The sequence below is a fragment of the Melozone crissalis genome, unplaced genomic scaffold (assembly GCF_028551555.1).
Source record: "Melozone crissalis strain CALT ecotype California unplaced genomic scaffold, PUWL_Pcris_2 ptg000187l_1, whole genome shotgun sequence".
In the NCBI taxonomy this organism is placed as follows: domain Eukaryota; kingdom Metazoa; phylum Chordata; class Aves; order Passeriformes; family Passerellidae; genus Melozone; species Melozone crissalis.
This window is the reverse complement of record NW_026535952.1, coordinates 1,372,698-1,443,856: the sequence shown is the minus strand read 5'-3', so window position 1 is coordinate 1,443,856 and position 71,159 is coordinate 1,372,698. Positions and strand designations below refer to the sequence as shown.

The following is a 71,159-nucleotide window of genomic DNA, read 5'->3' as shown; positions in this document are numbered from 1 at the left end:
ACTCCCACAGAGCTGTGAGGCTCAGTTTGGGACAGCCAGCTGGAAGGAAAGGTGAGGCCAACACTGAGGGAAGCCCATCCCAGGAATGACTCCAGGAGTTCATCTCCAGAGCCAGGGAAGCCAATCTGTGCTGCTCTGACTTGCTGGAACTGAGGGCTCAGCCTTTGCCCTCCCCACCCTGCAGAACTCCAAGCTCTTTTTTCCCATCCCATGGAGAACCTGTACCTGCAGCAAGTGGGGTTTTATTTTAGCAGCAGAAATCTGCAGAGCTGCAGGGATGGGACAGGATAGCAATGTGCCCTCTGTTGATGGAGTGACAAAACTATCCTTTGCCTCCTTAAAAAGGAAAAAAGCCCTGAAGTTTCTCTCCTCAATTAGGTGAAAAGGCATCTCATAGGACTTTGGGGACTTCACCTTAAACTTAAGGACAGCCAACTGGACAAAGAGCCAAAAAGTCCCACCTGAGCAATTTACTAGAAAAAGAAGAGAACAAAGAAACCAATGGCTTTTGTGAGGTGTTTTACCAGGAGCAAGAGCCTCTTGCACCTAGCTCAGTTTTTCTCTGTAAAGAGTTTTGTTATTTTGCCTTTTATTAAAACTTTTCTGTTTCCAGCACTGCCACAGAAGACATCCTGCTGCTTTTATGCCTTTTAAAGTAGCTGAGCTATCTTGGGTGTGACATAAATCTCCAAAAGCTTATAAGATCTGGCTCAAGGAGACCCTATATCAGGAGATGAGACCCCTGGGATTGAACAGTCCAGCTGGAAAACCCTTCCCAGCCAAGGCTGTGTGAGGCTGGAGCCAGCTGCCCTGTGCCATTTGCAGTTATCAGGGCTATCTTTATTTGCAGCTGGCTGGGTCAGACCTGCTAAATCTGGAAACTTGTTCAGAGACAAGCAGGAGGAAACTGATAAAAATAGAAGATAGGAGCAATCAGAAGCCAGCAGAACATTCTTTACAGCTGATAAGCGCCCTTATCTTGTGTAATATTTTGCTGGCATCGTGTTTCAGTTTTACACATTGTTATCACTGCCCCAAACTCGGTCCCCAGTGTCCTGATCCATCTGGAGCCCTCAGCTGGGCACGTGAAGGCTCCAGGGAGCCTTTCCCAAGGAAAGGCTGCAGGGAGCAGCACAAAGCTGGTCAGGAGCTGCGGGAGGGCACCAGGAATGCAGCAGGGGCCAGGCAGAGGGACCTGAACCAGCTCCACAAGTGGGAATCTGCTGAGGTTTAACTAGCCCAGGGGCTGCATTTGGGTCAGGGCAACCCCTGTGTTATAAATGAATAGTGCAATTTAATAATTAAGGAAATTTATTAAATTATAAGTATAAATTTGGAAAAAGCCACAAGCAATCGATTTGACTCTGAGCCAGGCAGTCAGGGTCGGGGAGATTCAGGATTTGGCCTCTGTCACACCAAAGTCCCTGTGGGTCTCTGTTCCAGACTGCAAGGCAAGATGCATTTATTACCCTCTATGTGGCAGTTGTCTTTTGTCCAGTGGGCAGTTTGCCTTATCTCTCTCTGAGTGAACACAATCACTCCTCCCTGCAGGGGACATCTGCTGATAAGAGGCCATTGAATGTCACTGCATGGCTGATAAGAACTACAGCATACCATTGGGAGATGTGAGCCCAGAGGGAGGAGCCAGGAATTCCTACCTGGATATAATCTGGAGATTCTGGAACACCAGCACGGCTTCTGCACTGCATTCCCAGAGGAACAGCAGCTGCATCTTCTTCCCCTGGATCTTCAGAGGAAGAGACTGCACCTTTCTACAGGATCCCTGCTCCAGCAGAACCACCCCTGACACTGCAGGAGGGCTGAGCCACAATTCCAATGGGACTGCCACCAACACCCTGACCCACAGGGTGTCAGGTTGGGTTCTGACTCTGGCAGTGTTGTTCTAGTGTACTGCATTGTTTATTTTATCCCTTTATTTTCTTCTCTATTAAAGAACTGTTATTTCCTGCTCCCATATTTTTTGTTGCCTGAGAGCCCCTTAATTTACAATCTATAACAATTCAGAGGGGGGGGGGTTAATTTTCTCCATGTCAGGGGAGGCTCCTGCCTTCCTCAGCAGGCAGCTGTCTTTCCAAACTGAGACAGTCTCCAAAATGTCATTTTGAAGGGGTCTACTTTATACAGTCTTTTGGGCTCTGGAAGGGGCCCTTCATTAGCATATTTTAGCATATTATCATAGTTTTTTCTTTCTTGCTGCCGCATTTCCTGGAACTGGTGGATAATTGCTGGAATCCTGTCAGGTGAAAACTTTCTGGCATAAACTTCTGATGATGCCTGTCAAATGCCTCCTGATGGGGTCTTGTTAGATGGAAAGAAGTCCCTGGAAATATCCATCCCTGGAGCCAGTGTCCTCCTGGTGTTTGAATCTCCATTCTTTATCATGTAGCCTATCACTGCTTGTTGCCCAACACTTGGTACACAAGATGCTGTGGTTTTAATTCCTTTTAGCACAAATTATATGATAACATATATCACATTTGGGATCAATCCAGGCTGGGATGAGCAGACGGAGCAGCCCTGGGAGAGCTGGACCTGCCCTGGGCTGAGCCCCCAGCTGGGATCAGGAGAGGGATTGGGATTGGGATTGGGATTGTGTCCCTGTGCCCCACAGGTGATTCCCCACCTGCAGAGCTGCCCCAGCCCAGGGAGGAGCTGGAGCTGCTGCAGAGAGCCCAGAGGAGGCTCCAGGATGGGCAGAGGGATGGAGCAGCTCTGCTGGCAGGAAAGGCTGGCACAGCTGGCATTGCTCACCTGCACAGGAGAAGCTTTGGGCTGAGCTCAGGGTGGCCTTGCAGGGCCTGGAGGAGCCCCAGGAAAGCTGGAGAGAGACAATGGCCAGGGGATGCAGGGACAGCACACAGGGAATGGCTCCCAGTGCCAGAGGGCAGGGCTGGGTGGGATCCTGGCAATGAGGAATTGTTCCCTGGCAGGGTGGGCAGGGCTGGCATGGAATTCCATCCCTGCATCCCTGGAGTGCCCAAGGCCAGGCTGGACACTGGGGACAGTGGGAGGTGTCCCTGCCATGGTTTGTGCTGGAATGGGATGAGCTTTAAGGTCCCTTCCAACCCAAGCCAGCCTGGAATTCTGTGACTTAACTCTGGGGATTGATCCCAAGCTTTTCTCCAGGGAATGCTCCTCTGGCGCAGCCCCAGCAGCTCTGTCTCTTCTGCCTCCCACCATTTCCATGCTCATCCTCCCCCAGGTTTCCCTGCAGCCCCAGGAGCTCCCTCTCCCCAGCCCTACCAGGAGGATCTCTCCCATTGTTCCCAGCAATGGATCCTGAGCTCCATTTCCCTTTCCCTGTGACCTGCAGCTCCAGTGGCAGCAGGGATCTGTCCGGGCAGCATGGATCCATCCAGCAGCTGCTGTGCACCTGAACCTCCATCCTCTGCCCTTCATCCAGGCAGCTTCAGGGACTTCCAGCCCCTTTTTGTCCTGGCAGTGTTTTCTCAAGGCCTTCTTTTGTGTTCCCACCCAACAGCGCCAAAGGGAGCTGGGAAAAGGCTGCAAACAGGAATCTCACACCGACCCTGCAGGCAGATCCTTCCCTTTCCACCTCTGGAACTCCCCCCAGCAGCCCCATTCGCAGGGACTCAGGGCTGGGTCAGACGCTGAGGGATAAAACATCAAATCCTCCCCATATTCTTATTTTTTCACCTTAATATGCAAATGTTGTGGTGCAGGAATAGGAAAACCAGCACGGACATCACTCAGGGATTTATCCAGGATGGGGCTGACATGCAAAATCTCTGCTCTCCTATCTCTGGTTTTCCCTCAGAAAAAGGGAGATCTCTCTCTTCACCACCAGCCCAGTTGCTTTTCCATCCAAATCCTGACCTGGAGAAAGGGATTGTGACAGAATAAAAGGCATTTTGAATAAAAGTAAGAAGCTGAGAAACAGCCTGGTTCATGCCAGGGCTCCAGGAGCATTTGGACACCACTCCCAGGGATGCCCAGATGGGATTTTTGGGGGTTCTGGGCTGGGCCAGGGCTTGGATTCAATCCCTGGGGTCCCTTCCAGCCCAGGATATTCCATGATTTGATCCTGATCCAAATCCCAGAGGGGCTGCACAGCTGAGTGCACAGCACAGGCAATAGAAACAGTCTTTATTTAATAAAAAAATCATTTAATCCAACCTGTGCACATTCAACAGCCTCTGCTGGATTTTCCGTGTGTGCTGTGCTCCTTATTTCCACTCCCAGGAGTCACTGAAGTGCAGAAATCACCAGGAGCCCTGAAGGATTCTTCTTTTCTCCACTCTGGGCAGGTTTCCTCTGCCCTCCTGAATTTCCTTCAGTGGGAACCAACACAGGCAGAGCATTCCCTGCTCCAGCTTCTCCTCTTCATTTATCCACTGGCATTTTTTAGAGATTTACAGAGAATTAAGTTGCCTGTGGGACTTTCAAAAAGCAGAAAAGAGCTGTCCCAACCTGCTGTGTTTATCAGATGTGTTTGTGGGTTTATTCCATACATTTAATGGGTTTATTTCAATATATAATATAATATATATTGTATTGTATTGTACTGTGTGGTATTTTATTATATTGTATTGTATAATATAATATAATATTATATTATATTATATTATATTATATTATATTATATCACATTATATTATGATATATTATATTATATTATATTATATTATGTTATGTTATATTATATATAAATTTATAAAATATTATTATATTACTATTGCATATTTACTAATATTTACTTTTATATTGTATTTATAATATATTATATTTTTATTATATATTATATATATATTTATATTATATTAATAATATATTTTTATATTAATTATATTTAAAAATATAATTATATTTTACTAATAATTAATATCTTATTAAAATATTTTTGTTTCTAACACTACCACAGAAGCCATCCTGCTGATTTTATGCCTTCTGAGGTAGCTGAGCTATCTTGGGTGTGAAATAGATCTCCAAGAGTTTGTGAGACCTGGCTCAAAGAGAGCCCTGTATCAGGTGGGATGGGATGGGGTGGGATGGGATGGGATGGGGTGGGATGGGGTGGGATGGGATGGGATGGGATGGGATGGGGTGGGATGGTTTTAAGGTCCCTTCCAGCTGCCACATTCCGGGTTTCCCGGCAGCCCCAGGTGGGTTTGGAGGAGCTCATCACAGCAGCAGCCATGCCCTGAAGGGCCACCACAGCTGTGGGGACAGGGCAGAGCCTTTCCCACCCCGTGCCCTCCTCTGGTCCCTGATGGCTCCCAGCTCTCGGGGTCCCTGCTGCTCACAGTGACCCCGAGATGTGTCCCAAAGTCTCTTTTCCCAGCCTGGCGATCAAAGAAGGAGTCAGAGCTCTTCATTTCTCAGTCTCAAGGTTGTTTATTGTTCCTTATCTATAAAATCCTTTCTCCTGTCCAGCTGAGGTTCGCCCAGCAGGACAGAGAGAGGCACATTTGTGTTATCTTTTTATACAAAAAACTTCATGTATATTATTTACAATTACTTCCCAATCCCTATCACCTATGCTAGACAGTCTGTCTCTACTCTAAACCAATCCCAAAGTGCCAAATCACAGCAGAAGACAGAGGCCAAGAAGAAGGAGAAAGGCTGGACATGCCCAGATTCCTCCATCTTGCCCCCTGAACCCCCATTCTAAAAACCCCAAAATCTATTTTTTCACCCATGATAAATTCGCTATCATTCTACTTAAGCTTTCATGGCTTGTAATTCTTCATAGAAATTTGGTAATTGTTTTTTCCAAGGGCTCAGTCAAAGGCACAGGGGGGTGTTGGGCTCTGTGCCAGGGTCTGTGAGTGCCCTGGGCAGGGGCTGGAGCCCTCCAGGGCAGTCAGAGGGATTCCCTGGGTTCCAGCAGTGAAACACAGGAGCTCCAAAGCTCTTGGAGAAGTTCCACGGGCATTTCCAGCCTCTATCAGCTCTTTAACACTCACTTTTCCTCCTGTGGGGACAGCACCGCTCCTCCTCTGCTGTCCCCAGCAGCCACCTCTCGTCCCCTTGGTGTCCCCAGCTGCCACCACTGCTGGCTCAGCTGTCCCAGCGCGATGTTGTCCTGGCCAAGGGCTCCTTAATGTGCAGCCTGTGCTGGAAACAGGATGTGAAGCACAGGATGGGAGTGGCAGCTGCCTCCAGTCTGCCCGGGAGGTGACACCGGGCTCGTGCGCCTGGAGCCCAGCCCAAAACGTGAACACCAGGCCACAGAAATGGGGATTTCATGGTGGGATTGTTTTCTGCTTGCTCCCCAGGCACAATCCAAGGGTGAAATGCAGGGTTTTGCTGCCAGGGATGAGTCAGGAGTGGCAGAAGCTCAATGTGGCTCTGAGCCAGGTCCTGACGTGGAGCCTGAACGTGACAGGGAATGGGGATGGAGCTGGGATGGGGGTGGGATGGGGATGGGATGGGGCTGGGATGGAGCTGGGATGGGGCTGGGATGAGGGTGAGATAGGGATGGGATGGGGCTGGGATGGGACTGAGGCAGGGATGGAGCTGGGATGGGGATGGGATGAGACAGATGGGGCTGAGATGGGGCTGGGATGGGGATGGGAATGGGGCTGGGATGGGGATGGGATGGGATGGGGATGGGATGGGAATGGGGCTGGGATGGAGCTGGGATGGGGATGGGATGGGAATGGGGCTGGGATGGGGATGGGATGGGATGGGGATGGGATGGGAATGGGGCTGGGATGGAGCTGGGATGGGGATGGGATGAGACTGAGATGGGGCTGAGATGGGGCTGGGATGGGGATGGGATGGAGCAGGGATTAAACTGGGCTGAGACACAGGCTAGAGCTCGTCCTGCAGGACAGGACAGGCCCTGGCAGCCTCCTGGTGATGTGGGATTTTTTAGGGATTTACAGAGAATTAAGTTGCCTGTGGGACTTTTAAAATGCAGAAAAGAGCTGTCCCAACCTGCTGTGTTTATCAGATGTGTTTGTGGGTTTAGTCCATACATTTAATGGGTTTATTCCAATGAATTCCCCATTCCAGGAGGAGGATGAGGCTGCACCTCCTGCAGGGAGCACACCAGCGTGTCCCAGTTGCATCTGGGGAACCCCAGTAAATCCCAGGGCTCGGATGGACCCATTTCAGCTTCAGGATCTTCAGGAGAGGGGCAAGGGGAACCCAGGAATTCCAGTGCCAGGGGCAGCAGGGACAGCCCAGCCAGGCCTGGCCCAGGGACACCCAGATCTCTTCCCAGATCCCAAATATCCCTGCCCTGCTGGCACCTCCTGATTCCAGTTCTGGGCCTGTCTGGGCAGGTCCCATCCATCTGTTCCCAATCCTTGTGGATTTAGAAATGCCCAGCTGCCCATGGGGGTCACAGCAGCGTCAAAAAATGGAATTTTGTGGCAAAGAGAGTCTGAGAATGGCAGGAAAGCAGCAAAATCTGTGGAGTCTGTCCTGGAGAGCCCTGTCCCAGTGGGGTGGTGAGAAAGCTGAATTCATTCAGAGGCAATCATGATGGGAAAAATGCTGGAAAAGCTTGGGAAGGAAGGAAGGAAGGAAGGAAGGAAGGAAGAGAAAGAAAGAAAGAAAGAAAGAAAGAAAGAAAGAAAGAAAGAAAGAAAGAAAGAAAGAAAGAAAGAAAGAAAGAAAGAAAGAAAGAAAGAAAGAAAGAAAGAAAGAAAGAAAGAAAAGGAATTTTCTGGGACTTTTACCATCAGAATACCTCACTGTACAATCTGTACAATGCCCAACACCATCTCTTTTCCCCTCTGGCTCACACAAACTCTTTTCTTTCATGGGATGTGCAAGGAGCTTTCCAGAGTTCTCCTCTTGCTGAGGAGGAATATTTGGAATATCTTGGGCTCCTGTAGGAAAGGCAGCACCAAGCTGTTCCCTGGAGCTGGTCCCATTGAGGGAATGTTTTGTACAAATCCTGGAGGATTCAGAGGAGCTTTTCCTCACACCCACACCGAGTGTGGGGAGACACAAACAGCTCAGAGAGCCAGGCCTGGGAACCAGGAGCTGGGAATGGGATCCATGAGCGGGTCTGACCTGAGCTGGGACCATCCATGGAATCCTGGAATGCTTTGGGCTGGAAGGGACACTAAAGATCATTCATTTCCAGCCCTGCTGCCATGGGCAGGGCTATCCCAGGGTGGCATCTCCTGGGCAGCCAAGGTGGCTCAGCCACCACTGAGACCACAGAGAAGGACAGGACAGATCCTCCCCCTGCCCAAGCAGGGCCCTGGGAAGGGATTTTCCACACAAAATATCCCTGGGCTCTAACAAATCTCCTCCAGCTCTTGCATAACTCTCTGCAGCCCCAAAATTTCCCGTGGAAGTGTCCAAGGCCAGCTTGGACAGGGCTTGGAGCAACCTGGGATAGGAAAGGTGTTCTTGCTCATGGGAATGGGATGATCCTGAAGGCTTCTGCCTCTAAGACACTTTGGAAAAAGAGGAGGAAGAGGAGGAATGCTGGGAAGGGTCATCCCTCAGCCTTGGGAATGGCTCATTCCTGCAGCAAACACCTCCCAAAACATCCCTCTGGAAGTGTTGAAGGCCAGCTTGGAGCAATATGGGATAGGAAAGGTGTCCCTTGCTCATAGGAATGGGATGATCCTCAAGGTTTCTGCCTCTAGGATGCTTTGGAGGATGAGGAATGTTGGGGAAGGGTCATCCCTCAGCATCCCAACCTTGGGAATGGCTCATTCCCTCAGCAAACACCTCCCAAAATTTCCCCCTGGAAGTGTCCAAGGGCAGCTTGGAGCAATCTGGGATAGGGAAAGGTGTCCCTGCCATGGGAATGTCCCTGCCATGGGAATGGGATGATCCTCAAGGCTTCTGCCTCTAAGACACTTTGGAAGAAGAGGAGGAAGAGGAGGAATGCTGGGAAGGGTCATCCCTCAGCCTTGGGAATGGCTCATTCCTGCAGCAAACACCTCCCAAAACATCCCCCTGGAAGTGTCCAAGGCCAGCTTGGAGCAATCTGGGATAGGAAAGGTGTCCCTTGCTCATGGGAATGGGATGATCCTCAAGGTTTCTGCCTCCAAGACACTTTGGAGGAGGAAGAGGAGGAATGCTGGGGAAGGGTCATCCCTCAGCATCCCAGCCTTGACATGGCTCATTCCCTCAGCAAACACCTCCCAAAACATCCCCCTGGAAGTGTTGAAGGCCAGCTTTGACAGGGCTTGGAGCAACCTGGGATAGGGAAAGGTGTCCCTGCTCACGGGAATGTCCCTGCCATGGGAATGGGATGATCCTCAAGGCTTCTGCTGTCAAGACACTTTGGAAAAAAAGGAGGAAGAGGAGGAATGCTGGGGAAGGGCCATCCCTCAGCACCCCAGCCTTGGCACGGCTCATTCCCTCAGCAAACACCTGCCAGGGCATGACCCAGATTTTCTGGGAGGAGTGGCAGGGATAACGTGCAGGGATCACCAGTGGCCGAGCCCTGGGGCCGCTGTCCCTGCCCGGTGACCGATGGCCGCTCACGTGAGCGGTGTCACCTCCCCGCTGGCGCTGTCACAGCTGCCACATCCAGACATTCCTGCACCCCATTTCCTCCGGGCCGGCAGCCCTGGCTCGACAGGAAATGTCAGACACGATCCGGCTTGTGTGTCCCGGGGCTGGGAGTGTGGAAAACAAACTGGGAGGAGAGCGGGGCTGGGAAATGCTCCAGCCTGGAGCTCATCCATCCCTGATCCTCCTCGTTCCTGCCTTTGGGATTTCAGAGGGCTTTGGTCACGTCCTGCCTGTGCTCCCAGGTGTCCTGGAGGAGGGGACACAAAGATCAGGGCAATTCCCACCAAAACCATCCAACCCCAGGGGTTTGATGCTTTAAAATCCAATATTTGGGCAAAATATTTAATACTCCACAAGCTGGGAGGAGAGTGGGGCCAGGAAATGTTCCAAGCTGGAGCTCATCCATCCCTGATCCTCCTCGTTCCTGCCTTTGGGATTTCAGAGGGCTTCGGTCATGTCCTGCCTGTGCTCCCAGGTGTCCTGGAGGAGGGGACACAAAGATCAGGGCAATTCCCACCAAAACCATCCAACCCCAGGGGTTTGATGCTTTAAAATCCAATATTTGGGCAAAATATTTAATACTCCACAAGCTGGGAGGAGAGCGGGGCTGGGAAATGCTCCAGCCTGGAGCTCATCCATCCCTGATCCTCCACTCATTGCAGTTTTTGGGATTTCAAAGGGCTTCGGTCACATCCTGCCTGTGCTCCCAGGTGTCCTCACTGCTGGAATAGGGGACAGAGATCAATTCCCACCACAACCACTCAGGGTTATGATGCCTTAAAATCCAATATTTGGGAAAAAATAGTGGCTAAGTTATTTTTATTATTATTATTTAGAGATGGGGTAACTGAGAGGCGTTAAAAATTTTTATTCCATTTTTAGTTTTATGACAAGGGTGAGGCAATATAGATGTTGTAATTTACTACAATCAGAAGTTAACTATTTTTTAATTACAATACACTGTAAGTGTTTCTTGGTTTATTAGCTTTTGTTATATCATGCTATAATTGTTTTAAAGCTAATTCTTTTAAATTACTCTTTGTGGGTCTTACTACAATGTATCTTGCACAGTTTTATTTCTTTAAAGTATTTTGTTTTATTTGTAAGGCTATCTTTTGAAACTTCTTTTTAGTTTCATTTTTCTTTCAACAATGTTTGTCTTATTTTATGGTGTCTCTAAGTTAGCATTTCTTGTCTGAACGTTTGTATATAGATGTATATTATGTGAGTTTTTTGGTAGGCTTTCAGAATTTTCTACAAACAGAATTTTCTATAAATAGAAAATTCTGAATTTATAATTCAAATTTATAATTCTATAAATCCATTTCCCACAAAACAGGACTAAAAGAGCCTTGCTCGATTGTTTCCTTGCCTTGTGTGTTTAAAAAAAAAAAAAAAAGGAATTTCAGGAATAAAGGAACCAAATCCTCAGCTGTGTCCCATAAAACTGATGGAAACTTCCCAGTGGATTTTGCCATCACTGGAAGACCGCCAGGTTTATTTCTTATTTCTTGGCATTCCTGCTCCAAAGGCATTCCCTCATTGCTCTGGAGAAGCCCAGGGTGTGTCTGGAGGAGGGATGGGGACACCCTTGGGCAGGGGACACTCAGGGGACACGGATGTGGCTCCAGGTTTGTTCCTCACCAAAGCCCCATTTCCTGAGCCACAGCTTCTGAAAGGGCACCAAAGCTCCAGAGCATTTCCTGAAGGATAAAATGGAGAGAAGGAAACTTCCTTACAACTCCACTGAAATCCAGGGAGAGCTGGGGAAACTTCCATGTCCCTCAGGATTGTCAGCACAGAGGGACGATCTGAGGGAGATGAAGGAAAACTGGAATGGAAGGAAATCTGTGAAAACCCCAATCCCTGCCCCTGAGGGGGAGACACCTAAAAAGTTCTGGGCCAGAACTGAGAGACAAACAGGACTTTTGGTTTTTGGGCTTCAGGTTGTTGCTTATTTTTTTTTTTTTTATCAATAGTTTAGTACTTCTCTGCATCTCAAACTTAGTGTATGAAGAGAAGGCACCAAAAGTCACCAGACACACATGTTGAAGGTCTTCTAAATCTGTGTTGTTCAATTAGCTTTTAGAAAGTATTTTATGCCTACTTTTCTCCCAATAACTAGTTACTTGTTTGTTGATGCAACCTCTGCATTGTGGCTCTTTCTAACTGTGGTTCCCTCTGTGCCCCCAACACTGCAGAAAATGGAGCAGATGAAGAACAAGAAGGAGATCAGACAATGCCCAAAATGCCTTCAGGCTGTTGTTTATTTTTCTCTTATCAATAGTTTAGTTCATCTCTTCATCTCAGATTTAGTATATGAAGAGAAGGCACCAAAAATCACCAGCACACAGGTGTAAGGTCTTTTAAGGCTATTTTGTTCAATTAACTTTTAGAACATATTTTATTTCTGCCTTTCTACTAATAAGTAATCATTTGTCTGTTCACACAACATCTGATTGTGGCTCTTTCTCACCAATCACCCTGTGCCACCAACACTGCAGAAAATGGAGCAGGTGAAGAACAAGAAGGAGATCAGACAATGCCCCAAATCCTCCATCTTGTCTCCTACCCACCTCCACACCAAAAACCCCAAACTCTGAGTTTTTCACCCTGTGATAAGCTCTACCACTGCCTACTTCACACACACAGATTCCAATCCATCCCAAAGGCTTTTTGGAAGCTTTATCCATGGATGAAGGTTAAAAGCAGTGTTCTCCTGGGGGCCAGGACTTGTCGAAACAAGCAGAGAAACGTTCCCTGTGCCCTGGGTTCCAACATGAAATCTTCCTCATTCCACACTCCCAGAATTCCCACCCTTGCCCTGGAAATCCTGCACTGCCCCAGCTCCTTCCCACCCAGCCCTAAAAATGGCAGCTGGATGGTGTTGGAACCCTGGATGCTGAGAATTCCAGACTTTCTGTGCTGCCAGGCACTGACCCCCAGGAGAACACTGCACTGACCTGAGGCCCTGGAGAAGCTTCCAAAATTCAATAATAAAACTGAGATTAAAGGTGTGGAGCTTGAATAGAAGTGTGTGATATCACAGGGTGGGAAACTCAGAGTGTTGTAGATGCATATTACAATATTGGCTTTTCACAGATATTAAAATGGATTTTATATGTGTGGTGTTAAAGTAACTTTGTTATAAATATATCATTTTGATTTCTGTTATTAATTGAGCTTGGACATGGTAATGAAATAGCTCTGCTTGTATTAAAATGTCTATTTAGATGAGGTAACACCCAATAAACATAAAATGAGAGCACTTGCTACAAATCTGCTAACTGTTAACAGTCCCCATCTAAAGACAGTGCAGACTAAGGCCTAGAAACTGGAAGTGATAAGAATAGACTAAAATTACAACCAAATAATATGCATACTCTAAACAGGCAGACCTTAAGAGGAGCCATCCTAAACAACTCTTGAAACATGTAATCTAAGTGTGAAGAAAAAGTTTACTATACATAAAAGTCTATAAATATACAGCAAGCTAATATAATGAGAAAAGTATTTAAGGAACATCCCCAAAAATACCAGTGTGCTCTGGGCTAGGTGCCAAAATACACCTGGTGTAACAACTTTTGCCCTTTGTCCTTTTCTCCTGTTATCCTTTATTAAACTTTTTAATTTTCACAGGAGAGTGAACGTGGTTTTCACATGGAGTTTAAGGGTTTAGAATACAGTAATAGATATTTAATAATATACTGTTAGAATACAGGAATAGACAGAAAGCAAGATGGAGGTTTTAGAGCAGAGGCTGTTCCTTCTTCTTCAGCTTCTTCTCCTCCTCCTTCTTCTTCTTCTTCTTCTCCTTCTCCACCTTCTTCTCCATGGGTTTGGGTGGTTTTGTGTCATTGGATAAAAAAGTCTCCATTGCAGGCACGGGTGGTTGGGTATTGGGTTAAAAGTGACAATAATTGAGGTGTCATTTCTTAATTGGGCAGTTTATCCTTCAAAGGCCTTGGAGAGAGAGAGACAGGGCTCCATTTTTAGTTTGTTGGAGTGAAGTGCTGCAGAACTCAGGGTTTGTGAGACTGTGACAGAGATAAGAACTGATAAACATCTGAGTCCCAACAAGAAATACCCTCTCTCACATTTAATCCTGACCCTGGCAGAAAAAAAACCCAAAAATCCACAGCTCTGGAGGATGTGGGATCCCTGCTGCAGGATTGGGATCCCCACTGCGAGGACAAGGAGGAATCCTGCAGGTTTTTCCCAGGAATGGCTGGGGAGGAGTCCACCCTCACAGACTTTTCAGGTCACCAGTTAGAGGTTGGCACTAATCACAGGCCTTAATTAGCAATCAAGCTCCTCTCCAGGGCAGGTTGGACTCACGGATTCTGTGTCTCTCCCAGGGAATCATGAAAATTCCCAGAAAACAACCCCCCCCCCCCTAAACCTCTCATCCCCCCACCTTGTGCAGGTGATCAAGGGCCAGCGCTGCCATGGATTGTCACCCACGTTTGTCCTTCTGCATTTCCAGTGGACTTCCCATTGGTTTCCAAGGCAAAAGAACCATCAAATCCAGGGAAGAGGTTGAAACTCTCAATTCAGAGAGGACCTGGAGGGGCTGGGCAGGGAACGGAGCTGGGAAGGGGCTGGAAAACTCCTGAGGGAGCTGGGAAGGGGCTGAGCCTGGAGAAAAGCAGGCTCAGGGGGGACCTCAGTGCTCTGCACAGCTCCTGACAGGAGGGGCAGGGAAAGGAGGAGAGGAAATGGCCTCAGATGGCACCAGGGGAGGGTCAGATCAGAAATTAGAAACAATTTTTGTCCCTCACAGAGTGGTCAGGCCTTGGGCTGAGCTGCCCAGGGAGGTTTGGAGTCCCTGGCATTGTCCCAGAGCAGTCTGGATGTGGCCTTGGGGACAGGGATTGGGGTGCTGCTGGTGGGGCTGGGGTGGCACTGGGTGATCCTGAGGGTCCCTTCCCACCCTGGGGATCCTGGGATCCTGTGGAACCAGGTGGATTTTCCATGTCCACGCTCCAGCTCTGAGAACCCGCGCTGTGAGTTTCTCTTGGGAATGGTTTAAACCCCTCAGCATCACATTTTGCCCCAAAATCTGGGATTTAGCTGCCCACAGCTCCCTCAGCCTGGCAGCACCATGGTTATCCAGGAATGAGGAGTTTTCCCAGGCCTCTCCTTCCCCTGGAGCCCTCAGCTCTCCTCTCCTCCAAACACCACCTCCTGCTTCTGATTTTCTCCCCATTTCTGCATTTGTTAGCCAAAGGTGGAGCTCGCTCAGGAGCTGCTGAGACTTTCAAAACTCTGTGTGCTCTCCAGAGGAGATTGGACACAGGAGAAAAAAAAAAAAAAAAAAAGGAGCTGAGTCCCTTAACAGGCAGATTTAGGAACATGTCTGAATTGAACTGCTGCAAAATTTAACCATTGCAAATGTGCAAATTTAACCGCTGCAAATGTACAAATTTAACTGCAGCAGTTAAATGTACAAATGTACAAATTTAACCGCTGCTGCTGCTGCCTCCCAAAGGCTCCTGGCTGCTGTGGGAGCCAGCTCTCCCTCCTGCTTCCCAGGAAAAGGCAGCTGAGCTGCTGGCACGAGGAACCTGAGGCCAGGAGCTGTCTGTGCCCCAAATCCCGGCTAAACCCGGGGTGTTGCAAGGGCTGCCCGGGGTTTGTGTTGCTCCTGGAGGGGATTTGGCTGGCAAGGGGTGGAACTGAGCTGGTAAAACGCCCCTGCCCGGCTGGCAGAACAGGCTGGAAGGGCTTGGGGCGGGAGATGGGAGCTCAGATAGCGAGCTTGCCTCATCCAGCATCCTCTTCCCTGTTCCTGGCTACTTTCCTTGCCCATCCTTTCTCCAGAAGGTGAAGCAGGGCTGGAGGTGTGCCCTGAGCAGGGACGGCTCTGCCAGGGACAGGGGCAGCTCCTGGGGGTCTGGGCAGGGAAGGTAGGGGAATTCAAGGATCCTGATGACTCCTTCCCAGCTCTGGGAATTCCTGAGAGCTGGATTCAGTGATCCTGATGGCTCCTTCCCAGCTCTGGGAATTCCTGTGAGGGGGATTCAATGGTCCTGATGGCTCCTTCCTGGCTCTGGGAATTCCTGTGAGGGGGATTCAATGGTCCTGATGGCTCCTTCCCAGCTCTGGGAATTTCGGGTGTGGGATTCAAGGATCCTGATGGTTCCTTTCAGCTCAGGGAATTCCTGTGAGGGGGATTCAATGATCCTGATGGCTCCTTCCTGGCTCTGGGAATCCTTGGGAGTGAGATTCAGTGATCCTGATGACTCCTTCCCAGCTCTGGGAATTTCTGTGACGGGGATTCAATGGTCCTGATGGCTCCTTCCCAGCTCTGGAAATCCCTGGGAGTGGGATTCAATGATCCTGATGACTCCTGTCCAGCTCAGGCTATTCCACAATTCTGTGATCCCTCTGGTGCATCGAAACACAGCAAGGGAGCACCGGGACACCTCTGTCAGCACCCGAGTCTAAAATGTTCCAAAATTTCTGAGGATTTATGACCAATAACCCAAACACAACACACCCGCCAGACCCACCATCCTCTTTCCAACAACAACCACAGTCCCAGAACAACTTTCCTGCCTCATTTTCCCCACTGCTGACACCCCTGAGTGCTCCCCGGTGCCACCCTCCCGCTGTGCTCGGTTCAGGGACACCTTTTGTCCCTTTTTGTCCCTTTTTGTCCCTTTTCCCGGAGCAGGAGCCTCCCAGGTCGGGGATCCTGTCCCCGCCTGCCCGGCCACTCCCTGCCGCGATTATCCCAGCACAGCCAGGCCACTCCTCCCCTCCGCCCCTTAAATAGTTAAACGCGGGAGCGGCCGCAGCCACAGGGACGGACGGACACGGGACAGACGGACGGACAGAGCCAGCCCGCAGGTGAGGGAGCGCCGGGCAGGTAAAACAGCCCCTGCCACCCCCTGCGCTAATGACACGTCGGCTGTTTAATTATTCATCTCGGTCGGGAATTTGTTTGGGGGCGTTTATTGGAGGTTTTATCGGCCCCTGAAAATCAGCTGTTTAACTCTCTTGTTATTGGGGATGTTTCTTAAAAATTACCTAAATATGGCGTTAGGTATACACAGGCATTAGGTGTACATATAAATATATAAATATATAAATATATGCATAAATATATGCATATGTGTGTATATGTATTTATGCATGCCATATATATTGTGTGTGTATAAACACACACATATATATATTCTATATATATACAGGTATCTGTATAGATACATGTTATATATTTGTATACAAAATATATAAATATACACACATATATTTATAATTAAAATATCTACGCATATATTTTTATATACAAATATGTAATGTTGATATAGATATATGTGTGTATATAATATATATATTTTATGTATATACATATAAATATGTTTGTATATATACTTGTATAGGTATACATACATTTATATATATTTCTATAAAAATGTATAAATATATATTCCCATATATACTTATAAATAAAAATATCTATAAATATACATTTATATAAAAACATATAATATGTATGTACATATATGTGTGTATCTATAATATATATACGCATATAAATATGTTTGTGTATATATATACATGTATATATACATTTTCATTTATTTTTATATCAAATATATAAATTATAGTAATATATTTATAAATAAAATATCCATACACATATATTTATATAAAATATATAATATGTATATACATATATGTGCATATATAACATATATAATATAGTAAATACATAAAATATGTTTGTATATATATACACATATATTTATATATTAAAATATAAAATAAATATTCATATATATTATAAAATAAAACTATCTATAAAATATATTTATACAAAATATGTAATATGTATATATGTATATGTGTGTATATAATATATGTTATATGTATATGCATATAAATATGTATATATACATGTATACATTTTAATATATTTATATACAAATATATAAATATATATTAATATATTTATAAATAAATACTTAGTTATTTATAGGATATATATAATATGTATATACATATATATGTGTGTATATATTAAAAAAAAAAATGTATCCTATATGGATATATCTATCTCTCTCTCTCTTTGTGTGCATGTATATATATATATATATGTATATATATATAAAACTGAGACGTGTAGGTCTGTTTTTGTATTTTAATGTTTTTGTCTGTGTATGGGGAGGAGAAATTTATGCAAACCCCCATATGTGCAAGGATTTTATTTATTTTTATCTACTTCTGAGGCGGGAGATTGTGATCATGGATTGGGCTGGGCTTGAAGGGTCACTCAATCTCCTCCAGGGAGATTTTTATATATAAATTTTTGTATAAATATATGTTTATATAAAAATATATTTATATATAAAAATAAATAAATAAATAGATATATATATGAATATGTGTGTGCGTGTGTGTGTATCCCACATATATTTATATGCCTCACTCTATATATATGTTATATCTATATGCATACATTTATTATTTATTTTTATATTATATTTTATATTATTTTTTATTTAGCATAATTTAAACAAAATTGTATAAAATAATTTTATATTATATAGAATAAAATTTATTATATATAATAAAATTTTATATGTTATTTATATTATTTATGTGTTGTTAAATATATTATTTATATGATTTCTTTACTTAATGTATATGGACAATTTTTTAATATATTGTCTTTTTTAATATATTGAAATTTTTTAAATATATTGACTTTTTATACTGGGATTTTTTATACTGGGATTTTTATTTTTAATATATTGATTTTTTAAAATACGGATTTTAAAATATTTTTAATATATTGACTTTCTTTAGATTGACTTTTTTTTTTTAAATATTGAGATTTGAAGTGCCTGTTCAACATCTCATTGAGCAGAAAACACTTTTTCCCTTAGAAAGCAAAGTCTGAGCACCTTAAAAATCAGAACTCTGGCCTTTATATTCAATTTACAATCCCCAAAAATTCCTACAGCAGGACCACAACTGTGAACGCCATTTTCTGCCTCAGAAGTAGATAAAAATAAATAAAATCCATGCACACAAGGAGATTTGTATAATTTCTCCTCCCCCTACACAGACAAACACATTAAAATACAAAAAAACAGAGCTACAAGTCTCATATATATATATATATATATATATAATATTATATTTATTATATATAAAGATATATATATGTATATGGGATATATATATACACATATATGTATATACATATTATGTAGAGAGAGACATATAAATATGTATGGGATATATATAAATATATTTATTTTATATAGAAATATATATTTATATATAAACATATATTTACATATAAAAATATAAAATTTATATATAAAAATCTCCCTGGAGGAGATGGAGTGTCCCTTCCAGCCCAGCCCTTTCTGTGATCACCATCTCCTGCCTCAGAAGTAGATAAAAATAAATAAAATCCATGCACACATGGAGATTTGTATAAATCTGGGAATCTGGAAGGGATTTTGCCTTTCTGTTTTCCTATAGAGACAAAAAAATCCTGTTCAGCTCAAAGCCACACCTGAGCCAGGCGATCCCATGCAGCCAGAGCTGCTGGAATTCCTGGGATTCCCTGGAACATATATATTTTTATATATATATAATATATCCCACACAGCCAGAGCTGCTGGAATTCCTGGGATTCCCTGGAACATATATATTTTTATATATATATAATATATCCCACACAGCCAGAGCTGCTGGAATTCCTGGGATTCCCTAGAACATATATATTTATATATATAGAAATATTTATATATCCCACACAGCCAGAGCTGCTGGAATTCCTGGGATTCCCTGGAACATATGTATTTATATATATATATATATAATATATATTTTATATATATTTTATATATATATAATACATCCCACACAGCCAGAGCTGCTGGAATTCCTGGGATTCCCTGGAACATATGTATTTTTATATATATATATATATATATATATATATATAATATATATTTTATATATATTTTATATATATATAATATATCCCACACAGCCAGAGCTGCTGGAATTCCTGGGATTCCCTGGAACATATATATTTATATATATAGAAATATTTATGTATCCCACACAGCCAGAGCTGCTGGAATTCCTGGGATTCCCTGGAACATATGTATTTTTATATATATATATAAATAATATATATTTTATATATATTTTATATATATATAATATATCCCACACAGCCAGAGCTGCTGGAATTCCTGGGATTCCCTGGAACATATGTATTTATATATATAGAAATATTTATGTATCCCACACAGCCAGAGCTGCTGGAATTCCTGGGATTCCCTGGAACATATGTATTTATATATATTTTTTTATATATATTTTTTATATATATATATATATTTTATATTTTTTTATATATTTTTTATATATATTTATATATATATATAATATATCCCACACAGCCAGAGCTGCTGGAATTCCTGGGAATCCCTGGAACATCCCCAGCTCCAGGTGCTGTGCCTGTAATTCTCCATAAATCCCAGATCACACAGACTTTATTGGGGCATTAGGAGATTCCAGGCAGAGCAGACACAGCTATCAGCAGTGTCAGGAAAATTCATCCACAAACACCAGGGGTTTATGTCCCAAAAGGAGACAGAGGAGTCCTTTGACTTTATTCCAATAAAAGGAGAGGCCATGGGGCATTCCCCTGGGGTCTCTCAGATTTTTGGAAGACACAACTTCTTTTTTTATTCTAATTTCCCAGCCACATTTCCCTTCTCTCTTTCCCCATTTCTGAGGTACTTGAGTGGTTCAGACTTCCCAAAACACCTGATACCAGAGATTCCCCTCTAATGTATAACCCTCACTTTTAATTCTTAATTCTTATGGAATTTAGGGGTTTTCCTTCCCCATTGTTTCTTTCATCTCTCAATGTCTAATTTCATTTATCAGCAAACTTAAAGTTCATTAGTAAAAGCAAATCTCTTTTTCCATTCATCAATCGGCGGAATCTTTCCCATTGCTTCTTTTATCTCCCAGTGCTGGTTTTATCTACCAGCAGACCCAGAGCTGCTTTGTAAAGACAAATCCATTATTCCTCTCATAATATACATGTATATGTATATATAAATGTAGATATATATGTATATATAAATGTAGATATATGTATATATAAATGTAGCTATACGTGTATATATATATGTATGTTTGTACACACAAACATATATGTATATATATTTTTAAGTATATATATAAATTAAAAATATACATTTATATTTATAAAATATATTGAATATATATTTCTATATAAATATATATTATATGTCTATAAATATGTATATATATATGTATGTGTATATACACATATTTTATGTATAAAGATATATAAAATTATATAAATATGTAAAATATATACTATGATGTATAAAATATAAATATATATTATAAAAATATAAAATATATATTATAATACATAAATTATGAAATATATATTATATAAATATATATAATATGTATATAAATATGTTTATACATATATATGTGTGTATATATATCCATATATCTATCTCTATCTCTTTCTTTAATCTCCTTATTTTTTCAGATTTTTAAAAATTCTCTTATTCACATTAATTTTAAGTCTTAAATGTGAGCATACTGGTTTAAACCCACTTTTAAAAACCCACTTTAAAAACTTTTAAACTCACTTTTTAAATAGAATCTTGTAGGAAATTTGAGGCAGAGCCAACCCCTCAGGTGCTCTGGCTGCAAGACGTGAGGTTGTTCCTTCATTTTCAAAGCCCCTTGGTGGGCAAAACAGGATGAAAACCAAGGAAAACTGAGACAAGGAATCGTGGAATGGTTTGGGTTGGGAGGGACCTCAAATCCCACCCAGTGCCACCCCTGGCAGGGACACTTTCCAATGTCCCCAATGCCCAGCCTGGCCTTGGGCACTGCCAGGGATGCAGGGGCAGCCCCAGCTGCTCTGGGCACCTGTGCCAGGGCCTCAGCACCAGGAGAGAGAATGACTTGGAATCAGCAAAAATTGCATGTTTGGGATGAAACTCTTGGATTAGATTTACAGCCCTCATGGGCAGATTGGCACAAAGCTTTTCTGAGATTGTCACATTCTTCTCAAAGAGGGCATTTCAGAGAGCTAAAAATGATCCATGGATTTCTGTCAAAATCGGGAAAGTGTTGCTGCCAAAAGCTTATTTTTGCGTGTGGGATTCGGAGATGGAGCAAAAATTCATTTCATCTTTAGATTTTTCAGAATGCCAGGATTTTGTGGCTTGCTTGGAGGCAATGGTTTGCCCAGAGCAGCTGGGGCTGCCCCTGGGTCCCTGGCAGTGCCCAAGGCCAGGCTGGACACTGGGGACGGTGGGAGGTGTCCCTGCCATGGCAGGGGTGGCACTGGGTGATTTTTAAGGTCCTCCCAACCCAAACCATTCCTTGATTCTGGGACAATCCGGGTATAGATTTGCTCTCCTCTTGAAGAAGTGACTTTTCATCCCATTTCCATTGAGATAATCCCTGGGATTGGCAGGGTTATTCCCAAATTCTGACTCTGATGCTGCAGCACCAGCAGAACAGAAGCAGCCCGGGGGAATTGTGTGTGCCCTGCCCGTGTTCCACAGACAGCACAACTTTGCATTCCATGAATTCCTGCCCTAACTTGCCACTGGCTTCCACTGTGGAGCTCTGTCTGTCAAGTGTGGAGCTGCAGGATGGAATCCTGGAATATCTGAGTGGGAATAAACCCCCAGGGATCCCCCAGTGCCAGCCCAGAGCCCACCAAGCCCAGCCTGGGCATCCCAAAGGCTCCTGGAGCTGTGGCAGCCTCGGGGCCGTGCCCATTCCCTGGGCAGTGCCAGCACCCTCTGGGCAAGAACCTTTCTCTAAAATCCAACCTAAATCCCTCCAGGTCCAGCCCCAGCCAGGCTCCTGTCCCTGTCCCTGGGACTGCAGCTGAGGTGAGCTCAGGCTCCTCGAGCTGAACATCCCAAGCGCAGAAATCCCCAGAGCAGAGGACAGGGAGTGGTGTGAAGGCCCTGGGCTCAGCTAATCCCTTCCTTTTTGTCCTTCAAAACAAAGGGCACCTCCTTTGTTTTGTTTAGGTTTGGCCTCTGGAGTGGAAGCTGCGATGGCTTTGAGCAACCACACCAACAGCAGCTCGGTGCTGCCCAATCTGCTCCACATGGAGCAGAAGAAGGCCCTGAGGTTCAACAACTACAGCAACCCCGCCCTGGAGCTGCAGGAGGAGATCATGGCCTCCTTCTACATCCTCATCATCGTCGGCTTCTTCGGCTTCCTGCTCTTTGTCATGATGCTCAGCAACATCGTTTCCAGCAAGCCCGAGAACTACATGGATTACCTGTACTCGGGCAAGCTGAGCCCGGCCCGGGGCCAGCTGGAGCTGCCCCAGACCCACAGCAAGGACACCAGGGACACCTTTGTCATCATCAACAGCGCCGCCTTCCTGGACCTGCAGCGGCAGGACAGCACAAACCAGCCCGGGACCGAGGGGCTGAGCACAAACTCGGTCCTCAGGGATGTCTGAAAATATTTTTTTTTTTTATTTTTCTTTCTGTTCAGCCTACCCAGGGATCATTTTCCTCCTTTGTGGAGGCTTCCCATGTGCAGCTGTGAAGGCACTGGAGGGGAAGGTGTGTTATTCCAGCTCCAGGCCTTTGGATGGGGGGCTGGAGATGAATTCCCTCTTGGCTGCTCCCCCATGGCTGTTCCTGTTGTGTTTCCATGGCTTGACTCTCGGGAGAAGGGATCACCCTTCCTTTGCTGCTGCCTCCAGCTGGGACAGTGTTTGTGTGCCTGCTTCCTGGTATTCCTGATTCCCTAATTTATTTGGGAGCTGCCAGTGAGCCCTGGCTGTGACTGTGCCAGCAGGAACAGCCTCAAATGATGGGAAAGGGTTGGAGATCTTCTGTGGAATCTGTGTCCAGCCATTCCACAAAGAACGAAGGCTGTTCCAAGGATCTGGAGGCACGTGCTGGACTTGGACTTGTTTGGTCTGCAGCAGGTTTTGGACAGTGGTCGTGCATTTCTCAGCAGCTCTTCCACACTTGGCTGCCCTACACCAGGAAAATGAGGAGGGCCAGGACATCCCATTCCCAAGGGCTTGGAGACAGGACAGTGGGGAATGGTTTCCCAGTGCCAGAGGGCAGGGCTGGGTGGGATTTTGGGAATGAGGAATTGTTCCCTGGCAGGGTGGGCAGGGCTGGGATGGAATTCCATCCCTGCATCCCTGGCAGTGCCCAAGGCCAGGCTGGGCACTGGGGACGGTGGGAGGTGTCCCTGCCATGGCAGGGGTGACCCTGGATGATTTTTAATGTCCCTTCCAACCCAAGCCATTCCATGCTCCTGATGTCCCTCCCAGAGCCCCCCAGGGCAGACAATTCTCAGCTGGAGCCCTTGGGGATGTGACATTGCTGTGCCAGTGATCCCAAAACAAAATCCCTGCGGCTTCCCCAGGGTGGTTACGGGAACCAAGGGGGTGTTGCATTTCTGGGGTGTCTTCTGCAGGTCCCCACGGGGCTCAGGAGTGCTCAGCCTGTGCCCTGCAGAGTCCTGGAGTCCAGGGTGGGAGGTGTGGAGAGGCAAATGCTGGCAGAGGGTTCCAGCTTGCTGCACTTGGTCCAAGAATTCATTGGCAAAAGCTCTGGAGTCTGCAAATCCAAATGGTTGGAGAGCAGTGGGGCAGATACTGTGAGAACCTTGAGGCATTTGGTTATAGGAGCAAAAATCCTATGAAATCCTGTAAAATTGTAAGTCTGAATGTTGGGGGTCGCTCTCAGCCTCCCTTATGTTCCTTTGTGTGTTTGCTCCTTGTTACTGACAGGAAAAGAATTCCCAACAATTTTATAGGGAGCATTGTTTCCTAATTCTCCTTCCACAGGTTTTTACTGTCTGGAACTTCACATTTTGCTGCTGTGATGTTTTTTCTCTCCCAGATTTTCCTGTATCCTTTTCTGCCGTGATAAAGTGTTGCTATTATGGGATTTTGCCCCTGTTTGGGCCAATCCAACTGCCTGGAATTGATTTATTCCATGTGGGCCACGTCCTTAAAGGGAGTTTTCAGAGCCTGATCTCCTCAGAACTGTTCCAAGGCTGCTACTCCCAGCTGATATCCAGGCTGAAATCCAAACCTCTCTCTTGGCTTTCCACACTTGTCCTTGCAATCGCAGAGGTTCAGCTTTCCAGCAGAGACCTCTCCTTTTTTGGACAGGTGCATATTCCCAGCCCTGGCTCCAGCAGGGGCGAATTAGGGATTGGGGTTGGTTTTGGATCCTGTTCCTTTGGCTTCCCTGAGGTGTCCACAACTCCAGCTCCCAGCAGCCACGTTCCCATTGCTGCTGCTCAGCTGGAAAATTTGAGATGTTTAAAGGTAGGAACAACATTTGCACTTCCAGGTTTGTTCCTTCTCCCCAGTGGGGCTGTTTCCCAGAAGGGGACAGGTGGCACCATCCAAAATTGGATCCAATTTCTGCCATTCCAGCACCGAGAGGAGATTCCAGCCTGATTTCCAGCAGCTCTGAGAATTCCTGCTTTGCACACCCAGCTTCTCCATTTTTCCATGCAACAGCATCAGGAAGCAGAGTTGGAGGTGCCTCATTCCATGGTGAGACCCAGGTTTTGGAGGTGCCTCATTCCATGGTGAGATCCTGGTGTTGGAGGTCCCTCATTCCATGGTGAGACCCAGGTTTTGGAGGTCCTTTATTCCATGGTGACATCCAGGTTTCAGTGGTGCCTCATTCCATGGTGAGACCCAGGTTTTGGAGGTGCCTCATTCCATGGTGAGACCCAGGTTTTGGAGCTGCCTCATTCCATGGTGAGACCCAGGTTTTGGAGGTCCCTCATTCCATGGTGAGATCCAGGTTTCAGTGGTGCCTCATTCCATGGTGAGACCCAGGTTTTGGAGGTGCCTCATTCCACGGTGAGACCCAGGTTTCAACCTCCATCACCCACTCCAGATTTTGGGCAGGGATTTCACCTCCTGCACCAGTGGCTGCTGCAAGAAGTGCCCGGCTGGAAGTTGAACTCCACAGGGAAGGGCAAACTGAGCTTCCAGCAGCAAATTCCCTGCTGAGGGATGACAGAACTCTGCTATTCCCTTGGGAATGAGCCCATTCCTCTTCCTGCAGGTGCCTGAGGTGGGTCCTTCCCTCTGCATTGGGGGCTCCACATCCCAAAAAGAGAGGGGAAATCAAATTCTGACCACTCAGGATCTGGTTGGTGGCTTTGCCCCCTTCCCAACCACCCTGTCCCAGCCCCTTGGAGCTTTTTTCCCTCCTGGCTTTTCCCTCCCCACCCCAGGGAGATGCAGCTGATAAAACCACGCTGATAAAAGCTCTAACTCCCAAAGAAATCCTGATCCTACGAAGTCCAATGTTCCCATCTCCACCCGGAATGGTGTCTGGGATGAGGCAGAAGCCATGAGGGGCGTGGGATTAACTCAGCCTTGGCAGAGAATTCCTAATGCCCAACCCCAAATTCCATCAGTTTTCACAAAGTCTCTCCCTGGTTTAGCAGGAAACCACCAGCTCTTGTACTGACTCTGTTCTGAGGGGTAGAAGGCTCTTAGTATAATTATTGTCTTAATTTATTTTCTTAATTTCTCACTTTTTTCTCTTTCCATCCTGAGGCCATCTTTGATTTGGGCAAGTTTTTCTCTCTTGGTTCCAGCAGAGCTAAAATTATCCATTTTTGGAAAGTATTTTTGACACCAGAAATACAACTTTGGTGTGGGACTTCAGCTTATGCTCAGGAATTCATCAGCCAGTGGGAAGGAAAAGAGATTATTTAAATTAGGGATGGTGTTGGTTACAAAAAGAATCCTAATCTTCGTCACTTTGTGTAAGACTGGGAGAGAACCAAATTCCCTGTGGAGAGTTGGTTTTGGATAAAAAAATACAAACCTGCAAAACATTTAATTTAGATAAAAATAAAATATTAAATTTCAAACTTAATTTTAGCTGTAATATAATACAGCAGTTAAAAAAAACCCCACTACTGTCGCTGTGTATTTCATTATGTTCTGAATTTCATGATTTTCATTGGCATTTTAAAATAAATGTGAAAACGTGTGTAAAATAAATGGCTTTGTGATGATTTTTAGCTCGAATCTCAAATGTGGTGATGGGAAGGTAATGACATAATGACCCCTGAGGTGGGTAATTGGGATGTAAGTGATAATTGCCACCCTAATTGCTGCACTAACAGGGACTTTGTTCAGGGGGAAGTGGTGAATTTGCTGGTTGGGTTGGTTTATGTCACTGCTATGGGGCTGGGACAGAGAATCCCCTGCTCAGTGACACTGGGATTGCCAGATCACAGAATCAGGAATTCCTGAGTGGGAATAAACCCCCAGGGACCCCCAGAGCCCACCAAGCCCAGCCTGGGCATCCCAAAGGCTCCTGGAGCCTCGGGGCCATGCCCATTCCCTGGGCAGTGCCAGCACCCTCTGGGCAAGAACCTTGCCCTAAAACCCAACCTAAACCCCTAAAATCCAACCTAAGCCCCAGCCAGGATCTATCGGCTTCTCTGGATCTGGGTTGAAGGCACTCAAGATGGTGTTTCATGTTTGGACTCAGGTGTTTAATATTTCTTATTATTTCAGTAAAACAGTCTCACTAGTGAGAGTTCTGCAGCTTTTCATTAGAACGCACAAAATGGCCAGCAATCTCTTGTTCCAAGGTCTTTTAGGACTGAACTATCCAATGAAGAACTGACACCTGGATTATTTTCCCTTTTAACCCAATAACTGATCCCAAAGACCTGCAATGGGGACTTTTCTGCCCAATTACAAAATGCCACCCAAACCCATGGAGAAGGAGGAAGAAGAAGCATGAAGAACAAACCCAGGACAGCACCCTCTGCCCTCCATCTTGCTGCCATCCACAACAGACTGAAAACCCCAAAACCTCAATTTCTCACCAAGTGATGCACCCACACTGCTCTCTATAATCTATTTCACACTTTTGTGGATTCCAGTTTATGTTGAAGTCTGGGAAACTTTCTCCATGGATGAGGGTCAGAGTCAGTGCTGCCCTGGGGGTCAGGGCACCCCAGAGCAGACACAGAAATATTCCTGGTAGAACATTTCTGGGTTTCCACAAGGATCCTGTCCCTGTCCCTGCAGTGGCCATTGCATGCCCCTCACCAGCACAATTTGATTTGGGGGTGAAGGAGCCAGGGACAGCCAGAGCTGGGTGATGCCCCCTGGCAGCCTCAGAGCATCCCCCTTGGGGACAATGCTGTGTCCCCAAGGCCTCAGGAACAACATGTCAACCTGGAACAGGGACAGAGGAGGGAACAGGGAAGAAAGGAAGCCCTGCTTCATTCCTGGATGCTCCCACAGCCCTTCCCTCACTGCTTTCCTCCTGGTGTCCACTCACAATCAGGAAGGGCTAAAAGCAAGAGTGACAAAAGTGACAGGGCCCTTTGGCTGATGATGGCTGACTGGTGTGGGATGAAATAAATAAATAAAATTATTAAAGAAGGAAACAACCAGGTCAGGGCTGATGCTGCCCCTGTGCCCAGCCCTGGGGGCACCTCTGGCTGCTGTGCCCAGCTCTGGCTCCTCAGCACAGCAGGGCCAGGAGCTCCTGGAGCTGAGCAAGGGCCTGGAGCAGCTCCGTGCCCAGGAAAGGCTGAGGGAGCTGGGGCTGCTCAGCCTGGAGAGGAGCCCAGGGAGAGAGAGGGGCTGAGCCCTGCCTGGGCCTGCCTGGGCCTGTGGCTGTCCCTCTGTCTCTCCCTGTGTCTGTCCCTGTGTCTGTCCCTGGCTGTCCCCGTGTCTGTCCCTGTGTCTGTCCCTGGCTGTCCCTGTCTGTCCCAGGAGCAGGGAGCTCATTCTGTCCCTGCACTGGGCACTGCTGAGGGCACACCTGGAGTGCTGTGCCCAGCTCTGGCCCCTCAGTTTGGGAAGGACCTTGGGACACTGAGCACATCCAGAGGGGCCAACGAGACTGGAGAGGGGCTGGGAACACAAACCCTGTGAGGAAGCCCTGAGGGAGCTGGGGGTGCTCGGCCTGGAGAAAAGGAGACTCAGGGCTGCCCCCATCGCTCTCACAGCTCCTGAAAGGGGCCTGTGCTCACCTGGGGCTGGGCTCTGTCTGCAGCAGCACTGACACACCCAGAGCACACGGCCTCGAGCTGCACCAAGGGAAATACAGGCTGGAGAGCAGGGAAAAGGTTTTTGCAGCAAGGGTGAGAAAGTTCTGGAATGGATGCCCGGGGAGGTGGTGGAGTCCCCATCCCTGGGTGTGTTTAACAAAGCCTGGATGTGGCACTGGGGGCCAGGGTTCAGCTGGGGCTGGGCTGGACTCGATGGTCTGGAAGGTCTCTCCCAGCCTGGTCATTCTGGGAATTCTGGCTGTCCCTGGCTGTCCCTGTCTGTCCCTGTGTCTGTCCCCGTGTCTGTCCCTGTGTCTGTCCCTGTGTGCCGAGCTCAGAGCAGGCCCAGGCTCTGCTCCAGGCCCAGCAATGGCCCCAGAGCCACGGGCAGGGCCTGAGCCCAGCAATTCCCCTCACAGGAACTTCTGCCCTGGGTGTGATGCCTTAAGTTTTAGCTTTTCTATTTTTCACATTCTGTGCTGCTTTAGTGTGTGGGTCTCGGTTCATATTATGGGATGTTGAGCTCTGTGCACAGAGCAGGGAGACAAAACAATTCCTGCTCCAGCTGGGCACCAAGGACAAATGACCCAAATCTCAGCCCAGGAGCACAAACCCCGTGGGCTGGAGAGAGAAAAACAAGCAGGGTGGGACTGCCTGGGCTAAAGCTGGAATGGGACAATGAACTGCAAGGTGCAAATGGAGCAGAACTGATCCCAGGGACAGACCCCGTGCCCGGCCGTGCATTTTGGGGCCATTTTGGTTCATCTTGGGTGCAGCCCTGGCTGGGCTCTGGTGCTGCCCAAGGTGCATCCATGGAGGAGATGCTTTGAATAAATCCCTGCTTTATTCTGTATTTATCCCTGCTTTACTCTGTCCAGCCTCTGCTCTGGCCAGCCTTCCTCTGGGTCCAGAGGGATCCTGACAGGCTGCCCCAAAATATCCATATCTGCTAAAAACCTGTCTAAATACTCCAATAACTCCATGGCTGAAGTCAGAGACCACATCAGGATGTCCTGTCCTTCATTCCTGCTGGAGAGGGACAGCAGGCTAAAGGAAAATCCCAGAGTCACAGAATCCCAGAATTACCAAGAGACTTCCATGGGCATCCAGCATCACCCCAAATCCTGTCCCCAAGGTCCCATCCAGACACCTCCTGAACCTTTCCAGTGACTCCAAACCTCCCTGGGCAGCTCATTCCAATGCAGGGAAATTTTCTTTCCCAGTCTCCAACCTGAGCCTGCCCTGGTGCCATTTGAGGCCATTTCCTCTCCTCCTTTCCCTGCCCCTCCTGTCAGGAGCTGTGCAGAGCAGTGAGGTCCCCCCTGAGCCTCCTTTGCTCCAGGCTGAGCCCCCCCAGCTCCCTCAGCTGCTCCTCCCAGGCCGTGCGGACGGATGGGGAGTGCTGTGAAATCAGAATGAGGAAAGGAATAGTTGTGGTGCCTCTGTCCCCCGGGGAAAGGCAGGGATTGCACAGCCCTGGGCTCCTCTTGAGCCACAGCTCTGCTCACCCCATGGCCCAGTGACTGCTGCCCTGCCCTGCCCTGCTGACCCCTCTGGGGACAGGGAGCAGCTCCAGCCAGAGCAGTGCACACCTGGCACTCCTTTGCTGTGTCTGGGTTTGCAGGAAGGAGAACGAGCCCAGACCTGCTGGGCTCAGAGTCCTGGCTCTGCCCCCTCCCTGGGCTTTGCTTCCAGGGCTCAGCACCTGCAGGTTCTGGTGCTGTCCCACCCTTGTTCCATGGAAAGGTGTGTCCTGCCCTCCCTGGCACAGCAGAGCCCGTGGGACCAGGAATGGGACCAGAGGGTCATGGAATGCTTTGGGTTGGAAAGACTTTAAACCCATTTTGTTCCATCCCCCTCCCACTGTCCCAGGCTGCTCCAAACCCCAGTGTCCAACCTGGGCACTGCCAGGGATCCAGGGCAGCCACAGCTTCGAGGGAATTTCATTCCAGGACCTCCCCACCCTGCCAGGGAACAATTCCTCATTCCCAAGATCCCATCAAATCCTACCTTGAAGCCATTCCCTGGCTCCTGTCCCTCCAAGCCTTGTCCCCAGTCCCTCCCCAGCTCTCCTGGAGCCCCTTCAGGCCCTGGGAAAGCTCTAAAATCTGCCCAGAACCTTCTCTCCTCCAAGCTGGACAACTCCAACCCCCTGCTTCCCAAGGAAGTATCCCAAGGAAGCAATTTGTGCCACAGGAATTGTCCTCCCTGGCTGGGATTCCTTGGGAAGGTGAGAGGGAAGCCCCCATGAAGGACACAAGCACTAGGAAAGAGGGAGTTTCCTGACAGATTCCCAGAAAATAAAGGGAAAAATAGAACAATCTCCTTTTCCTGGGAAAGCTTTGTCCCATCCCTTCCCATTTCCCTCTGGGAGGTTGAGGCCTGGCAAAGCTTTTCTCCCCCAATCCCTTTTAACATCATGGAAACCTGTGGGCAGGAAAAAGAGCTGAGTCTGAAATCCAAGGAACTTTGGGGATTTTACAGAAACCCCAACTCCAAGAGGAGTCCTTGCCTTTGCTCCAGTCCCCCTTTGCTGCTGTGAGGGATAATTACAGCCCATGTTTTCCACAAAACCCTGTAACCCTTCGTGGGGAAGGAAAATATTGTGGCTGATGCAGCTGTGACTCAGCTGCTAATTTGGGGTGACGAGCAATTCCTTGAGCATCTGACTCAAGTTAATGGGAGGATGTTACCCAACAGCAGCACCTTGAAATAACATCCCAGCTCCTCAGCAGGGCTTGAAATCCTCATTGTTTTATTGGGTTTGCCAGCAGGAGCTCTTGGAGGGAGGCTCAGGGCACTTGGATATTGAGGAGAGCAAAGCCAGGCTCTGGTCCCACTCAGGAATCTGTGTGTGTGTGTGTGTGTGGAGATTTTCTCTAAAATGTGGGAAAAAATAACTAAAGGATCTTTGCATAGGGATAAGAGGCAGAGGCAGATGCAAGTGTTGGGGAGAAGCTGTCACAGAAGTCCCTCTGCTCGAGCTGGATTGCAAATCCCCTGAATTTCCATCTTGTCTCATTGACTAATGACTCCTAAATGCTTTCCCAAGCCTCATCTTCATGGAAAAAAACCCCACAAACATTTAGTTTTCCTCCAGCTTTTGGAGCAGGTCTGTAATGGATCACCCCATTACCCAAGATATTTTTAGATGGGAACATTTTCCCCCATTTTCAAGCCCTCAGTCCTGACAGCTTTCTGCAACCCAGGGCCAAAAGCACTTGGGGACATAATTTAGGGGTGATTCTGGGATGATTTGGGATTTTTAGGGGTGATTCTGGGATGATTTGGGATTTTCTGATTCAGGGTGATTTGGGATTTTGGAATAAAAGCTGTTCTGAGTGAGCAGGCAAAGTGGAGCCCAGTGAGAAGGGGGAGAAGGGTGGCCAGGAATGGAGAGCCAGGAGACATCACCCAAAGCTCCTGCTCTGTCCCTGTGAACTTCTTCCTTGGAATTCCTTCCTGCAGGGCCCTGTGGGAGAGGAGCAGGCATGGGAGGAAGAGGGAACACCCTAATGATGGTCTGTGTGAGGAAAGCAGAACACCAGAGCTGGTTCAGAGCCCAAACACAAGGCCCAGGCTCATTTCTTTGACTCCAGCTCCGCTGCTGGAGCTGCCATTTGTTGGTGCTTGGGAAATGAGCCTGAGTTTAGGCCAGAGAAATGAGTCAGGGCAGATAAAAAGAGCTGGAGGACTGTGGAAGGGCCACGCTGTTGGAAGTGAGCAAAGCCAAGCAGCAGGAGGAAGTCCAGAGGGAAAAAAACAAGGATAATCAAAAAGGAGAGTCACCCATGTGTGCTCCGTGGCATCAACAGGAAGCAGCCGCATCCATCCTCCTCCATGTGACAGCCACATCCCAGCCTTGGGACAGACTGGAACAGGGGTGCTGGGACACGTGGACATCTCCAGGAGCTCCCTCTGATCCAGCAGGAAGGGCTGCCAGCTGGGAATCCACATGGATAAAAGCCAAATCCCTCCTTGGTGCCCAAAGAAACCTTCCCTCTGCAGGAGCTCATTGCCATGGGGTAACTGGGACAGCTGCCAGGAATTGCTGTGAGCAGCTGGGATTGTCCCAAAGTGCCCCACACTGAGCCCACACAGGCTGGGACTGCTCCAGCAGCCAAGACAAAGCAGCTTCAGACCAAAACCAGCCTGGGCTGTGCCTCCTCCCAGTCCTCAGTCACTCACAGCCAAAAAAAGGCCCTTGGATCACATTCAGGGGGAAAACATCAACTCAGGTTGTGGAGATTTCACCTGAGCCGTCCCCATGCACTCCTGGGATGGACATTGGGTTGTTTTCCATGTGGAGCTGCAGTGGAAGAGCCAGAGATGTCAGAGAGAGCCCAAACCGTGGGGAAAGGTCACACAAAGATCTCAGATCCAAACCATGGGGAAAGGTCACACAAAGATCTCAGATCCAAACCATGGAGAAAAGTGACACCAGGAGCGGCTGAGGGCACCTGGAATGAGCAGCTGGAGGAGCTGAGGGAGACCCTCGGGGGCTGCAGCTCCAACTTGTGCTCCTGGCACAGGGACAGCACAAGGGAGCAGCTGGGGCTGGGCAGGAATGAAGGACAGGGCATCCTGATGTGGTCTCTGACCTTCAGCATGAGAGGATGAGAGGAAATGGCCTCAAATTGCACCAGGGGAGGCTCAGATTAGGGATTACAAACAATTTTTCCCCTCACAGAGTGGTCAGGCCTTGGGATGAGCTGCCCAGGGAGGTGATGGAGGCACAGGGAGGGTTCAGGAGGAGTCTGGATGTGGCCTTGGGGACAGGGTTTGGGCTGATGCTGGATGCCCATGGAAGGCTCTCGGTGATTCTGTGACTCTGGGATTTTCCTTTAGCCACAAAGGAGCATCCCAGGTGTCCCTCTCCAGCAGGAATGAAGGACAGGACATCCTGATGTGGTCTCTGACCTTCAGCCATGGGGTTATTGCGATATTTAGACAGGGTTTTAGCAGATATGGATATTCTGGGGCAGCCTGTGAGGATCCCTCTGGACACAGCCAGCACTGCAGCAGCTCAGCTGTTCTGTGATCCTGTGGGGAAAGATGGGCTCAGACAAAGCCAAAGGGTCACACTGGGGATCAAACACCAAATGGGGCTCAGACAAAGCCAAAGGGTCACAGGAGGGGATCAAACACCAAATGGGGCTCAGGCAAACCCAAAGGGTCACACTGGGGATCAAACACCAAATGGGGCTCAGACAAAGCCAAAGGGTCACACTGGGGATCAAACACCAAATGGGGCTCAGACAAAGCCAAAGGGTCACACTGGGGATCAAACACCAAATGGGGCTCAGACAAAGCCAAAGGGTCACACTGGGGATCAAACACCAAATGGGGCTCAGACAAAGCCAAAGGGTCACAGGAGGGGATCAAACACCAAATGGGGCTCAGACAAAGCCAAAGGGTCACACTGGGGATCAAACACCAAATGGGGCTCAGACAAAGCCAAAGGGTCACAGGAGGGGATCAAACACCAAATGGGGCTCAGACAAAGCCAAAGGGTCACACTGGGGATCAAACACCAAATGGGGCTCAGACAAAGCCAAAGGGTCACACTGGGGATCAAACACCAAATGGGGCTCAGACAAAGCCAAAGGGTCACACCAGCTTATCAAACACCAAATGGAGCTTCAGGATCTCTCAGGAAACCAAAATACCCCAAGGGTTGGCCCACTCAGCACTCAGAGACCCCAAAAGATGCAAGAACTGATCCATAAGAAAGAAGCAATTCCAAAGGGTTTCCTCAGGTAAAAAGAAAACCCTGGACAGGGCAAGGCACCCAAAGGGCAGAGTTTGTTTCTTGCACATGATGCAGGGGAAAAATGCACCGAGAACCTCTCTGAAGGGAAATGTCTGGGGGAGATTGTCACAGACATCTTTTATGAAAAATCCTTTCCTTAGGATTTTTCCTCCTGAGAAGCTGGGAGGCCTCAGGAACAAAATGTGAACATGGATTATCTGCTGCTGTGGAATGCAACAGGTGCATCTGTGATTGGTCTCACGTGGTTGTTTCTAATTAATGGCCAATCACAGTCAGCTGGCTGGGACACAGAGCTGAGCCACAAAACTTCATTATCATTCTTTGCTATTCTGTTCTTACCCAGCCTTCTGATGAAATCATTTCTTCTGTTCTTTTAGTATAGTTTTAATGTAATATATATCATAATAAATCAGCCTTCTGAAACATGGAGTCAACATTCTCATCTCTTCCCTCAACCAAAAACCCCTGTGAACACCGTCACAGGAGATCATCACTGATACCAATCCTCTGCTATTCGGGAGAATCACAGAATCACTCAGGTGGGAAAAGGTTCCAAACCACGGCACAGGGACAGCACCCAGGTAGAGGCTGGAGCTGGGCCAGGAGGGATTTAGGTTGGGTTTCGGGGCAAGGTTCTTGCCCAGAGGGTGCTGGCACTGCCCAGGGAATGGGCACGGCCCCGAGGCTGCCACAGCTCCAGGAGCTGCCAGGGCTGCCCAGGCTGGGCTTGGTGGGCTCTGGGCAGGGCAGGGCTGGCACTGGGGGATCCCTTCCCACTCAGCAATGCCATCATTATTATTATTCCATGAGATCAGAAGCGTTTTGCTTGGCATTATTCTCCATTCCAGAGCAATATTAAGGTTCCCACCTTTGCTGCCCAAGACATTTGTCTGCTCCTCCTCCTCCTGTTTGATCATTCCCACCCTGTGTGTCCCTGAGCCCTCCCTGCTCTCCAGACTCAGCACACCCTGAGCTCAGTGACCTTCAGGGGGACACTGGGACTGGCATTGTTCAGGGAATCTCTGCTGTCAGGAACAGCTGGTGGAAGAGAGGGCTTGAGGGAGGGACAAATTTCTCATTATTGGCAGTGATTTCTCAACTTGGGAACTTCCAGGCTCCTTCCTGATCCCTGGGGGTTTATTCCCACTCAGGAATTCCATGGCTCAGTCCCACCAAGGCCAGCACTGCTGGATGCTCAGCCAGCTCCAGCAGAGGGAAGATTTCAGCCTTGTTCACATCTCAGATGTGATTTGGGATAATTCCACCTCTTGGCTTTTTTATATATATATATATTTTTTCACATCTCCCTTCAGCTCCCAGACAGAGCTTTGCAGGAAGGAATCTCTGTGTGTGTTTGGATGATCCTGAGATGGTTCCCACTGGCATCTGCTCCCCCAAAACCCATCAGGAATTCCAGGAAGGAGCTGCTCCTGCCATCCTGCCTTGTCTTAAAAATTGTCAGGATGTGGGAATGAATGGAAGAGGAAAACGCAGAGTTCTCAATCTCCTTGGGTCAGCAGGGCTGGACAGAGCTCCAGGAGTGTTGGGACAACATTCCCAGGGAAAAACTGGGACAGGAGGCTGGACAGGAGTGTTGGGACAACATTCCCAGGGAAAAACTGGGATTGTTGGGGGGTCTGGGCAGGACTGGGGTGGGACTGGATGATCCCTGTGGGTCCTTCCCACTCAGGATGTTCCAGCTCCCTCATGTGAGGTCCAGCAGCTCCCCATTAGCCTTGAAGGCTGAGGTTAATAATAGTTAATGAATATTAGCTAATTAACTATGTCCTACGTGCTATAATTAGAGGATGCACCAAGTTAAAGCAATGCTGCCATGACTGGAGCTGGGATCCCAGGGAACTGAAGGAATCTGCAGAGCAGGAAAAAGCAGGGGGAATTGCTGATTCCCAAGAGGAAAAGCAGGGAGGGAAATGTTGGGATCCCTGTTTGGATGTTGGATCCCTTGGGATGCTGCTCAGGGAGCTCTGCCTCCCTCCAGCCCCAGCCTGGGGTGATTCTGGCACAAGTCTCAGACTAAAAGCTTTCAGTGGGACTAAAATTAAGCTGAGATTATCTCAGCTAAAGTCTAATGACAAAACTACCCTGTTTAAGGTTCCTATTTTCATTTTAAGACTTCAGAAGGCCCAGAGCCCTGAGCTCCCTATGCCAGCAGCCCCTTGATTCACCTCAGAACCTGGCAGAGTTTGGTTTGCTTCCCCTAACATCCCAACAGCTCCTTTCCTGATCCCTCCACAGGGATGGCAGCTTTTGTTTAAACCCAAACAGCCTTCATGTGAATAAAAGGAACCCTAAAGGTGCAAACATTGAAAATTTAGAGGCCAGTTTTTAATTTTACTCTTTTTATTTTGTGTCTTCAACACTTGGCACTGGTGACAATGGCAATATCAGAAACACAGAGCTGTGCAAGGGAGGCACAGCCTGAACCCTGCTTTGGAAAAGAGGAATTTTATGGAACTGGGGAGGAGGAGAGACCCTGGGCTCTGTAGGCAGTACAGTGACCTGGCTCGTTTTTTGGGATGGGGATATTTCCAAGGGTTCCTGAGCAGATCCTCTGGTGTTGATGTGGCACCTGGGGACAGCCTTTGGGCTGATGGTGGCACTGGATGATCCTGGAGGGCTCTTCCCACCCTGATGATTCCGGGACACACCAAGAACTCCAAGGCCCTCTATCCTTGCTGCCTCTTCTCTCTCACAAATGAAACTGAACTGAATCCGCTTTTCCTCTTTCAAACATGTTTTTAACCATAAAGACCTTTCTGTGTGCAGGGAAGGCCTGGAGGTGGCACTGAGTGCTCTGGGCTGGGGACAAGGTCCCCATGGGGCACAGCTGCCACTGCACGGGCTGGCAGGGCTGTGCCAGCCCCGGGGATTTGAGGATTCCTTCAGAATTCCAGGCCCTCAGCTGCTCTCTGAAGGAGGAACTGCAGCAAAGCTGAGCTGCTGTCTCCCCCCAGTGTCAGCAGATTTTTCTTGTTCAAGATGTGGCACAAGGGACTCACAAAGGTGAAACCACCTGGGAGCTGTGAGAGCACAGCTCAAAGTCCCCATGAACAGCAGGGAACAGCCTTGGGTCTGTTTGGGAGGATGGGAACAGCCTTGGGTCTGTTTGGGGACAGGATGGGCACAGCCATGGATCAGTCTGGGGACAGGACTGGGAACAGCCATGGCTCAGTTTGGGGACAGGATGGGAACAGCCTTGGGTCTGTTTGGGGACAGGATGGGAACAGCCATGGATCAGTCTGGGGACAGGATGGGCACAGCCATGGATCAGTCTGGGGACAGGACTGGGAACAGCCACGGCTCAGTTTGGGGACAGGATGGGAACGGCCATGGGTCTGTTTGGGAAGGGACAAGATGGGCACAGCCATGGCTCATTTTGGGGACAGAACTGGGAACAGCCATGGGTCTGTTTGGGGACAGGATGGGAACAGCCATGGGTCTGTTTGGGGACAGGATTGAGAACAGCCATGGATCTGTTTGGGAAGGGACAGGACTGGGAATGGCCATGGGTCTGTTTGGGGACAGAATTGGGAACAGCCACGGCTCAGTTTGGGGACAGGATGGGAACAGCCATGGCTCAGTCTGGGGACAGGATGGGAACAGCCATGGCTCAGCTTGGGGACAGGATGGGCACAGCCATGGCTCAGTTTGGGGACAGGATGGGAACAGCCATGGCTCAGCTTGGGGACAGGATGGGAACAGCCATGGATCAGTTTGGGAAGGGACAGGACTGCACAAGACCATCTCTTATCCTGGAAATTGTTGGATATCCCCCATCCCAAGCTCTGATGTTACACTGAAATGTAGGAATGCCTCAAGCAGGAGGAAGGCAGGGCTGGGTGGGATATTGGGAGGAAATTCCTGGCTGGGATGGAATTCCCAGAGCAGCTGGGGCTGCCCCTGCATCCCTGGCAGTGCCCAAGGCCAGGCTGGACACTGGGGACAGTGGGAGGTGTCCCTGCCATGGCAGGGGTGGCACTGGGTGATCCTTAAAATCCTTCTCACCCCAAACCACTCTGGGATTCTAAAAATCAGGCTGGAGTAGATTTGAAGTCTTTTACCTGCAAAGGTTTTTCTGATTTGGCTGCAGAGAATGTGCAGGAATTTGCAGGATTTCTGAGGAGACTCCTCACAGCTCCGTCCCCCATATTCAGGGGCAAAAAAAGAGCTTTAGCTTAAAAGAGCTAAAGGAATTAAATTCCTTTCTTGCACACCTTTGGCAGGGGCGAATTTAAGCCAGACTTGATTGCTTTGGGTGCTAAATGGTGCCCAGTGGCTTTGGTGGTAAATGGGGCTGCAAAGGGAGATTGTGATTTCTGCTCACAAAACAGTAGCTGAAAAGCTAAAAAAAAAATCCTCATCACTATTATTTATTTTTTTTTCCTAGAAAAATCTACTCTGGACAGCCTAAACACTCCAGATTGGGGCAAATATCCAAAAATAACCAGTGAGTGCACAGAGCCAAGCCCCTGGTGCCAGCAGAGCAGGGAGATTTGGGGCAGAACTCCTGAGTTTCCCTCAGGGAGGTGGGCACGGGCTGTGCCACGCCAGGAACTGAATTCAACCCCCCCAGTTCACCTTGGCATGCATTTCTCCAGCATCCAGGGCATTTCTGTAGGATCCAGGGCATTTCTGTAGGATCCGGGGCATTTCTGTAGGATCCAGGGCATTTCTGCAGGATCCAGGGCATTTCTCCAGGATCCAGGGCATTTCTGTAGGATCCAGGGCATTTCTCCAGGATCCAGGGCATTTCTGTAGGATCCAGGGCATTTCTGTAGGATCCAGAGCATTTCTCCAGGATCCAGGGTATTTCTCCAGGATCCAGGGCATTTCTCTGGGATCCAGGGCATTTCTCCAGGATCCAGCAGGGTATTGCACTGCAGGACGTTTCTCTGGGCTGGGAATGCCTTTCTGCACTGCTTTTGTTCTCCAGTCTCCAAGGAGACAGCAGGAAAGGGGAGATTTGAACATCCCTGCACTTCCAGGGAGCTCCCTGAGCATCCCCAGTGCTCCCTGCCCAGGTGAGGGCTGAGCTCAGGGCTTTCCTCCCTCCTCTCCCCACTGCACTGGAAAAATTCTGCTTCTCCTTAACTCCCAGAAGGGTCTAGGAAGTGTTTTGGAATGGAAATGGGGAAGTGAAGGTCCCTGAGGCACTGCCACACCTGAGCCTTTATTGTTGTTTCTCTAATTCTCTGTTAGGAACCTAAATCTGCTCTGGAGCCAGGCTGGGAGAGCTGGGAGTGTCCAGGAGATGGAAAAGCTGCAGGGAGAGCTCAGAGCCCCTGGCAGGGCCTGAAGGGGCTCCAGCAGAGCTGCAGAGGGACTGGGGACAAGGCCTGCAGGGACAGCACCCAGGGAATGGCTTCAAAGCAGGATTTGATGGGATCTTGGCAATGAGGAATTGTTCCCTGGCAGGGTGGGCAGGGGCTGGGATGGAATTCCATCCCTGCATCCCTGGAGTGCCCAAGGCCAGGTTGGACACTGGGGCTGGGAGCACCTGGGACAGTGGGAGGTGTCCCTGCCATGGCAGGGGTGGAACAAGGTGATTTTTGGTGATTTTTGGTGATTTTAGGTTTCTTCCAACCCAAACCATTCCAGGACTCCACGCCCAAGATCCCCAGGATTTGGTGCCACAGCAGAGGCAGGAACAGCTGCCCCAGGCTGAGCAGAGAACAGGGAACCAAAGAGATTTTTTTGGGGATAAAATTCCTGCCATGAAACCCCTCCTGTGATCCCCATGGGCCCAAGGAAGTGCAGGATGCACCAGGAGCCTGGAGCTGCTCCTCTCCTGGGATTGCCCTCCTGATTCCAGGCAGGACCCACAGCCTGGCCCTTGCAGGAGGCAGCTGCAAAAGCTGCACTGAGCCCTCTCCCCCTCCTTCTGCCTCTCCAGGAGCCTCCCAGGATGCATCCAGAGCATTTTTCTCCTCCATTTTTCCCTTTTCCTCTTCCATCCCAACCACCTCCTTGCAGCTGATCCTCCCCAAGTGCCTCCCCTGCAGCTCCAATCCTTTGAGGAAGCAGCAGCACCCACGTTTACTTTTTAAACAAAGACATTTTTTTTTATTGCATAAATAGAGGCTCAGCTGCTTTGTACATATAAAAACAGAGATAATTGAAGTGTCACTCTGAGGTTACCCATCCTTCTTTTCCTGAAGGAAGGCTTCATCCTGCTGGGAGGGGAATCCAAGTGTGCGGAACCTGCAGGGGACAGAGCAGTGAGAAGAGCAGGGGCAGGAGCTCCAGTGTTCACTGGGCACCTCTGGAGCTGTTCCCAGCTCCATGGGGGAATTCCTCCCTCTGAATCCCAGAGTTTAGCAAGGACAAGGCAGCTCTGGGGACTGGGAAGGGAATTTCTGTGCAATCAGAGAGGTTTTAACACCAAGGGTGGTGTCACCTGCTGGGCACTGAGGGTTTGTGTGATGATCCTGGAGCTGTGGGGTTTGCCAAACAGAATTCCCTGGGATAAAACTGCACAGAACCCCAGAATGCAGGGCTGGTTTGGGTTAGAGGGATCTTAAAGCTCATCCCATCCATGGGCAGGGACATTGCCCACTACCCCAGGCTGCTCCCAGCCCTGCACAACCTTTCCTTTGCCAGGGAAGTGCCCAAAATCTGCCCCAAAGTCCTGAACCTGCTGGAAGCATGAAAAACCCCTTTGGTTTTGCTGGGCTTTTTTGTTGTTTTGTTTTTGGTTTTTTTGTGTGTAAATAGAGAAATCTTTATTCCCATGGTTATTCCCAGGGCCTCATTTCTAGGCACCATTCCCAATCCTTGGGAATAAAGGGAATAAAAGAGTGGCAGGGTGGAAATAAAATTGAGGAAAGATTTGAAGTGTCTTTAGATGGGAGGGGATGACCTCAGAAAGGGAAATAAGATTTTATTTCAATAAAGAGCAACATGACATCAAACTCCCACTGAGTTTCCAAAGGGCAGGCAGGAATAGAATTCCCATTTTGCTGCAGAACAGGGAGAAGTGAAGCAAACTGCTCCAAAAATGACAAGCAGGGCAGGGAATAGAATCCAAGCAGCAGGCAGGACTCACTCTGCTCATGGATCTGCTCCAAGAATGCAGGGATTGCTTCAGCCTTGGAAACAGAGGGGAGGAACTCGGGAATTTCAGAACGAGAATCCCAAATTTAGGGGATTTTGTCATGTTCACTTTGCTCTTTCAAGCAGAAAAATGTGCATTTTTCTCAGGGAATTCTACATGGTGGATGTTCCACAGCAGAACCTGTCCCTTTGGGAATTCCAGGTGTGGGATTTGTCCTTTCCAGCTAAACCCTCCCCAAGTTGTCAATGATTTCTCTCCTCTAGAAATGGGCTGATTATTTATTTTCTCTCTTTATTTATTGCTTTCAAGCCCAGAGCTCTGATTGCAGCGTCCCGCCTGCCTGCTCCCCTGCAGTTATTCCCAATTTATCCCTCTCTTTGTGCACCAGGCAGATAAAACCAGAGAGGGAACATTGTGCTCAAACATCCTCAAACAGGACAGTGGCTCATGCAAGTCCCACAGAAAATGAGACAGCAAATCCCTGAAACATCCCAAGAGCTCACTTTGGGATCCAAAATCCAACTCAATCCCACTGGGATTAACAATGTCCAAGCCCAATCAATTCCACACCTGAGGCACTCTTCACTCATCCTTCTTCTCTGCTTCTGCTTTCAGTTTCTCCTCACGTTCCCTCTTCAGTTTCTCCTCAATTTTCTTGCTCTGGTACATTTTGACTCCAGCAAAGGCCAAGCAAAGGATCAATGTTTTAGCTGCCAAAATGTACATCAGCAGTGGGAAGTTCTCCAGAGCCTGCAATGCCAAAGAATCTGTTTAGGCACTTCTGGAACACTTGGACAATTAAAATTTCATTTATAGGGATGCTCTGCATCTTCCATTCCAATATTAATGCTCCTCTCTCACCATGGTTTTTTATTTGTGTGGGGAATTAAACCAGGCAGAGCAACAAAGCAAAAAAAAAGAAACACCCTTTCCCTCAAGTCTTGAACTCCTTTTGCTCATTTTCCAGCAATATTTGCACCATCTGGAGCTGAAAAAATGGAAGAGCTGGGTATTTTAGGGAAATTGTGCAAGTGGAAAAGCTGCTGAAGAATCCTCACAAGTGAAGGATCCCTGGGGATCAGCTCTCAGATGGGATCCCCAAAAACACCCCAGGAAATCTTAACTCACAGCAATTCTGCAATGAACCTGCTGAGAAACGGAAGGGGCAGATAAATGACTTGAAACTGGGAGAAAAGGGAAAAAATCCAAGGATTGCTGAATGCCTGGAGTTGCACAGAGTGTTTCAATGCTATAAAAACATAAACTTGGAGAGGAAAATGCAATGGAAATGGGTGGTGGGCACTGAGCAGCCCCCCAGGGACGGGGCGGGGTTGCTGGGGTCTGGGCTGGGTGATCCCTGTGGTCCCTTCCCAGCAGGATATTCCAAGGTTCTGTGCTAAATCTGAACTTGGAATTCCCCCTGTTCCCTCAGGAGCTCCCAGAGCTGTCAGGACACATCAAAGCTCTGAACTGAGGCCAAGCCTTGTGTCCCTGCACCAGCAGGGAGCTTGGAAAACAGCACCAGGCTCTGTCCATGTGTCCACAACCACAGAGGCAGCAGCTCTGCAGCACCAGCGCAGGGGGAAAGTTTGATTTAATGAGCTCAAATTGTTAATTACAGAGTCCTGGAATGGTTTGGGCTGGAAGGGATTTCAGAGTTCATCCAGATCCATGGCAGGGACACCTCCCACTGTCCCCAGTGTCCAGCCTGGCCTTGGGCACTGCCAGGGATGCAGGGATGGAATTCCATGCCAGCCCCTGCCCACCCTGCCAGGGAACAATTCCTCATTGCCAGGATCCCACCCAGCCCTGCCCTCTGGCACTGGCAGCCATTCCCTGTGTGCTGTCCCTGCATCCCCTGGCCATTGTCTCTCTCCAGCTTTCCTGGGGCTCCTCCAGGCCCTGCAAGGCCACCCTGAGCTCAGCCCAAAGCTTCTCCTGTGCAGGTGAGCAATGCCAGCTGTGCCAGCCTTTCCTGCCAGCAGAGCTGCTCCATCCCTCTGCCCATCCTGGAGCCTCCATGGCCTTGTCCCAACAGCTCCATGCAGGAGGAACCTGCTCCAGCACTGACACAATGACCCCAAAACCCCAAAAACACAGTGGGAGAAGTTCCCCTCCAGTAACAAAAGCAGCTGAGGGAAGAGCAGCCAGGGAAAAGCCGGGCAAGAGGAAAGGCAGGAGCAGCAGGGCTGAGCAGAGCTCAGGTCTAACATGGGCAAGGAAGGACAAGAAGAAATCCCCAAATCCCCTGTCCCTGAGAGGGTGGGGGTTAAACAACCCTTCCCTGGGAAAGGAACCATCAGATCCCACCCAACACATCCCCATGCAAGGAGCAGCAATCCCTGATCTGGGAATCCTGCCATGGAAAAGGAACCATCAGATCCCACGCAAGCCATGGAAGGAGCAGCAATCCCTGATTTGGGAACCCTCCCATGGAAAAGGAACCATCAGATCCCACCCAGCCCATGGAAGGAGCAGCAATCCCTGATTTGGGAACCCTCCCGTGGAAAAGGAACCATCAGATCCCACCCAGCCCATGGAAGGAGCAGCAATCCCTGACCTGGGAACCCTCCCATGGAAAAGGAACCATCAGATCCCACCCAGCCCATGGAAGGAGCAGCAATCCCTGCTTTGCTGTGGGAACCTGCCCCAGCCTCACCTTCCAGTTGAAGGCCACCATCTCAGCTGTGGGCAGCCCCAGGACTGGGGGGTCACACTCCTGGAGGCACAGGGCAGGGCAGGAGCATCTTGGAGGCACAGAAAACAAAGCAGAATTAACTCTTGGAAAATGGGGGGAAATGAAAGCAGAATGAACTCTTGGAGACATGGAAAGTAAAAGCAGAATGAACTGTTGGAGAAATGAAAGCAGAGCAGAATGAACTCTTGCAGAAATGGAAAATAAAGCAGAATGAACTCTTGGAGAAATGAAAATAAAGCAGAATGAACTCTTGGAGAAATGGGGGGAAAAAGAACAGAATGAACTCTTGCAGAAATGGAAAAAACAAAGCAGAATGAACTTTTGCAGAAATGGCAAATAAAACAGAATTGACTCTTGCAGAAATGGGTAATATAAGCAGAATTAACTCTTGGAGAAAGGGAAAATAAAGCAGAATTAACTCCTGCAGAAATGGAAATAAAAGCAGAATGAACTCTTGCAGAAATGGAAAAAACAAAGCAGAATTAACTCTTGGAGAAAGGGAAAATAAAGCAGAATTAACTCTTGCAGAAATGGAAAAAAAAAGCAGAATGAACTCTTGGAGAAATGGGAAATAAAGCAGAATGAACTCTTGTAGACATGGAATGTAAAGCAGAATTAACTCTTGGAGAAATGGAAATAAAAGCAGAATGAACTCTTGGAGAAAGGGAAAATAAAGCAGAATTAACTCTTGCAGAAATGGAAGAAAAGCAGAATTAACTCTTGCAGAAATGGAAAAAACAAAGCAGAATGAACTCTTGGAAAAATGGAAGTAAAGCAGAATTAACTCTTGGAGAAATGGGAAACAAAGCAGAATGAACTCTTGGAGAAATAAAAACCAAAGCAGAATTAACTCCTGGAGAAATGGAAAAAACAAAGCAGAATTAACTCTTGCAGAAATGGAAAAAACAAAGCAGAATTAACTCTTGGAGAAATGGGAAATAAAGCAGAATGAACTCTTGCAGAAATGGATAAAAAAAGCAGAATGAACTCTTGCAGAAATGGAAAACAAAGCAGAATTAACTCTTGCAGAAATGGAAAAAAAAAGCAGAATGAACTCTTGGAGAAATGGGAAATAAAAGCAGAATGAACTCTTGGAGAAATAAATACCAAAGCAGAATTAACTCCTGGAGAAATGGAAAACAAAGCAGAATGAACTCTTGGAGAAATAAAAACCAAAGCAGAATGAACTCTTGCAGAAATGGAAACAAAGGCAGATTGAACTCTTGCAGAAATGGAAACAAAGGCAGAATGAACTCTTGGAGAAATGGAAAACAAAGCAGAATGGACTGCTGGAGAACCAGAAATGGGAGGAGGATCAGGCAAGCTGCTAATTCCCCCCTGGCTGGGAGGGCTCGTCCCAGCAGTCCCAGTGAGCTCAGGGCCAGGGCAGGGCAGTGCCAGCCCAGGGCAGCTGTGGGGCTGCAATTGCACCCCCTGGCAGCTGCCCATGGAGAACGTGGAGAGCAGGGCTGGGTGTGCTGCCCCTGCTGCGCTGAGGGACTCACAGGAGCTGCCCCGGGCTGCTCTGAGGCTTCCCAAGCCCACCTGCTCTGTCTGGAGCCTGAACATGGAATGAATCCTCTAATTTCTCAATCCCCTGTGATTGATAAATTGAATTCTCCACACTAATAGTTTATAAATATAGAGGTGAGCAAAGCAAGCAGTCCCCGGAGCCCTGAGTGCTCACCAAGCATTGCAGAGCTCAATTGCTGGGATGGAAAGGCTGCAGCACACACAGCACTGCCCTGGGCTCTCTGCTCAGCTGCTGGAATCCAAATTAACCCCTGGAGGCCTTTTCTGTCCATGGAGCAAGAGTGGGAAAGCAGGAGAGAACACTCCAGCACCGTGAAAAGCTGGGCTGAATAAATCAGCACCGCAGCAGAGAGCAGCTGCTGAGCTCCCTGCAGAAATTAAATGTTCTTGCAGCTCAGTTTCTGGGGAGATTTTCTAATTTCTCCAGCCAGAGCACCCTCTCCTCTCCTTTTCTCCTTTTCCCTCTCAGCCTGCTGAGACCCCTCTGGAAACATTCCCACTCCTCCAGAGTGACCAAGACCCAGCTGTACCAACGCCCTGGAGTGGCAGCCACCAGTAAATTCCTGTCCATCAGTCACGGTTCCTGTGCTGATCCTGTTGTGCAGCTCCTTCTCCTGCTGAGGACGTGTCAGGGTGGCTGTGAACAGCCACTGCCGTTACACCTCCAAGGAAATGTATCCTCACTTCATGGAATCATGGAATGGTCTGGCTTGGAAGGACCTTGGAGATGGCAGGGACACCTCCCACTGTCCCCAGTGGCCAGCCTGGCCTTGGGCACTGCCAGGGATGGAATTCCATCCCAGCCCTGCCCACCCTGCCAGGGAACAATTCCTCATTGCCAAGATCCCACCCAGCCCTGCCCTCCTTCAGCCTGAGGCCATTCCCTGTGTGCTGTCCCTCCATCCCTTGCCCAAAGTCTCTTTCCATGTTTGCTGCAATCCCAGGAAGTTTCCCAGAGCTGCCACCTGTGCTGCTCTGTCCCCACAGTGTCCTGTGCAGTGGGGATGTCACTGCTCCCTCCAATTCAGGCTGCATTCCCACATCCCACATCCTCCCCTGGCCTTTCCAGCCCCCCTCTGATCCCAGCCCTCATGAAATCCACTGGAAACCTCAGGATTGATAAAAAGCAGCACAGGGCAGGGAGAACAAAGTGGGAAGAGGGAAGAAAGGGGGGAAAGGGGAGGATTTGAAAGCCCAGGGCCAGGTTGGACACTGGGGCTGGGAGCAGCCTGGGATTAGTGCAAGGTGCCCCTGCCCATGGATGGACTTTGAAATCCCTTCCAATCCAAACCTTTCCAGGATTCTAGGATTCCCTTCACACTTAAAAACCACCACTTATGAGCACTGAGGTCATCAGTGCAAGAGCACAAAGCCCCAACGCTGCTTTTTCAAGGCTGGGATATCTTAAATCAACAGCTGGAATGGAGTGTTTGCCTTTCCTGAGGAGATAAGGCACAGAAAGGAGCAGGGCACACATCCACAGGCAGGCATTGTTCCCTGCCCAGGGAAATGCCAGGGCTGGGCCCCACACAAGGGCACTGCTCCATCCATCCCCTGCTCCTTGTGCAGCCACGGGAGCAGGGACAGCAGCACCAGGGATTCCCTGGCAGGTGCTCCAGAGCTGGCATCAAACAGCCCCAGGCTGGCAGGGATCCCCTCTGCAGTTTTATGCAGCCCCACATTTCTCTTCACCGAGAAAAGCAAGGCACAGTTCTTCCCAAGAATATTTCTGGGATTCACGTTCTCTGAACCTCAGAGAAAGGGAAAAAAATTTTTTATCTCATTTGCTGTGCTTGTGTTTGTGCAAAAGCAGAATGCAGCATGGAGATTGTTTACGCACAGTGATGGGGTTTGGTTTCCTTGGCCTGTCAGGGCCAGGTGTGTGTGTGTGTGTGTGTGTGTGAGGACTGCTGGGTGACAGTCACAGATTCTGGGCAGTGTGTACAGGGTTGAGTGCTTGGCAGATTCAGTTTTAGAGGTACAGAATAATATATAATAATAAAATAACAAAATAATAAAATATAATAATATTTATATTATATTATATTATATTATATTATATTATATTATATTACTCACCAAGGCCAGGCTGGATGGGACTCTGAAGGTGTCCCTACTCATGACAGGCTTGGAATGACATGATCTTTAAGGTCCCTTCCAACCCACACCTGATTCTGATTCTGATTTTGGATCAACTCAAGGTTCCAACTCAAGCAACATCAAAACAATTGAAAAAACCATCAAGATCTTCATACCTGATGAAGCAGAAATTAAAATATGAGTGATTCCTCTGGCAGCTCCTCACATACTCCAAACTCTGGAAAACAGGAACAGAGCAGATGGGATGTTTCATTCACATTGGCTGGATTAAAATCAAACCAAACCCAGAAATGCCAGGGGCACATCAGACTCTCCCACCATGGCATCACAAAGATGATCCCAAAATTGGAGCCCCTCTGCTCTGGAAAGAGGCTGGAGAACTGGGATTGTCCAGCCTGGAGAAGGGACAATTCCAGGGAGACCTTAGAGCCCCTTCCAGTGCTGAAAAGGAGTGAGAGGGACTTTTTATATGGGCAGAGATTGCCAAGACAAGGGGCGATGGTTTTAGACTGCCAGAGGGCAGGGATGGATGGGATATTGGGAATTAGGGACGGTGGGCAGACAATTCCCTGGATCCCAGCCCAGCTCTGTCCTGGGCTGGAGCAGAAGGAAGGGACTGAGGAACAAGGAGAGAGGTGGAAAGCAAGAAAAGCAGGGGGTGCAGAGCAAGGAAAGGGGCTGGAGAGCAAGGAAGGGTGGGCTGGAGAGAAAGGAGGGATACTGGAGAACAAGGAACGGGGGCTGGAGAACAAGGAATGGGGGCTGGAGAATAAGGAATGGGGGCTGGAGAACAAGGAATGGGGGCTGCACAATAAGGGGAGAATAAGGAGTTGGGGCTGGAGAGAAAGGAGGGATACTGGAGAACAAGGAATGGGGGCTGGAGAATACGGAGGGGGAAAGGCAGGGAGCGGAGAACAAGAATGGAGGGCCTGGAGAGGAAGGAAGGCGATGGAAAACCAGGAAAGGTGGCTGGTGAACAAGGAGAGAAAGGTGGATATCAAGTAAGGGGGCTGGAGAGCAAGGAATGGAGGCTGGAGAACAAGAAATGGGGGCTGGAGAACAAGAAATGGGGGCTGCAGAGTAAGGGGAGAATAAGGAGGGGGAGGCTGAGGGGGAAGACAAGGAGTGGAGAACAAGAATAGAGGGCCTGGAAAAGAAGAAAGGTGATGGAAAACTAGTAAAGGGGGCTGGTAAACAAGGAGGGAAAGGCGAATATCAAGTAACGGGGCTGGAGAGCAAGGAGGACGCTGGAGAACAACGGAACAAGGGGACTGAGAGCAAGGGCGGCTGGAGGGCAAAGAGGGGCTGGAGATGGAGGAAAGCGGGGTGAGCAACACGGAAGGGACTGGAGAGAGGGAAGGGAGGGTGGATTAGACAGGAGGGGAATTGGAGAGAAAGGACGAGGCCTGGAGGGCAAAGAGGCGGTGGAGAAGGGACAGGGGAAGGCCCGGGAGGGCAGGGCAGGCAGCGGGCCCGGCCCCGCGGAGCGGCCGAGGCTGCGGGGAGCGGAGCGCTCGGGGCCGGCGGCGATGCGGGCGGGGTTCTGCCGGAGCCCCGCGGGGCCGTGAGGGGAGAGAAAGGAAGAAGGAAGCGAAGGAAGGAGGAAAGGAAGGGGCCCAGGCCGGTCCTACCTGCGGGCGGCCATGGCAGCGGGGGCGGCGCTCCCTCACGGAGCTCCCGGCAGCGGCAGCGCCGGGCCCGGCCGAGGCCGCTCCGCCCGCTCGGCTGCCGCGCTGGGCATGGCGGGGCCCCGCTCTTCTCCCTCAAATTTAACAGTTCTGCCATAAAACAGCTCCGGCAGGGACCGCGGAGAGGTCCCGGAGACCCCCATGCCCCCAGCTGGGGATTGGGATATGGTTGGGATTGGGATTGGGATTGGGATTGTGTCCCTGTGCCCCACAGGTGATTCCCCACCTGCAGAGCTGCCCCAGCCCAGGGAGGAGCTGGAGCTGCTGCAGAGAGCCCAGAGGAGGCTCCAGGATGGGCAGAGGGCTGGAGCAGCTCTGCTGGCAGGAAAGGCTGGCACAGCTGGCATTGCTCACCTGCACAGGAGAAGCTTTGGGCTGAGCTCAGGGTGGCCTTGCAGGGCCTGGAGGAGCCCCAGGAAAGCTGGAGAGAGACAATGGCCAGGGGATGCAGGGACAGCACACAGGGAATGGCCTCAAACTGGAAAATTACAGCTTTAGGTCAGATATTAGGAACAATTTCCTCCCGGGAGGGCGGGCAGGCCCTGGCACAGGGTGTCCCTGGGTCCCTGGCAGTGCCCAAGGCCAGGTTGGACACTGGGGCTTGGAGCAGCCTGGTTATCTTCCACTATCCCAGACTGCTCCAAGCCCTGTCCAGCCTGGCCTTAAACATTTGCAGGAATGTGGAGTCCACATCCTCTCTGTGGGCAGCCTGTGTCAGGGTCTCACCACCCTCACACTAAAGAATTTCTTCCTAACATCTGACATAAACCTGCCCTCCTTCAATTTAAGGCCATTTCCCCGTGTCCTGTCAATACATTCCTATGTGAGAAGTCCCTCTGCAGCTCTCCTGGAGCCCCTTCAGGCCCTGCCAGGGGCTCTGAGCTCTCCCTGGAGCTTCTCCTGTCCAGGTGAGCACCCCCAGCTCTCCCAGCAGCTCCGCCTTTGTCTGGTGATGATCCAGGGGCAGCTCTGCAGGTCAGCTCTCACCCGAGCAGAGAAGACAATCCCTTCCTCCAGCCTGCTGCTTGTGCTGCTTTTGCACCTCCAGCACATCCACAGAGGGGTGGCATCAGCTCAAATCTCCAAATCTGTGTCCAAGACAAGCCACAGGCTCCCAAAGAAAAGAAGCTCTTTGTCATTTTTTATTTAACACGAGCGAAAATAGGGATCAGATCACTCAAAAGGAGTCGGGAGTGAGTGTGTGCAGGTATCAGGTCCCTCCTGTGATTCATTCCTGTGAAAAATGCCTATTTTATGATTGGCTTTTCACAAATATTCAAATGAATATTATATGTGTTATGTTAGAAAGTAATGCTGTATTAATTCTCTTAAGTACTGTGTTAAATATAGTTTTAGGTTATAAAAAATGTTCAAATGGAAACTATTTTATGTAACATACTTTTTTTTAAAGAAAGGACTTGCAGTGAGACAGCAGCCACAGGACACCTGAATCTTTCAGAGAAAGAGAATTTATTGCTCCATTATCACAAGAAATGAACTTCTTCCCACCTCAAAGGTGCTGCTAGGATTTAGGGGAAGAGATGACCAGCCAGAATCCTGTGTTTGAATGGAATTTATGCATCATGGATGAGGTGTATGAATATGCAACAGGTTACTGTTTTTAAGGGTTAATCCTCTGTTAACGTGGGGCCTTTTTTGGGCTTGTGCTGCCCAGAAAAAGGTACCCAGACTGTCTGTAATTCTTTGTTTTTATTGTCTCATATTGTCCTAATCCAAATTGTCCAAATTATTATTACTCTAATTGTATTGCTATTTTTATAACCATTTTATTACTATTAAACTTCCAAAATTTTAAAAACAAGTGATTGGCGTTTTTCACTGTTCCCTAATTGCTTCTTCAGTCAATGCGTGGAGATTGGAGATTTTAATGGATATTTTCAGGTTATTTTTCAAGTGGTTTTAAGTCACACAGTTTGGATCTAAATTGGCACTTTTGACCAGCACTAATTCACAGTTATTCTGAGGTGGGAACATCCAGATCTGCAAATAATCAAGTTATCCCTGTCATGCCTTTATTTTCCCAAAGGACAGGCTATCAAAGGGAAGAACAATCACAAATTTTTCTTGGACTTTCACAGGAACCATGACATTGATTTCCTCAGGACTCCATTGTCCATTGACCTGTGTGTAAATTGAATCAACACTTGCACAGCTCTTTGGAATTCCAGTGTGCAAATTGAATCAACACTTGCACAGCTCTTTGGAATTCCGGTGAGTTCCCTCTGTGTGACTCCACGAATCCCTCACTGCTGGCGTTTCCAGAAAGTCAGGGTGACTCTGGGCTTGTTTTATCCCTTGCCCCCAGGTTTTCATGGACCACGCACTTGAGATCTTCTGGGTTCAGCACCTGGTTCTTGTACTTCTCCCCCCAGTCCTCCACGATGTACTGGTGGTAGGGATCATTGGAGTGCTCCCTCCTCTTGGATTTCACAGTGCTCACCAGGATGGCCACGATGATGAAGGAGAACATCCCAATCATCACCATCAGGTACAGGATAACGTAGTCAAAGTTTTCAGCAGCCACCTCAGCCTGCAGTTTGTCCGCCGCTTCTGTCATGTTCCTCCTCCAGCTGTTCATGTAATTGAGGAAGGTTTCCTTGAAAATATCTTCCACTGCCCAAGTGAAGTTCTGCAGCTTGGTCATCCTCGCCAATTATGCTGCTAAAGACAAGAAAATATTCTTTTTAATCAGATGTCTGCATTAAAAGAGTTGGTTTGGAGTATTTTGTTGGTGTTATGTCAATTATCTGGTAACATCACCTTCTGACTCTTGAAGGTGCAGCTGTAGCTCAGCTGAGAATCCCCATCTCTGAGTGGTTCAGTATGTCCAGAGACCCAAGGAGGTCCTGCTCACAATCATGGAATGGTTTGGGCTGGAAGGGACCTTAAAACCACCCAGTGCCACCCCTGCCAGGGCAGGGACACCTCCCACTGTCCCCAGTGTCCAGCCTGGCCTTGGGCACTGCCAGGGATGCAGGGGTGGAATTCCATCCCAGCCCTGCCCACCCTGCCAGGGAACAATTCCTCATTGCCAAGATCCCACCCAGCCCTGCCCTCTGGCACTGGCAGCCATTCCCTGTGTGCTGTCCCTGCATCCCCTGGCCATTGTCTCTCTCCAGCTTTCCTGGGGCTCCTCCAGGCCCTGCAAGGCCACCCTGAGCTCAGCCCAAAGCTTCTCCTGTGCAGGTGAGCAATGCCAGCTGTGCCAGCCTTTCCTGCCAGCAGAGCTGCTCCATCCCTCTGCCCATCCTGGAGCCCACTCAGGTCCCTTTGCTCTGGGGACACTTTGGTGAAGCCCCCATGGCCCTGGCACAGCGTTTGTGGCACTGTCCCTTCCCTACAGAGGGGAATCCACCAGGGAGGAAGGATTGCTCCTGAGGACAAGACAAAGCCATGGGAGGGACAGGGAGGCTGAGACTCCATCCCTGGAGTGGCCTCAGGGGAAGAGACACTGCCTGGTACTGCAAAGCCATGTTTGATCCCATTTATCCCAAAGTTCAGACCCCAGTGCTGCTCAGACCCCATGAACCAGGTGTGTGTCCCACAGGAGGAAAGTCCCCCTCCAGAATTCCTTCCCACACAGATCCCATTCCCACACAGATCCCATTCCCATACTGATCCCACACAGATTCCATTCCCACCAGATCCCATTCCCACCCAGATCCCATTCCCACCAGATCCCATTCCCATACTGATCCCATTCCCATACAAATCCCAATCCCACCAGAGCCATTCCCACATGGATCCCATTCCCACATGATCCCATTCCCACCAGATCCCATTCCCACCTGATCCCATTCCCACACAGATCCCATTCCCACCAGATCCCATTCCCACACAGATCCCACACAGATCCCATTCCCACCTGATCCCATTCCCACCAGATCCCATTCCCACACAGATCCCACACAGATTCCATTCCCACCAGATCCCATTCCCACACAGATCCCATTCCCACATGGATCCCATTCCCACCCACGCTGTCCCACTTTAATGTGAGCAATTCCTTCATCTCTCCAGACCAGCCAAGCCCTAAAACCTGTGGAAATCTTTCCCCCAAATCCCTTTGTTCCCAGTCCAGTCCTCAAGAACAAGGAGTTGGCTGCATCCAAGGGGAAGAGGCACTGAATTTTCATCGCTAATTAAATTTGGGATGTGTTCCAATTCAGGAATTCAGGAATTCAGGAATTCAGCCTTTGTGCACACAGGGGCTCAGGTACACGTACAGGAGGATCCCTCTGCAGTTACTCCCTCACACTCCCTCAAATATAGAGGATAAAGGTAATTAATGAAACTAAATGAGAAAATACAAATACAAACTGCCTTTACTGTCTGAAACCTGCTTTTTCCTTGGTTTCCATCAAAAATTGCTATCATTTTTCAGGAGAAAATAGACTTGTAGCATCAGCTTACCTTTGCTGTGTCCTTCCCTGAGGAGATTCAGGATTTTCCAGCTCCACTGGATAATGGGGTGAAACTCCCCAGAAAGAGCAGGGATGTCTTTAAGGAGCCTGCACAAGGCTGGGAGCAGGTGCCTGTGAAATAAGTGCCTTGCACTGCACTTATGTTTATATTAAATTAAAAGCTAAATCTAATCTCACCTGGAAAGTCAAATATTGGCTGACAGCTTGCATCAGTCATGCTGTCGGATCTGGAACTGAGCCTTTGTGCTGCCTGCTGCAAGTGCAGATATTGGAAAAGAGCTTGCCTGGGGATAAACAGCTGCAGCTCCATTCTTGGGGAGACACAAGAGTAAAGATGAGCTCTGTAAAATAAAAATTATAATATTAAGAATTACTAGAGAAGAATTCTTGGCAGGCCCTGGCACAGGGTGCCCAGAGCAGCTGTGGCACTTCCAGGATGCCAGGATGGGGCTTGGAGCAAGCTGGGACAGTGGAATGGGATCATCTTTAAGGTCCCTCCCAACCTGAATTATTCCATGTTCCTATGAATAAATCAGTAGCTCCAGCAGTGATGAGAACAATGATTTCCTTTGCTGAAGGAAAGGAAATCTGGGCACAAGAAGCGAGCACTGAGCAGTCAGGCTGCTCAATACCCTAAGTTTGAGTTCCCTTCCCTTCCCAAACCTTCCCTTCCCAAACCTTCCCAAACCTTCCCTTCCCAAACCTTCCCTTCCCAAACCACCCCTTTCCCCTTTCCCCTTTTTTTTCCTTTCTCCTTTTCCTTTCCCCTTTTTTTCCTTTCCCCTTTCCCCTTTTTTTCCCTTCCTCTTTTCCCTTTTGTTCCTTTCACCCTTTCCCCCTTTTGTTCCCCTTTCCCCCTTTTGTTCCTTTTCCCCCTTTTTTCCTTTCCCTTTTTTTCCTTTCCCCTTTTCCTTTCCCCTTTTCACTTCCATACCCTTGCTGCAGAAATCAATCCTCAGAGCTCTGCTCTGTGGGCACTTCACTCGTGTGCTGGAGCAGGAAAAGACAAAAAACTTCCTAAAAAAACCCCAGAAAACCAAACCAAAAGAGAGAAAGAAAGAAAAAAAAAGGACAGTGAATGAGAGTTGGCTTTCTTTCTGGCAAGCAGCAGATGCTGACACCTCTGAGAGGCTCTGAGACACCTGAGGAGTTTGTTCAGAGAAATGAGACCACATCAGGAGCATCAGCAGCAGCTCCTGCTCTGCTGGGGACATCCAGGGAGGGGGATCGTGGTGGCATTGGGGTGCAAAAGGCTCCCCAAGCACTTGGGCTGGGACTAAAAAACCAGATTTTCATCTTACAGCCAGTCCTGCCTAAGAAATGCCATCTTTGAGGGGCAGGAAGGCAGCATGGAGTGATCCCAAATCCACGGCACACCCCAGAGGGAGGGAGATCTGCTCCTGGTGTGGAAAATGCTGATCCCTGAGGAAAGCCTGCTGCTGCCACCCTTGTCATGGTCACTGCAACATCCTGGAGATGTTCTGAGCAGGAAACCTCCCACCACACAAACCTCCCAAACCTTCCTGCTGATCCCACACTTCTCCTGGCAGGTTCCCTTGGCTTTGCCCCCAAAGAGCTTCTGTGTGCTCTGAGGAACCCCAGAGACACCTCTCTGACATTCCCTGGCTGCTCCCAGCTGGGTGAAGTCACTTGGAGCTCCTTTGTCTGGCTATGGAAATCAGGAAGGAGCCTGGAAGTTCCCAAGTTGAGAAATCACTGCCAATAATGAGAAATTTGTCCCTCCCTCAAGCCCTCTCTTCCACCAGCTGTTCCTGACAGCAGAGATTCCCTGAACAATGCCAGTCCCAGTGTCCCTCTGAAGGTCACTGAGCTCAGGGTTTGCTGAGTCTGGAGAGCAGGGAGGGCTCAGGGACACACAGGGTGGGAATGATCAAACAGGAGGAGGAGGAGCAGACAAATGTCTTGGGCAGCAAAGGTGGGAACCTTAATATTGCTCTGGAATGGAGAATAATGCCAAGCAAAACGCTCCTGATCTCATGGAATAATAATAATGATGGCATTGCTGAGTGGGAAGGGATCCCCCAGTGCCAGCCCTGCCCTGCCCAGAGCCCACCAAGCCCAGCCTGGGCAGCCCTGGCAGCTCCTGGAGCTGTGGCAGCCTCGGGGCCGTGCCCATTCCCTGGGCAGTGCCAGCACCCTCTGGGCAAGAACCTTGCCCCGAAACCCAACCTAAATCCCTCCTGGCCCAGCTCCAGCCTCTACCTGGGTGCTGTCCCTGTGCCGTGGTTTGGAACCTTTTCCCACCTGAGTGATTCTGTGATTCTCCCGAATAGCAGAGGATTGGTATCAGTGATGATCCCCACAGACATTTCCCTTCAGAGGGGTTCTCAGTGCACTTGATCCCTTTTCCTCCCAACATTCCATTGTTCCCCTGCATCATCTGCAAGAAACAAACTCTGCCCTTTGGGTGCCTTGCCCTGTCCAGGGTTTTCTTTTTACCTGAGGAAACCCTTTGGCATTGCTTCTTTTTTATGGATCAGTTCTTGCATCTTTTGGGGTCTCTGAGTGCTGAGTGAGCCAACCCTTGGGGTATTTTGGTTTCCTGAGAGATCCTGAGGCTCCATTTAGTGTTTGATAAGCTGGTGTGACCCTTTGGCTTTGTCTGAGCCCCATTTGGTGTTTGATCCCCAGTGTGACCCTTTGGCTTTGTCTGGGCCCCATTTGGTGTTTGATCCCCAGTGTGACCCTTTGGCTTTGTCTGAGCCCCATTTGGTGTTTGATCCCCAGTGTGACCCTTTGGGTTTGTCTGAGCCCCATTTGGTGTTTTATCCCCAGTGTGACCCTTTGGGTTTGTCTGAGCCCCATTTGGTGTTTGATCCCCAGTGTGACCCTTTGGCTTTGTCTGAGTCCCATTTGGTGTTTGATCCCCAGTGTGACCCTTTGGCTTTGTCTGAGCCCCATTTGGTGTTTGATCCCCAGTGTGACCCTTTGGCTTTGTCTGAGCCCCATTTGGTGTTTGATCCCCAGTGTGACCCTTTGGCTTTGTCTGAGTCCCATTTGGTGTTTGATCCCCAGTGTGACCCTTTGGCTTTGTCTGAGCCCCATTTGGTGTTTGATCCCCAGTGTGACCCTTTGGGTTTGTCTGAGCCCCATTTGGTGTTTTATCCCCAGTGTGACCCTTTGGGTTTGTCTGAGCCCCATTTGGTGTTTGATCCCCAGTGTGACCCTTTGGCTTTGTCTGAGCCCCATTTGGTGTTTGATCCCCAGTGTGACCCTTTGGGTTTGTCTGAGCCCCATTTGGTGTTTTATCCCCAGTGTGACCCTTTGGGTTTGTCTGAGCCCCATTTGGTGTTTGATCCCCAGTGTGACCCTTTGGCTTTGTCTGAGTCCCATTTGGTGTTTGATCCCCAGTGTGATCCTTTGGCTTTGTCTGAGCCCATCTTTCCCCACAGGATCACAGAACAGCTGAGCTGCTGCAGTGCTGGCTGTGTCCAGAGGGTTCCTCACAGGCTGCCCCAGAATATCCATATCTGCTAAAACCCTGTCTAAATATCGCAATAACCCCATGGCTGAAGGTCAGAGACCACATCAGGATGTCCTGTCCTTCATTCCTGCTGGAGAGGGACACCTGGGATGCTCCTTTGTGGCTAAAGGAAAATCCCAGAGTCACAGAATCACCAAGAGCCTTCCATGGGCATCCAGCATCAGCCCAAACCCTGTCCCCAAGGCCACATCCAGACTCCTCCTGAACCCTCCCTGTGCCTCCATCACCTCCCTGGGCAGCTCATCCCAAGGCCTGACCACTCTGTGAGGGGAAAAATTGTTTGTAATCCCTAATCTGAGCCTCCCCTGGTGCAATTTGAGGCCATTTCCTCTCATTTTTTCCCTTAGTGTTGGAATCTGAAATGCAAGGAAGTTTCAGAACTAACTAAAAATAAAAGTACTTATAAAAATAAACAAAGAGATTAAAACACAATACTATAAGTTTATGTGTCATAACATAATCAACAAAAAAAGCTTACACTGTAATATAAATCCATAAAACAAAATATTTAAAGATTAGGTAAATACATAAATATCCTTATTAACACTGTTTTATTAAGCAATAATTCCTTAAAAAGTCTTATAACTAAAAGTTTTGTAACCTTCTAAACCATATTATAACGATGTAAGCAAAACTCACCCTTCCTACCTATGTAAAAGCAAAAAAAAAACCCAAAACGAAAGCACATCATCAAAGACAACTCCAAAATTGTAAAAAAATCCCGTCTCTAACTTATTCCCACAATCTAAATAATGTAATAATAAAATTATTATATTATTATAGTAATATATTATAATTATATATAAAATATACATTATAACTATATTTATATTATATTATATTATATTATATTATATTGTATTATATTATATTATATATTTAGATAATATATATATGGTATAATTAATATAATATATTTAATATAATATTATGTAAGATATTATAATTATAATATAATTTTATTCCTGAATTTGAACAGATCCCAACTCCCCACAAATAAATGATCACACTTAGGACATGGAAGAAGAGAAGTTGCTGCACCTTCCTGTCCGGGAGGTGTGGAGAGCAAGGAGATCCTGCCAAGGAAAGCTGTGCTGCAGGGATGGGGAAATGGGAGGCAGGAGGAGGCTGCAGTGCCCAGCTTTGCTGCCCAGCTTTGTTGCCATGGTTTTATGTGGTGCTGTTGCAAAAGCTGCAGGGGAGAAATGAGGGTGTTGGCTGCACAGAGCCCTGAAGTGGAAAAGCAAACACGGATATTTCAGGCTGGGGAGAGCAGATGTGACACCTGAAATGCTCAGGGGTGTGTGTGTCCTTCAGAAAGGAAGAGAAACAAGGTGTCCACACTGATCCCTCTGAAATATGGGGGGTTCCCCATTCTTTCAGCTCTAATTAAAATATTGGTGCTGCAGCTGAATTGGAACAGCCTGCGAGGACCTGAGGGCAACCTCTTCTTAAAACATCCTGGGGGGCAAAGAGAATCACAAAGAGACAGCAGCACTGGCTGGGGGTTTGGGGGTTTTGGTTTGTTTAATTGGTTGTTTGGTTTTTTTGTCCCAATAGTTTGGGTTAGAAGGGATCTTGAAGATTATCCAGTGCCAGCCCTGCCAAGGCAGGGACACCTCCCACTGTCCCCAGTGCCCAGCCTGGCCTCGGGCACTGCCAGGGATGCAGGGGCAGCCCCAGCTGCTCTGGGCACCCTGTGCCAGGGCCTGCCCACCCTGCCAGGGAACAATTCCTCATTGCCAAGATCCCACCCAGCCCTGCCCTCTGGCACTGGCAGCCATTCCCTGTGTGCTGTCCCTGCAGGCCTTGTCCCCAGTCCCTCTGCAGCTCTGCTGGAGCCCCTGCAGGCCCTGCCAGGGGCTCTGAGCTGTATGAGAAGCACAAATATCACCAAGGTCAGTCACACAGCAAGGTGCTTTCTGTCCCCACGTCCCCTCTGCTTCCATGGGGTGGAAAACCTGAACCCAGACTCCTCTGCCATCAGGGCTGGAACCAGCAGCAGTGGTGGTGTGGAGGCCCCACTGTCCCTTGTGTCCCTCCTGCCCCTCATGCAGGCTGTGAGCTGGGCCCTCTGCTCTGATCTTTTCTTGACAGCCACACCCTGAGTCCTGGAACTAAAAGCAGGTCCTGATCCATCACATTCAAAAGGATTTTTTTGGCATTTGCTAGGATAAACCCAACCTGTGGAGCTGAAGCCTCACTGAAGAATCGTGTTGGGCCCTCACAAGAGAGCCCTGGAGGGGCTGGAGCGTGTCCAGGGCAGGGGAAGGGGCTGGAGCCCCAGGAGGGGCTGAGGGAGCTGGGAAGGGGCTGGAGAATCCCTGAGGGAGCTGGAAGGGGCTGCAGAATCCCTGAGGAGCTGGGAAGGGGCTGCAGAATCCCTGAGGAGCTGGGCAGGGGCTGCAGAATCCCTGAGGAACTGGGAAGGGGCTGCAGAATCCCTGAGGAGCTGGAAGGGGCTGCAGAATCCCTGAGGAGCTGGAAGGGGCTGGAGAATCCCTGAGGAGCTGGAAGGGGCTGCAGAATCCCTGAGGGAGCTGGGAAGGGGCTGGAGAATCCCTGAGGAGCTGGAAGGGGCTGCAGAATCCCTGAGGGAGCTGGGAAGGGGCTGCAGAATCCCTGAGGAGCTGGAAGGGGCTGCAGAATCCCTGAGGAGCTGGAAGGGGCTGCAGAATCCCTGAGGGAGCTGGAAGGGGCTGAGGCTGGAGCAAAGGAGGCTCAGGGGCCCTTGTGGCTCTGCACAAGGCCCTGCCAGGAGGGCACAGCCGGGGGGGTCGGGCTCTGCTGCCAGGGAACAGGGACAGGAGCAGAGGGAGCGGCCTCAGGCTGGGCCAGGGCAGGCTCAGCTGGGACAGCAGCAGCAATTTGCCCATGGAAAGGGAGCTCAGGCCTTGGCAGGGGCTGCCCAAAAGATGGATCCCTGGAGGGATTTCAAAGCCATGTAGATGTGGCTGTTCGGAACATGGTTTTGGGATGGATGTGGTGGTGCTCTATTACAATTTGGACTCCATGATCTTACAGGTGTTTTCCAACCTAAACCATTCTGTGATTCCAGGTTCTCTCCACTTCCACACATGACTCCAGAGACAGGGAACTGAGGCTGCAGATGGTACCAGAGAGCCAAAGGTTCATGGTTTGGCCTCAAGGAGACCTGAGGCTTTGAGATTGCAGTGGGAAACAGTTCCCAGAAGCTGCAGCCCAGGTATGCAGTGGTCACAGCCATCTTGTCCCACCTGCCACTTGTCACAACCAGTCTCTCCTGAGCCTGGGGTTTCCAGGGAATGGAAACTGGGAGAGGCAGCCCTGCTGATCCCCATTTTCCTGCCAACTGCTGTTCTCCCAAAGCAGAGGGAGGCAGAGCAGCAGTTGCAGCACCAGCCCCAGGTTTGGCAGGAAGGCAGAGCCCTGCCAGAGGCCACTGATTGCCACAGCTTCCATGGGCAGGGACAGCTCAGTGTCTGACAGGGCTGAATTCCCACAGCAGCACTCCTGCTTTCCAGCCTCATTCCTCCTCCTCTCATCTCCTCACCACAGTGGCCTGGAAGCTGGATCCAAGTCCTGAATCTCCTGATTCACCTTATCCCCTTCTCCTTTCACGCTGCTCAGCTGTGGGACCTCTGTGCCACAGGACACTGGAGGTGCAAACATTCCAAAAGAGGTTGATTCACAGAGGGAAAATGCATCCAGAGAGTTTGAGTAAAAGGACATGGTGTCCAGTCCCAGCAGAGGATTAGGCTGGGCAGGTGTGACCACATGCCTGCCCCACTTGCGTGTCCTTCCTTAATCCCTCAGGTTTGTCCATCCCCTCGACGGATTTCTTCACCTAAAACCTCCCCACCCTGTCTGGGAAAGGAGAGGGAGAGGCAGGAAAGAGGAGGGTGGGAAAAGGAAACAAATGCATGTGGGGAACAAGCTGTCCATGGGAAGCACAGGAGGCCAAGGGAGGATGCAGAGGTCACCTGGATGTTCCTGTCAGACCTTCCCTTCTGGGGCGAAGGTGCTGAGACTTCATGGAGCTTCAGACGGAACAAATGGAATAAAAAGGAGAGGGCAGGAGAGCAGCCAGGAACTTTCTAGAAGGTTCCTCAAGGCTCAAATTACAACCTGTCCCCCTCATGGTGCTTTGTGTGCCAGAGTGTCCCTCTTGGACTTGTAGCTGAGCCAAGAGGGACATGCTTATGTTGGTGTATTCCATGGACATTGGTGTATTCCATGAAGGTTGGTGTATTCCATAGATGCTGGTATATTCCATGGATGTTGGTGTATTCCATGGATGTTGGTCTATTCTCTGAAGATTGATGTATTCTATGGATGTGGGTGTATTCCATGGACATTGGTGTATTCCATGAGGGTTGGTGTATTCCATAGATGCTGGTGTATTCCATGGATGTTGGTGTATTCCATGGATGCTGGTGTATTCCATGGATGCTGGTGTATTCCATGGACATTGGTGTATTCCATGAACGTTGGTGTATTCCATGGACATTGGTGTATTCCATGGACATTGGTGTATTCCATGGATGCTGGTGTATTCCATGAACGTTGGTGTATTCTATGGATGTTGGTGTATTCCATGGACATTGGTGTATTCCATGGACATTGGTGTATTCCATGGACGTTGGTGTATTCCATGGATGCTGGTGTATTCCATGAACGTTGGTGTATTCTATGGATGTTGGTGTATTCCATGGACATTGGTGTATTCCATGGACATTGGTGTATTCCATGGACATTGGTGTATTCCATGGATGCTGGTGTATTCCATGAACGTTGGTGTATTCTATGGATGTTGGTGTATTCCATGGACATTGGTGTATTCCATGGACATTGGTGTATTCCATGGACGTTGGTGTATTCCATGGACATTGGTGTATTCCATGGACGTTGGTGTATTCCATGGATGTTGGTGTATTCCATAGATGTTGGTGAATTCCGTGGATGTTCAGAGTGGGTTTGATGGCAGCTCTGAGGTGGATCAGGATGGAGGTGCAGGGATACTCAGGCTGGCTTTGGTTTCCAGATCAAAACCAAACTGGTTCTGCTCTCCTGGCTCAAGTGAAGCCCATGGAATTCCACCGGGAATTGGGATGGAGAGCCTGAACTGGAGTTACATTCCCATCAACGCTCACTTCCATGGAGTGCGGTGTTGGTAACCCACATCTTCATGGAATTACGGAATTATTCCTGAGCAGTGGATGGAGGAGTGAAGGATCTGTTTCCATAATTCCTCAGGAAAACAAGTGACCTGACCCCCATGGGCAGGAGAATTCCACCACTTCCCTGACTCCTTAGCAGCATTCCTGTGCTTCCAGGCACATTTTAAACAGGGCTGTTTAGAGGACAGAGGGATGAAGTCAAGGATTAAATCCCAGCCCTCCTGAGCTCTGAAAAAATCCAGGACACTCCTGAGCCTCGTTCTGTTGGAAGCTTTTCCTGGTATTATCATCTTGTTCCCACTGCCATGGGAAGGGAACATTCCCTACACCAGGTTGCAAACCAGATGTAGGAGCTCACAAGTTTATGTTTTTTAGTCCCTTCTAATTTTAATGATTATTTATTCTTATTTCTAAAGAGCCGAGGAAGAGAAATGGTTGGAGTTGCACATCAGCCTGAGGAGAGGTGTTTTTCCATGGAGCCCTGGAAGAGCTGCCCAGGAAGGCGATGGATTCTCCCTCTCTGGAGCCATCCCAAACCCACCTGGATGTGTCCCTGTGTCCCTGCTCAGGGTGACCCTGCCTGGGCTGGGGGGTTGGACTGGGTGATCTCCAGAGGTCCCTTCCAACTACAACAATTCTGGGATTCTGGGATGGTGTTACCGGTGAGGTCCGGGCTGTGTTCGTGCCACAGGCGGGAACAGGAGGAAAAAATCCTGCCAGAATTCTGGGATGGGCACCTGGCCACTGGGTACAACCTGTGCCGAGCTCAGAGTTTGGCAGAAACATCAAGTCAGGTCTAGAACTGCTGCATATTTTGGGTTGGCTGCACCCTGTAACTGACTATTAAAGAAATGCTGGTTATTTTTTGCTTGATACAGCCCAGAGAGGCTCATTCCAGTTCCTGGGACTGTGCTGGAGCCCTGGGATTGTGCTCCCAGAGGGGGCTGCACAGTCAGAGGAGAAGCAAAGGCCAGGGCAGGACATTTGAATGACCCCAAAAACCAGGGCAGCCACCCCACACGACCTCCAGCGGTGGCATCTTCTGAGCCCGACTGTCAGAGAAAATTCCACTTCCACTGCTGTTTATTTTGGCAGGAAAAATCTCAGTTTGACTCACAACCATCCCGGGAGGTCACGGAGGCCAAAACTCATCCCGAGGCTGCACAAAACCCCGAGTCTGGGGTTATGTGGAGCTTCCCACATGGTTAAAGGCAAGGAGAGCTGATCATTTCCAACCCAAGGAAAGCAAACAAGGGTGTCAGCACAGGAGTTAAGAAATCCCTGCCCACGAAACCTGGGATGTGTTGCATGAGCACGGGAACATTCCTCGTTTCTTGTTTCCTCCCCCTGCCTTGACCTTGGGCCTATTTGCGATCCCGTTGCGCAAACGGGTCTCGCAACCCAGCTCCTGCTTCCAGCAGAAAATCCTTGCCTCTGGAGGGGCAGGCAGAGGCCAGCCCTGCCCTGGAACCAGCCTGGGCTCCAGGTGAGGGTCTGGTGGCACCCAGGAGACCTGGCATCCCCAGGAAGGCTCTGGATCCTCTGCTCTGCCCTGGGCTGGCTTCCCAATATCCCCTATGCAGCACCAGCTCCCTCAGGAAGGTTCTAGAAGTCCTCACGTTGGTTTGCTGGGTCACATGGGGTCATCTCCCTCTCTGGGGTGGCTCCCAGGGTGAGGGGATGTGGGATTTGGGAGATGACCTGCACTCCAGAACTCTGGGTGTTCCCATGGTCAGGAGGGCATGGAGTGATAGCACTGGGGGGATGGCTGTAAGCTGGAGGAGGGCAGGGATAGGTGGGATTTTGGGAATGAGGAATTGTTCCCTGGCAGGGTGGGCAGGGGCTGGGATGGAATTCCATCCCTGGATCCCTGGCAGTGCCCAAGGCCAGGTTGGACACTGGGGCTGGGAGCAGCCTGGGACAGTGGGAGGTGTCCCTGCCATGGCAGGGGTGGCACTGGGTGGGCTGTGAGGTCCCTCTAACCCAAACCATTCCATGATTCCATGACTTTTCCTTCTTTTTGTGTGCTATCATCTGTCCCCATCTCAACCCACAAGTTTTCCCTTTTTCCCAATTCTCTCCCCCTCCCCTGGGGGTGTCCCTGTGCCTGGCTGGGCTTTGGCTGCCAGGTTAAACCACCAGGTCCTTTTTGGTGCTCCAGGGGTTGAGATCCCAGAATCCCAGAATGATCAGATTTGGAAGGGCCCTCTGGAGATCACTCAGCCCAGGCAGGGTCACCCTGAGCAGCTGACAAAGGGACACATCCAGGTTCCTTCTGGAAGAGCCATCCCTGGAAGGGGATCCCTGTGCAAACCCAGCTGGGAATGGTCCCAGTGCCAGAGGGCAGGGCTGGGTGGGATCCTGGCAATGAGGAATTGTTCCCTGGCAGGGTGGGCAAGGGCTGGCATGGAATTCCATCCCTGCATCCCTGGCAGTGCCCAAGGCCAGGCTGGACAGTGGGAGGTGTCCCTGCCATGGCAGAGGGCTGGGATTGGGATCGGGATCATCAAGATCCCTCCTAACCCAAATCATTCCACGATTCTACAAAGCGCAGCAAATCCACGGAGATTTTCAGCAGCCTCCTCCCAGCTCTCTGAAACCCACTGGAACCTTCCTGCTGCCCTTACCTGCATTTAGGGATGCAGAGATAGCACAATTCCTGCATCCTGCTGGGCAGTGCTGCTCACGTGGAGCTGGAGCTGCTCCGCACTGAGATGATTTCCTGAGCCGGAGCCTCCCCTGGGAGCTGGAGTGGATCCAGGAGAGGGTTATTCCGGGTAAGCTGCCTGAGGGATTTCAACAGGGATAATTCTGAGCATCTCTAGAACACTCCTGGCTGGAGAACAGTAATCTTTTAATTGGATTCCCTGCGGATAATTGCCCTGCTGGAGCTGCTCGTGTCCAGGCTCTCTAGAAACACATCCTGGCGTCTCCACGGAAGGCTCCAGAAAGAGAAAGCCTGGAAGTGTTGATTCACCTTGGAATTTCTATAATTCTCTGAGTGTGATGGCCAGAAAAGCCTGGCTTATCCATTTATCCCACCAACATCATGGAAGTGCCTTTTGATCCTGCTTTTTTTGTTGTTCCAGTGCCACATTCAAGAACCACGAGTTGAGTATTTCTGGTGCTGCCTTTTGCTGACCTGAGGATGGAACAAAGATTAGGAATTACCATTTTCATCAAAATTCGTGTTCATTTTGAAAATAAATCAGATTTTTCAGAGTGTGTCTGCAGACCTTGGGGTGTGTAAATCTGGGATTGTGTGCAATGTCTGACTTAGAGGAGCGATCCTGGAGCTTGATTTTCAGGAATTTGCTGCTGTTCTAGTGGCAGAAAAAAAAAAAACCAGCACAAGTTTCCTAATGCAAATTGGTGATAATAGACACCAGATTCCAGCTAAAAGTCAGGATTTGGTCCCACAAACATCCAAGAGTCTGGAGTCAAGTGGGTGTTTATTTGTTTGCTCCAGTGACCTTCAGCTTGTTGTTCCTGTGGAGCTGGGAATCAGTGGGTTTCACAGGACAGACTCCTGGCTTTGCATGTGTGTCTCCAGTAAGGTTATCCCAAAAGATATTCCAAGGGAAAAGCCAGCACTCACCTTTTCAGGGCTGTAATTCAGGAATTTTGTTTGCTGAGGAGACATCCTGACCTTCCTGACCACAATTCCCCCAGATACAAATCCAAACCTGGATTCAAACTCTGCATCCCACTCATTCCTCTGTGGAAGGAGCTGAGCTTCACCTTTGGATATTCCTCATGCTGATCCATCCCCACCTGAGCTGGGATTTCAGTGCTGTGCCATGAGTGCTGATCCCAAATGGAAAGGTTCCTCCAGGCAAACTGATCCTCCTCCAGAACAACCCCAAACATCCAAATTCCAAATCGTGGGGTGGCTCGGATGGTTTGGCTGAAGACAAAGAGCCTTGAACAGGAGGGATTCCCCATCTCTGGGGGCTGACTTTGCCAGCCCACACCCAGAACGATCAAATTCTGCATCACTAAAATACAAACACAGATCCCACAGCTCACCTGGAGTAATTTAAACCCAGAAAGGAGATCACAAACCTCTAATCAAACCCAGAATTCCTCTTCAAACTGACCCCTAAAACTTCATATTTTGTGCTTTATTCAGGTTTTAATTTTGACAAATATCCCAGATATTGATAAGAATATCAGAATTAAAACCACAAATGGTCAAGAGTAGTTGGAGAGCGATGTGTCACTTGTGTCCCCACTTCTCAGGAGCCCAGAGCTGTGGGGAGGAGGTTTGTTCCCATTTCTCACTCCAAAGGCTCTGTCTCGGCCCGTGCCTGGCCGAGCATGGAACCGTTTGTTTGACCTCCAGCTCTGCCTAAACATCCTGATAAACGAGAGGGAGCCTGATTAGACAGAGGAACATCTGGGGCACTTTTGCCAGGGAAGCAGGAGAGGATACAATCTCATCCAGAGGCACATTATTCCATAAATCAGGACAGCAGGACGTCCCTTGGCTTTTCTCTTGGAGCACCCTGGAGGATGCAGGTCCCAGCTCCAGCTGGAATCACTGCTCTCAATCCCATTTCCTACTGGGAGGGACAATTAAAGAAGCAAAATGTTTATCTTTCCCTTTGGAGATCATTCCAGTAAAAAAAAAGGCCATGTCAACAAAAAGTCCATGTCAACAGTCCAAATGGGATCCTCCTGCTGTTTACACATGTAGATTAAAAAAATATATAAACCAGAAAACTATAAAACAAAAAACCTATAAAAAACAAACTGTAAACCAAACAGGCCATGAAGAAATGGCCAAATAGGAAGACCCTGTAAACTGCAGGAATTTTGATTATTTGGCTGGGATGATGGATACATTCCTGTCTGGAATTCTCTAACGTGTAACCCCGTGCTTTAACCTGTCCTTTGACAAGGGACAATGATTTTAAACTGACTGACAATGGAATTAGATGGGATATTGGGAAGAAGTTCCTCCCTGTGAGGGTGGCCAGGCCCTGGCACAGGGTACCCAGAGCAGCTGGGGCTGCCCCTGCATCCCTGGCAGTGCCCAAGGCCAGGATTCCTCATGGCAGGACCACCGTGGACTCCATGAGTTCAAAGGAAAAACATGGATTTGCTGAGTCCTTCCAGGAAAGCAAAGCTTAAATCCTCGTTGTGTGTAATCCATATTTAATCAGTGGCACTGAGGAACCAAAACACCTTTGAGAATTTGGGTTTGTCCCAAATTGTTTCTTCCTTTCAAGCTGCTCAGTGCTGGAATTTGGCCACCAAAACCCGGCCCCTGCTGCCCCTCCGAGTTGTCACCTTGGGTTCCTCACCTGCTCCTTCTCCCAGCCAAGGAAAAGCAGGATTGTGCTGCTCTTTCTTTCTTTCTTTTTTCTTTCTTTTTTTTTTTTTTTTTTTTTTTTGGTTTTTTTGGCGTTCTTGCGAGCCACCACAGCGTGTCCCCAAAGAGCTGTGCTTCCAGCCCTCCATCCCTGCTCCTTCCAGCAGGACCGCGTCCAACCGCGAGCTCATCTGCACGGCCATAAATATAAATATAAATACAAACACACCCCCCTCCAGCGCTGCTCCAGCCACTTCCATGGGCAGAGCTGGCAGGAAAACGCTCCTGACCTTCAGTTGTGCCAAATCCACCCGGCTCGGGGCTGGTGAGGCGAGGACGGAGCCATAAAAAATAATAAAAAACCCAAACCCAACAAACAGAGCAGCAGAGAGAGCCCAACAGCGGGGAAAGGTCACGATTCAAGGTCTGCTGCTCATTACTGAGGAATAACACCAGGAGCCGGCCTCATTTGCATAATGAGCTTCGTGCTGGGCTGCGACACGTCCCCACACTGCCATGGAGCAGGGTTAGGTTGGAAATTGAGGAGAAATTGTTCCCTGGGAGGGTGGGCAGGCCTTGGGATGGAATTCCCAGAGCAGCTGGGCCTGGCCCTGGATCCCTGGCAGTGATGCCTGCAGGGACATTTCATGGAGGGAGTGCAGGAGCTCTGGGATACAGGGAGGTCTCTGGCCAAAATGGGGGAAAGGCAAATTGGAGAGCAAAAGGGAAAACATGAAGGGATTCCTTCAAGATCAGAAGAGCAACCATTTGAGATGGGGAGAGAGGATGATACCTCAACCGGGAAGCCCAGGGACAGGAAAACCTCCTGAGGGAGCTGGGAAGGGGCTGCAGAATCCCTGAGGGAGCTGGAAGGGGCTGCAGAATCCCTGAGGAGCTGGAAGGGGCTGCAGAATCCCTGAGGAGCTGAAGGGGCTGAGGCTGGAGCAAAGGAGGCTCAGGGGCCCTTGTGGCTCTGCACAAGGCCCTGCCAGGAGGGCACAGCCGGGGGGGTCGGGCTCTGCTGCCAGGGAACAGGGACAGGAGCAGAGGGAGCGGCCTCAGGCTGGGCCAGGGCAGGCTCAGCTGGGACAGCAGCAGCAATTTGCCCATGGAAAGGGAGCTCAGGCCTTGGCAGGGGCTGCCCAGGGAGCTTTGCAGTGCCCATCCCTGCAGGTGTGCCCTGGAGGTGGCACTGAGTGCTCTGGGCTGGGGACAAGGTGCCCATGGGGCACAGCTGGCACTGCATGGGCTGCCCCAGGGATTTGGGATCCTGTGATCTGTGTGAGGGAGACCATGGAGTAAATGAGGTGTAGCCAGCTGTGGTGAGGTCAGGGGTGCCTCCAGCAGTGAAAACGAGCAGAGCTGGGGCTCACATATCCCACAGATGTCCCACAGATGTCACTGCTGGGCGCTGAGCAGCAGCACTGAGATCCCTCCTGGCAGAAGGCCGGGGTGGGCTCCTCCTTCCAAATCCAGTGGGATTTTTTTCCTTCAGGTCTCACCACTGCCCTGCAGCTCTGCCTGTTCCTGCTTTGATTTGTGCCCCCACCAAGCCCAGCCTGGGCATCCCAAAGGCTCCTGGAGCTGTGCCAGCCTCGGGGCCGTGCCCATTCCCTGGGCAGTGCCAGCACCCTCTGGGCAAGAACCTTGCCCTAAATCCAACCTAAATTCCTCCTGGCCCAGCTCCAGCCCTCCCTTGGTGCCATCCCTATCCCAGAGCAGAGATCAGGGCTGTCCTCATGAGGAGTTGCAGTGGGACCTCCAGGATCACAGAGCTCCTTGACATGGGGCCAGCAGGGAACTCAGAGCCCTGGAGCTGTTTCAGCTTAACTATTTTTGATCTTTTTGATTTTTATCATTTTTGGGGAGGGATGCCATGGACCCTCTTTATTCCAGTCTCTGTTAGCACAGAGCTGGGGAAGCAGAAGAGCAAATCCCCCTGGTCCTGGGGCTGCTGCCATGGCAGAGGGGGCTGGCAGAGGGCTCTGAGCTGTGCCTTGCAGCCAGGGGAAGGAAAAGGTCAGGCCAGCATGTGATGGCCCCCTCTGCTTCCTCCCAATGCCCTGACCCTTCTCCCTGGGCACAGCAGTGTCAGTGACCCTGGAGTGCCTGCTGCCAGCGGTTCCAGATGTGCAGTGCCATGGGAGCTGACTTTCAGGAATGATTCCTTGCCAGCTGCTCCTCTGTGTGAGGCCAGTGCTGATTGCTGGGCCTTGACCACAGGATTACACTTGTCAGCCACAGAGGGATCCGACCACACGAGCCTCGCTGTGCACTCGCTGACCTGCAGGCCTGTCCTCACCTCTGTCCCTGCTCTCTCACCCCAAAGACATTCCCAGCCTGGCCTGTCCCTGCTGCTGCCCCTGGGGCAAGGTGGTAGGGACAAGACCCCCTTGGGCTGCTCAGATGGAGGGGACTGAGAGGAGACTCACTGCAGGTACAGCTTCCATGGGAGGGGAGAAGGAGGGACAGCTCCAATCTCTGCTCCCTGTGACCTGACAGCAGCCAGGGGTTGGAGGGATTTAGGTTGGATTTTAGAGAAAGGTTCTTGCCCAGAGGGTGCTGGCACTGCCCAGGGAATGGGCACGGCCCCGAGGCTGCCACAGCTCCAGCAGCCTTTGGCCAGCGCTGCCAGGGCTGCCCAGGCTGGGCTTGGTGGGCTCTGGGCAGGGCAGGGCTGGCACTGGGGGATCCCTGGGGGTCCCTGCAGCTCAGGACATTCCATGATCCTGTGATCTCTCCCAGGCACTCCGCACACACTTGGCAGGAGCTCGGGATGGGGCTGAATTCCCCATGGATTTTTTGGGGGTCACAGAGTTGATAATCCCAGTGGGGGGCTGAATTCCCCATGGATTTTTGGGGGTCACAGACCTGATAATCCCAATGTGGGCCTGAATTCCCCATGGACTTTTGGAGGAGTCATAGAGTTGATAATCCCAGTGTGGGGCTGAATTCCCCATGGATTTTTGGGGGTCACAGAGCTGATAATCAGCCTGGGACAGTGGGAGGTGTCCCTGCCCATGGAATGGGATGATCTTTAGGGTCTCTCCCAACCCAAAGCACTCTGGGGTTCCAGGATTCCATAGCAGGACAATTATGCCCCCAAGCCTGGCTCCATGCAGGATTCCTCAGCTGCTCTCCCAGCTCCAGGCCCTGCAGACCTCAGGGAGGTGTTTTAAGCAGGAAAAAGAAAAGCAACAGCACAAGGAGGATTCCAACACTTTTAATCCCACTCAATTCTCCTGGTTTACTGTCTTGGTTTGGAAAGACAGGAGT

At 49.2% G+C, this 71,159-nt stretch overlaps 2 protein-coding genes across 2 annotated transcripts; both read right to left on the bottom strand.

Moving 5' to 3' along the window:
* Positions 1–40,658: 40,658 nt before the first annotated feature.
* SMIM11 (small integral membrane protein 11) lies at positions 40,659–49,474 on the bottom strand. The gene is made up of 4 exons (XM_054293822.1): positions 49,401–49,474; positions 47,925–47,986; positions 44,098–44,185; positions 40,659–42,188 (listed from the first exon to the last, which is right to left on the bottom strand). The coding sequence occupies exons 3-4, from the start codon at positions 44,116–44,118 to the stop codon at positions 42,021–42,023; spliced, it is 189 nt and encodes a 62-aa protein (XP_054149797.1). The 5' UTR covers positions 44,119–44,185; positions 47,925–47,986; positions 49,401–49,474; the 3' UTR covers positions 40,659–42,020.
* A 2,270-nt stretch (positions 49,475–51,744) lies between these two features.
* KCNE2 (potassium voltage-gated channel subfamily E regulatory subunit 2) lies at positions 51,745–52,122 on the bottom strand. Its single transcript, XM_054293818.1, has one exon. It carries the CDS (start codon positions 52,120–52,122, stop codon positions 51,745–51,747), a length of 378 nt encoding a protein of 125 aa, XP_054149793.1.
* Positions 52,123–71,159: the final 19,037 nt, after the last annotated feature.

Bases quoted from the DNA above. Each gene is read 5' to 3' on its own strand.
- SMIM11 (XM_054293822.1), bottom strand. From the start codon at position 44,118: ATGGTGGCCTTCAACTGGAAG. The intron at 42,189-44,097 runs GTGAGGCTGGGG...TTGGCATTGCAG, and splicing joins TGGTGGCCTTCAACTGGAAG to GCTCTGGAGAACTTCCCACT.
- KCNE2 (XM_054293818.1), bottom strand. From the start codon at position 52,122: ATGACCAAGCTGCAGAACTTCACTTGGGCAGTGGAAGATATTTTCAAG.